This window comes from Ciconia boyciana, chromosome 2 (genome assembly GCF_034638445.1).
Source record: "Ciconia boyciana chromosome 2, ASM3463844v1, whole genome shotgun sequence".
NCBI lineage: Eukaryota > Metazoa > Chordata > Aves > Ciconiiformes > Ciconiidae > Ciconia > Ciconia boyciana.
In genome coordinates this window covers 48505267-48577355 of record NC_132935.1, presented here as the reverse complement: position 1 = coordinate 48577355, position 72089 = coordinate 48505267, and the positions used below count along the sequence as shown (strand labels likewise).

At 38.3% G+C, this 72089-nt stretch overlaps 1 protein-coding gene across 4 annotated transcripts; it reads right to left on the bottom strand.

Moving 5' to 3' along the window:
• Positions 1–12923: 12923 nt before the first annotated feature.
• On the bottom strand, positions 12924–70261 carry TRAPPC8 (trafficking protein particle complex subunit 8). 4 transcript variants are annotated; one of them, XM_072852561.1, is made up of 31 exons: positions 69767–70261; positions 62965–63159; positions 60169–60252; positions 57172–57261; positions 55646–55820; positions 55090–55243; positions 53876–53963; positions 52199–52446; positions 50519–50634; positions 49016–49166; positions 47594–47694; positions 45960–46065; positions 44249–44380; positions 41914–42138; positions 40708–40816; positions 39768–39962; positions 39445–39575; positions 38299–38373; positions 37481–37607; positions 36256–36413; positions 35004–35446; positions 31713–31860; positions 30340–30436; positions 29377–29445; positions 29220–29260; positions 27304–27489; positions 26624–26725; positions 19251–19298; positions 17684–17829; positions 16006–16095; positions 12924–13954 (listed from the first exon to the last, which is right to left on the bottom strand). In XM_072852561.1, the coding sequence occupies exons 1-31, from the start codon at positions 69921–69923 to the stop codon at positions 13720–13722; spliced, it is 4422 nt and encodes a 1473-aa protein (XP_072708662.1). In that variant the 5' UTR covers positions 69924–70261; the 3' UTR covers positions 12924–13719. The 4 variants fall into 4 exon arrangements, with proteins under 4 accessions (XP_072708662.1, XP_072708664.1, XP_072708663.1 ...); XM_072852563.1 differs by lacking the exon at positions 60169–60252; XM_072852562.1 differs by lacking the exon at positions 19251–19298 and having other exon boundaries at positions 69767–70258.
• Between the last annotated feature and the right edge of the window lie 1828 nt (positions 70262–72089).

The following is a 72089-nucleotide window of genomic DNA, read 5'->3' as shown; positions in this document are numbered from 1 at the left end:
AATCTTTTACGGCTCTGTTATTGAAAATGTTGTACATATTACTCTAAAAATACATATATTTCTAAATGGCATTTCAATAAGTTAAAGAAACATTCTGCTCTAATTTCCTTCTATAAAAGAAGAATTAAATTTAGCAGTGTTTTTAGTGTAGCTGAGGATACAATTCATCCAGAATGCTTAGGGCTCACTTGACCTACAGATGAAGAGAGTGGATTTGAAAAGCAGCCAGAAACAGAACATGAACCTCTAAGGCAGTGACATCTCCCCTCTGTGTCCTGGAGAACAAAAACTGTGATCCTTAAGGACAGATGTTAAGATGAAAAATGGTATTAGCTGTGATTCCTGAGCCTTGTCCCTTTATCTCGACTGATGGGTTCAATCGCTTCTGTCACAGCAGGAAAACTTTCTGGGTAGTCTTCCGTCTTCGGCCTCCCACTGTTCCTCCCAAGCAGAGCCAGAAGTGGTCTGAGCTGCCACTGCCCTTTCCTTTCTCCAGCAGCTTCCTTTAGTTGCCCATGGGATTGCAGCAGGGAGGAATTTTTTAAATTTTGTTTTATTTTTGAACGTGTCTTAGGGCTGCAGAGTTTTTGGTACACTCAGATCACATTCTCAAGTGTTTCCCTGACATCGTGAGAGCTAGCAGTGCATATTACAAAAAGCTGAGAGTCTCAAAGTATCATCTGGGTCCAAGAGCTCAGGCTTTAGCTGCAACAGCAAACGTCATTAACATCACCCTGGGTGTCAGCAACTACAAGAAGTGGAGCCCATGTCCCAAGCACATTCTTGTCTCTCCCTCTGGCATGCCCCCGACAGTAGCATCTGCAGGGAGAGGGGGAAAAGCTGGGCATATCGCCTGATGGTTTCTTCACAAGGATAGGAAGAAAGAAATATTTTACCTGTGAATTTCAAGAAGTATTTATTTTCTTGGTCAGAAGTGACTGTTACTTCCTCTGCAACCTCCTAAACATACAGAAATTATCTCCTTCATCCTAGGGCTTCAAAATACCTAGGGATCATGAGGCACCTGTTTAAAGACTATCACTAAGTTATTTCCTTCAGTAGGTAAAAATCTACAGTTACAGTCTTTTTTTTGAGCAGAATTTTCATAGTCCTGGAGGAAACAGGTTAAGGAACTATGCCACAATTATCAGGAGGAGAACACCACATCTAATCTAACTTAAAAAGAGGAAAACCCAAAGGAATAACATTTGCAAGCATCAGATGAATTGATTTATACACTGCTATAGTCTATAAGCAACATTTTTTAAACCATGTTAATTTTTCACTTTTTCAGCTACCACTAAAGCAATTAGCAGAACTCATTAGCCGAGTGACATTTTACAAATTAATGATTTACTCCTGTAAACTGATAGAAATGCATAGTAAATACATCTTGATTTAAATGGGATCAGGAAATCACTCAGTCCTGGAATATGTTTAATCAGCATTCATGGTTTTAAAAACAGAAGTGTTGAGAAAATTATTATCTTATTTTCCAGTCTAGTTTTTACTCTATAGAAGTAATTTTGTCCATGAAATTATTCAAGAGTAATTTTGAAAAGACAGCAAACATTAAGATTTCAAGTGACTGAAATAATGGCAATGTGCGTATGAAGAAAGGCTGAAATTCCCTCAGTGGATTTCCATTACTGCAGACATCTTTATATTTTAATATACTCAGAAATAATCCCTTCTCTCCCCTTACAGTAAGAGCGAGTAAGTGAAAGAATAAATGAAAGAGTAAGAATAAGTTAAAAACATCCAGGAGTCTCTACTGTATCCATTGCAATTCAGAGACCTGACTTTTGATACCCGGGCTAGATGACACTTTAGTGTAGACAGCTCTATATCATAGCAGATGATACTGAATTAGAAGATGAGCTTTAAAATTAAATCTTTTGAGTAAAGATGGAAGCCTGGCTGTATATTTCATGAGTATCTTTGGGAACAAAGTTGAAGAAAAATTCTGTCCCCATTAACCTGAGCGTAGCCGAGATTGTACCACATATGATTCTCCTCCAAGCACTCTCACTGGCAGGGTGACTGTTTTCAGTAAGGCAGCCATACTTGCATTTTACAACTGAAGAATAATAGAAATGCTGATTTTGTGGTTTAGTCAGTGGAGGGAAAACTTACTTTAGATCAGTGAGAAAGCTTTGGTTTATCACTGAGCTTCCCCCCATTATGTAGCTATTGTGACCTCAGGTTTAAATAATGAAAGCCATCAAAAAAATTCTTTTTTTTTTCCATTTTCATCACACTATTTATATACTATCCTCCTCCCCAAGGCATAGGTATTTTCCACTCACTCTAGCACTTTGACAGTGTTTCGCACAACCTAAACCAATTGATTTTACTTATCTTTTTATCTTACCAAACATGCTATACATATATGGCTCTGTGTTACACATGGAAGGAGTATCTATTCGAGAACAGCTCAAAATGCAACCTGTGCAGCGGGACCCACACAGGCCACAGGTATTGAGCATAATTTCTACTGAACAGGAACTCTATCAGCAAATTTAAACACTAGAAGTGAAAATTCTTTTGGTTTTGGTTATATTGCAATTTGGTATATATAATCCTTCTGTTGTATTGGCACTTTGTTTCTTCTGGAGCAACATACAATGTAACTGGCAAAGAACAGCTACTTTGAACATCTGTATTCTGCTGCTGAATCTAGCGAATCCCTATTTCAAAACTGAAATCAAAGTGCAGCTGAATATATGTTTCAAGAAACAGTATCACTTCCTAACACTAAGAACATTTCCCAAACAAGAAATTGCACTCATAGACATAGTTTAGGGAATATTCTGATGTATTTTGTCCTGAGGGAAGACCAATAATTCCAGGACAACTCCCAAGCTACTTAGTAAACAAAGCTAGGACTAAGTTTTTAAAAGCATATTAACCAAGGAACACATAATCCTCATTACAGAAAAGCTGATATTTCGAGGCACAGGTCACCAGAGAATTCGTATCTGAGCAAAACCTAGTCATCGTCAAAACTGAAAGTGAATCGGTGCTCATTTCCTTTGTTAGCTTCAAGTCTTGAATCCTTAGAGTCAGTAATATTTGTCTATGACATGAAGAATAATAATACTATTTGGTTTCCTATGTAAGGACTCAGAGGGAGAGAAATAGGTCTTCAACACTTCTATTGATAAGTTTCTAATTGTAGAACTGAGCTCTCTCTATATTCGCCCCCCACACACACACACACACACCCTTTCCTTTACCTGAAGTTTTGAATGATACTGAAATGCTGTTAGGAGTTGCTGAATGTGTCCTGATAGAGGCAAGGCTACTGCAGCTCCATGTTCTCAGCTTCAGCCAGCAGCGAGGTTGAGCACGTTTTCCCAATAGGCACACACACTGACACATGCATATAATACACATTACACATGGCCAGCCCCACAGATCAAACCAGAAAGAAAACATAGCAGTCACACAAACACAAATGGCTGATCAGGATGAAGGTCTGAAAATAGATACAGTGTGCACCCCTCCAGCAGCTGGCCTCACACACTCAGGCTGTCCAGTAGCTGGCCCCTGGATCCCAGGTCTCCCCAGCTGCTGACACGTGAATACAAGCCCCGAGGGCTGGAGCCCCGCTCCACTTGCTGCCACCGACCCTTCACTCCCAACTACCCACACACACGCAGAGGGACTCTATGGAACCCCAGCAAGTACCTTTAAACACATGGTTTACGCAGTAGCTGGCTCTTGGGTCCTTGATCTCCCCCAGCTGCAGGCATCTAGGCAGGTGAGCACCCAGTGCCCGCAGCCCTACTCCCGCTGCTGGCACAAAGGAGCCCTCTTGCACACTCTAACACACACACAGACACACACACACACACTGTGGATCCCCCAGTAACTGGCCTTAGGCACTCAGTCTGCTCAGCAGCTGACCCTTAGACCCCCTCATCTCCAGTTTCTTTATGTACAGGGACAGAGAGATGGGTCTCTTGGTCGACCTCCAGACCCCACAGTCTCCACGGTAGTAGGCCTGGACTTCCTGGTCCCTCTAGTAGCCAACCCCTCCAGTTGTCTCTCACGCAGAGGTTGACTGAGAGACTCCTAGATCCCACAGTCTCTCCTGTAGCTAGTTTGGACCTCCTGGCATCTCCAGTATCCAGCTCTGAGAAGAAAAAAAAAATATGAAGTCCACCTACTGATGAGACAGAAGAACAGACATTTAGAAGCAGAAAGCACTAGATGGCAGCAGTGCTCAACTCGTTTACTTTGGATACAAAAGTAGAGCAGTCACCTCTATTCAGCAATGCAATTTCTATGTATTTCCCATGGCACCTGAGACAGGAATTCAATACTAAAGACAACATGGATAAATCTCACGAAGTTTTTGATGAAATGCTCAGTGAATACAGTAGGCAATAGCAGAATCAAGCAATCTTCCAACTTCCCACTGCCATAAGAAAAGACACGAGGAGTAGCAATGCGACAGAACCACTGAATATATTTCTCAGTATCAGAGAGAAAAATATTACATAACTGAGGAGGTATACAATGCTCCTGTCGCATCTCCCACCTCCCACTTCCACAAGGTTGGGCAATGCCATCTCTGTCCCCTCTGCCTGTAGCAGCATTGCCCTGGTGCTGCTGGAGGGAGAAACACCCAACCCTGCCAAGGACTGCCAATATCTTCTGTGCTATTAATGGCAATAGCTAATGGTTAATTCGGACAAGGCTTAAGCTTCAGATGGTTGAAGGAGAGCTGCTAACATCGTAAGACCCAGTAAAAAAGCGTGATTGTGGGCCATTCCTCTCCCCCCCTCAATAATTAGGATAAAATCACTATCTAGACGTGCAGGTCTCTAACCTGTATTGGTTCCCTTGCGCTATCCAAACACTAGATGTGATCAGAAGGCACAGCCTGGCGACGGACCGTGCTGCCTGCCCTCTGAGCATCAGCAAATACAAGGGACGCACGCCAGGTCACCTCGTGAGACGCAGGACGCAGACCCCCAGCACCCGTGGTTGGTGGCTGTCCTGCAAGGGGAGAGCAAAGGCTGCGCTCAGACCTAAGCTTGGATCACGTATTTATGCAGCTTTAATTTCACATTAAAAACCTTGCCGACCACCACCCAGCAATGAAGCTGTATAGTGCAGCTGCTTAACAAAAATACCTTCCTTGTGCTCAAGCAGTGGCAGAGAAGGTCCATGAGGAAACCCGCCTGCTGAAGACGACCCTTCTGAAGGCAGCTTCTCTTCATTTTAAAATTCCTCCCCTCAGCACGTCCCCACGCCAGGCCAGCCAGGTGCTGCAGCCAGCCCCTCAGCGGCACCCAGGGCAGTCGCCATCGCTTCCTCCACCTTTGCTCTCCACGACTGTTAGCACAAAAGCCTCTCAGACAGGGCGAGCAGGTTAACCACCATGTAGCCTCACCAGGGGGAGCCCCAGCTGCCACTGCTGGCCCTCAGCCACCAGGGACATGGCACCTCAGCCCTGGCAGGCGCTGGTGGCCAAGCCATGTCTGTGGCTCTGCTTGTGGGGCCACATGCAGCTGGCATACTCAATACATTTCGGCCACGACACAAAGCCAGCAAGAGGCACCCATGTGAGCTACCGCGGTGCCAGCCCCATGGTCCTGCAGCACCCCTGCGAGGGGCATGGCCCCGGCAGAGGGGAGCCAAAGGCAGCTGTGTATCTGGGGAAGGACGTTTTCATCAGCCTGGATGCTTTTGAGAGCAGCCTCTCCCCACTGTCCATTGCAGATGAGCTTGAGGCCAAGGAAGCCATTGTCAGCACCATTGCCAGCACCATTGCCTTCGTGCACAAGGACGGGGTCTTGATGGTGGATCAACGGCCAGGTCTACATGTATTTCAAGAGTCTCAGACAGGTGGGTCCCATCAGCAGGAGTCACATCCCCCGTGTCCAAACTCTCAAACACCCATTGCTGCTACACAGGAGCAGACCCCCAGTGCAAGGAGCTCAGCTGGACCCTTTTAGCTTACAACACCAGGCACTCAGTGTCCAGCAGCTACATCTTCCTTTCGCAGGACCGGGGTTACACTTTTACATGCGTTGAGACCAGTACAAGAGAGGGAGGAGTGCTGCTCAGGGTCTACAGTTTCATCTCCTTTGCCATGACCAGCCTGCTGATTGACAGAAGCAGAGAGGATGGGGCAGGGAAGGCAGCAGGGGCCTGTTTCACATACAATGGTACCAAAACCAGCCATATGTCCAACCATAGCTCTACCACCTTCCACCTGCTGCCCAAAGGTCCTGCTAAGCTTTGGAGAATCCAGAATCTTGCCTTGAGGGGTTTCATCATCCTCTGGACAACAGATACCTTACTTGTATCGGCCAACAATGGCTTGATCATAGAAGAAGTGACTCTCATGCCCTTGGAGACCTTTCAGAGCACTGCTTTCCCTGACAGTGGTTTCTTACTTGTGACTGCTACCAGCTCCCAGATTGCAGTCTTGACCCAGGACAGACACCTCTTCTACAGCCACATCGGCCAGGTCACTAGCATGGTGCACATTGCCAAGGATGACAGGGCAGATTTGAAAAACACGGGGATGCTGTTTGAAGAAAGAGGGTGACTGACCTCACTCAGCCCTGTGATTAGCAATTTCACGCAGTTGTATGACTTCAATAAATGCAAGCTCAACTTGCAATTAGCAGTCTGGAGATCTCAGCAGTCCTGCACTGCGGACATCCTCACGAGAGACTTCCGGAACAAGATCTATTACATTGACATGCATGAAAATCTGCCTTTGAGGGCCTTTTTTGTGCCCAAGCCAGGCAAGAGGTCCACTCCCTCGGTGACAGCGAGCAACCCCGCCATGTGCTGGCTTTCAGTGCATATGTAATAGAAGTGGGATTTACACGATGGAAACACCGAATACCTCTTGCATATAGTTCTGGAGCAGCAATTTTTCTCTGAATTTGCAGATGCTGACTTCTGCAATGGCATACGTGATGGAGAGGTCTGCTATCACTGACATCCCTGACAACCTGATCGGTTATATTGATGTGGCTCCCCTGATTGCACTTGTTGCAGTGTCCTGCCCACCAACAAAGCACATCAGAATTGTAAAAATTGTAACAGCATATGACAAAGGCCTCATTCAGGAAGCAGCGCTGAGAAATAACTTTGGTTATACAATCAGCCATAACATCTACGACTCGCACTTTCTTGCCAGAAAGCATATACAGCAGGACAATCTACAGTTCAAATATAACTTTACAAATCTGGGATGTCCTCTTCTGGTATATTACAAAAATCCTTGGGTGACAATTTTTGAGTTATGGGAAAGCAATAGATTTCAGAAGCATGTCCCTGCTGAATTTGTTGTTTGAAATAAATGGAATGCATAACTATGATTATCTTTTGACTGCACATGATGCCAACTGCATCTCTCAACCTCAAAATTGGACTTCTTTGCTAGAGGAACAGGAGTCTCCAGATCCAAATACTGCACGGACCAGAAGAAACTACATGAGCCATAAGGATAGGAATGGACCTGAATTAAAGTGGCCCTCAGTCAAGCATCAGGTTCTTGATGGAGATAAAAATAAGATCATTTTCCCTTCCTATAATGGTCTATATGTCTTTAAAGCCAGTGTAGTGGATACATTTTACAGTTATTGTGATTTATCTGTAACCTTCTTAGTATATGTCTATGGTGCTTTTCCCAGGAACTACCTACATTTTTGGGCATCACTGACAGTCTGTCTGATTTTACTTTTGACTTTTACAGGATACTCCCTATCTATCAGTCTAAAAAGTGAAAAGCAAAAGTTAAAGTATTGTGAGAGGAATTTTTGAAAGTCTCTGCAAAATCTAACTGGAGAAGTTCCCTTTTATTTAGGAAAGTTTTGTTGTTATGAAAATGTGATGAAGAAACTAGCTCAATGTCCTTTTTTTAATTAGAAAGTTAAAGTTTTATTATTTTGAAATTGAAAAAGGACATAGTTTTCTAATTTTTTCCTCATCTTTCATTCTAAATTTTTCACTGACCCTATGTGGGTAGTCCTACTTGTTTCACTGTAGAGATAGTTTAAAAGTCTTTCCAGTACAAGTGGATGATTTCGGAAACATAGCAGCTTTTAAATTTATTTTTAGGAAACAGCTTTTAAATTAAGTGGACTTCAGAGGATTTCTTACTAATTAGTATCAATCCAGGCTGTGTGACAAAGACCAATTATCTCCAAACTTTCAAATTTGAAGTTGTAACCAACTCCTACAGAGAGCAAAGCTTTTCACTCATGCTGAGTATCAGGAGAATATTACCTGTCTCAATAACTGTACTGTGAAAGCCCAGCATTCTGTAGAATTTCTCCAGAGAGAAATTCTTTTTATGTATTTATTTAAAGTAATTTGGTAGACAGTAATAAGACAGTAATAGTCAATTAAAATTAAACCAACTGCAATAGTAGGGAAATGGCCATTTTGTCTACAAGTTGGACAACAATACTGCTTTTGCTATAAACTATATTTCAGACAACTATTTTATAATCCTGTGAATCTGCAATATATATGACTTTTAGGTATTTATTGCTAGTTAAGGCCTTATTCCATTATGCAGAATGTTTAAACAAGATGTAAATAATGTAGTTTAAGATACAGACATTAAAGATGAGTTTCCATCATAAGTAATTTAAACTTTTATTTAAAGCTAAGGTTATTTTTCCTGTTTCGATGCATAGAAGAGCATAGTTTAAAAGTGAAGAGAGGGGACAAGTTCTGAAAACTCCACAGCTATATCAGCATAACCAGTCCTTCTAAGAATTGTTTAGAATAAAGTACACAATTCAAGGGGAATACTACATTTAGTATGATTTCTACCATTTTTGAGAAGGTAGATGGGGATTGATGCTTGAGACCAGAAAAGGCACAAGACCTTGCTATAACATCATAGTCATCTCCTCTAACAGTAAGAGGAATCAAAGAAATCTCCCTTCAGGTAAATATTGTAACTGAAGCACAAAATGGAGCCTCCTTGTGGAGCTTATATAGGAGATTCTGGGCATTCCTTCCACCACAGTAGCAGCCAGTCTAGTTGTATATGAGTCAATAAAAGCAGTCTTTGTTTGCCCACAAAATAATTAAAGGTTTCATCTCTTTTAGTAACCACCAACTATAATTATTCCAGAATTTCTGATTAGCAACCTGAACAACAAATTAAATGGAGCTTCAAGATGCATGCAGACTTTTAAATATTTTTTGCAAATGGGTATTGCCTGTTGTCTCCCAGGGCTTGTCCTTGTGCTGCTCTGCTCAGTTTCTTCCTTTTTGTCTGGTTTCAAACTGTGAGATCCCATCCCTCTCCTTCCCACAGTTTCTCTAACCCTGCCCCTTTCCTTTTCAATCCTTCTGCCAAGCTTGTGTGCTTTCACTAGGTTCGCCCGAATGACAGCAATCATCTTTTTGAAAGCCAAATTTTGATCCTCTTGGTTCAAAGCAGCAGCACTTGAGTTCATTCCCTTGGTAATCACTCTGCTTACAAGCACCATCTGAAAATCATCCTTATTTTTCATTACAGTGAAGACCTCAGTTTTCACCCGGAAAGCTCTGTCCAACTCTGCTCCTCTCTTCCTCCTTCCCCTCCCAGTGGCTGAGTTTCCTATTGCTCTTTCATGAGACATACTCTGCCTGTTCCCTCTGCGCATTTTCTACATCTCCCCTAACTCTGCATAGCATGCAGCTTTCTCAGCACCCTTGGCAGTGTCACATAGAACTCAAAGCAACTTCAGCTGAATTTTTGTACCTCTCAGCCACCTATTCACTTCTATTACCTCCAGGTGGCATTCTTCCCTAATATTCTTAAGCAGCTTTAATTATAAGTACTTTGGAGATGTGACAGTTCATACAAGCAGAACACCACTAGATAGTGCCTCAAGTCACACGTAAGCAAGCTACACATATATGGAATACGAGTCATCCTACTTCAATTTGCACCTGAAAATTAAACAAGGTTATTTTTGCTGCTTTATAAGAGTTAGAAACACAGAACAAGCTGGCTGAATTGCTACAGACAGTGGAATAATAGCATGTAAATAAACAGATTAGCTGCCATTCTATGAATATCATTGAATCCATTGTGTGTATGAATAAAATATTTGAATTTACGCTCAAACTTAAGTGATGTAAAGTGTAAAAGTCATCAGCTGCATGGATTTACGTTCTCTCCATTCTCAAACTATGCCTTCATAAATGTTGCATGCCCCCTATATCACATTCACAGCCTACTGAAGACATTATAAAACCTTATTACTCCAGATTTGCATTGCAGAAAATAGTAATTTGCCAACACAGCGTTTCACCAATTTTGGGGAAAGAAGCCTAGAACCACCTGAATTCCCATAGCACAGGATGGAGTACTGCATGCCCTTAAGTATGAAAGTGATGGCAGAATTTACCTCATTTCAGGAGGTGAATTCAAGTTCATTGGTGACACAGCTCAAATAAAAGCCTTATTTTTTGAGGTCTACTAATGTACAGAATTGTTTTATATAATACAAGACTAAATTAGTCCCAAGTTCCCCACCATGCCAAGAATGAAACTGGGCATTTTACTTTTCACCAAAAACACCAGCTTGGCAAGTTTCATGGCTTTATGTTACAAAAGTAGTAAAAAAAAATGAAAATTCATTAGATTCCTGAAAACAACAAAGATCCCCTGGATCCAGTAATTTTTGAGGGCTTTTTCTAGCTATCTCAAAGTAAGATGCAATACTTTATCTGCTCTGAGCTGTGATAGATGTATTAGGATGCTCTTGCACCTTACAGCAGGTTCACGGGATTCTTCCAAAGAAGTATTGTTCTGCAAGTAGCAGACTGTCAGCCTTTGCAAAGATACTTATTTGCTCAATAGCAAGACCAGACAATTTTCATTTCAACACAACTGTTTTTCATCATCTCTGTAGGTCTGCACATGGGCACACAGTTTTCCATGTGAGAATTCATTAAGGAGCCAGGCTTAGCTCTGTCTCCACACTAGCTCCTCACCAAAGCAATCGCATAGTAAACTTCGGTTCTGACACACCAATGACTACATTTCAAACTATTTTGAACAGCTCCATGCTTTTTACACAGCATAATGTGCATAATCAGCAATACACTATGAAGAAACCAGTGTCAATTCAGAAATAAAGCATTTTAATGGTTACAAAATAGAGTCATTCCTTGGACACAGCACGACAGCAGCCTTCTGTAACAGTATGCTAAGCTTTAGAAATTAGAATCACAGATACTGCTTTTCAGTAAATGGTCTTAGCATACAACAAGTCAAAAACGTCCATATTTTTATAATCACCACATAAGGAAAGAGAATAAAGGAGAGATTTCACTTAAGTGTGAAGAGAAAGCAAAAGTTTGTTTGGGGTGGATTTTTTTTTTTAGCTACATGATATTGTGTCTACAGCAAAATCAAAGTCTGGCTTATTTATAGGGTTGACAGCCTATCCTGCTGAGCTTCGCATTTTCAAGAACTCTTTGGGAATACTTGGTATGCATACAAAAAAATTCATGTCTAGATACACAAACATAGAAAAGCATCTCAAAACTGCATATTGAAGAGGCTGCTAATTTTACCCATGCTGAATAAAAGACTACTCCAGCTCTTTTAGCTTCTTTTTTTCGCATCATTAGCTCACCATAACCCTATAAACATTCTCAGAAACATGAAGAAGGGTCAGTCTCACAGTATTTTCTTCAAGCCAAGCTACATAATGTGTCACCACAGTTTCTTACCTAGATTAGCACTAACAGAAGTGGCAAGTGTTGGTTTACTTAATCCAAAAGTTAGGATCACTGATAAGTAATACACCAGTCACCAGGATAACACAGCCCAGTAGTTTCTGTACTGTTAGTCAGGCCTGTTCTTTACAGGAGTGCAACTTCTAAATCACAGGAGTTACCATTTCTTACCAGTTTCTTCTGACAGGCTGAAAAAAAAGCAGTTAAACTTCCAATCCATATCTCAAACTCTTGTGGAAACATCCTCTATCAGAAAGAGACTTGTGCCACTTGAGTATTTGAAGAACTCTTAAAAATACACTAACTGTGACTTAGAACTTTGTGGCCTACAGCTGGATAGCTGGATTGCATCAATGACAACTTTTCTTTCCCTAAAAGAGCACCAAGATGGAAAGAGGACTGATGACATAGCATAAGGCTACAATGCCAAGAATCCTTTAGAAAGAGTAGTCTTCCAATCTGCCCAATAGCAGAAAAAAACCTCACCCCCAGAAGCAATATATTTATTGTTAGATAATACTCAAGTATTCTGTTGATAATATGACTGTGGATCATGTTGATTTAAGTATGACTATAAAAGGTCATGTGCTGTGAATGGGTTCTAAGACTTTTCAGGAAGGTTTAAGACCTGGAGACAGTCATATAATTGTACTGCATACAAGTAAAATTGGAAACCTTGTCTAAAAAGAAAAATACACATCTGAGGGCAGATGTACTGTTTCATATGCCAGTGTTGTCCTATGAAGAAATTTCCTTCAGCCACAAGATAGAGTAGACTGTCTTCGGTTTCTCTAGGTGTTTGATTTTCCTTGTACTCAGCTAACCCATCATAAACCGTAACTCCTAACTGGTTCTGCTGCACTTGATTGCTTTGCACAGCCTTCCCTACATTCAGCTGCTATTACTCAAATTAAAAATCCCCAGCACATAGCAAGTAATTGAGATTTCCCAGACAGCTGAATTCTGCATTGCACCTGGGAGCACTGGGTAAGAACTCAAAAGGCAAATACAGCAGCCATTGCAAGTTTCAATGTACACCAGTGCTATATGTGGCAACAAGACAGGAACTTCGCCTGAGCAAAGAGGGCCAGAATGAAGACAGTACAGAATACATACACAGTATCAGCACCTGTAGATTGCTACAGCTGTATGAAAAGGAAGAAAAAAGGGCACAAGTCCATACAGTGAATATGGTATGTTTTATTCTATTTACAGTACATTTGTTATAAATATAATACATTTCTTGAAAATCTTGAGTAGATTTTTTTTAAAACAGATCAATTGTTATAGTTACATAATAAAGCAAGTGACAATTTGAATGACAATCTCATGGTTGTGAAATAGTGCATTCTGTGATGAGATGAATGAGAAAATACTCAAACTGGTTGAAGAAATTATTTTTTAAACATCTTAGGTGGGACTTGTATGTAAACCTTGAGAGGTCACCAGTTTCCATAAACATGAAAACTCAAACCAAAATTTTAAACTAAAGAACCAAGAAACAGAAACAGATTTCAGACACCTTGTTGAACTTTACAGTAAGGTTGGGATTTATCATGACTAATGGCTTCAGACAGGAAAAAGCCTATGAGGGTTTCTTCCTGAACCATATCCTAATACAGCCACAAATATTAAACACACCATGCTGGAAGTTGTAACAGCAGTCAAGCTGCATTTTTGACAGGGCATAGGACATACAAATATGTTCAGATTTGGAGTTAAAGAGTATTTTGTTATGAATATCTTAATTACTGAAGAAATACATTATAAAAGGATAAACGTATTTTCAGTCCAACGTGCGTTGCATTGAGAAACAAATTGACAAGTAGTCTGAGTATTTTGCTATTTTCTTTCCTACACAATCTTTAGTAACAAGTTAGATGTTTGAGGTGCTATTTCCAAAAACTGCAGCAAAATGTCAACCAGCAATATAAGAAAAGAATCCCATTTATTTTGTCTTTTAGTGTGATTTTTTTCAGGAAGTGGTCAGATATTATTGATAATAATCAGTGCAGGCATGGAGTTCTGCTGACTCGTTTCAAACAAAGTAACTTGGTCCACTAGCTTGGCAAATATTCTGGGGGTTCCAAGATTATAGACACCTGTATGAACGAAGCAAGCTTTCAGCTGCAAGCTATAGACCTCCTGGCTTTTAAGTTGAAGCTTGTACTGTGTTTGCCCAAGCCATGTAAAAGATCCATGGATTTCTAGTGCTTCTGGGCTGAAAAAGAAGGTAACAAAGTTATTTCCCTGTATTTGAAGCATACATACCAGTTTATGCGATTCCCTCAACCTCAAGTTTTCCCAAGATTTCAGAATGCACTGTGTGTCCATCACTGGCCCCTTAAAGAGATGCTTGTTTATGCTTTCTGAAAACTTCTTTTCAAAAGCCAGAAATTGGAACTTAAGTTACTACGCCGGCAGTCTTTGGATGCGATAGTGCCCACCATCAGTCATCTTTGATGACTTGGAAGTTGCTGAGTCTTTTTCACTGCCTGCTTACAATAATTTCCCTTACATCACTGCTTTCCCCAAATGCACTGTGCTTTGTTTCCCACACCCCCACCCTTATCTTTAAGAGATTAAGGTTTTTCTAGCAACACAAAGCTAGCTGCAATCATAGGTATAGACAGAACTGCGCTTAACATTATTAAGATGCTAATTGCAGCTTCAGAAAAAAGTTCACGTCTATTTGGCCTCTTTCCTACTACATCTACAGACACACACTTTGAGACAGAGTACCCAAGGTACCTTTGGGTATCTTTATGGATCCCTATTTCCACCCATCAGCTCAATTTAACTCTGGGTCCTTACTTCTTGACAAATACTTTTTAGTGTTCTTTGACTCACACTTAACACACTCCTTTACAGCAGCTCTCCCCCTTGGCTCAAATGAATCAGTAGAAATCTTTAAAACATTTCTTTGGTTCCCAATATACTGTACACTACATACAGAACATTATACATATATATAACAATGAATTCCAGTGTATTCCCAGTTTTTTTATATAACCAACATGTAACACTAACAATAGACATAGTAACAAGATCCAAATTGTCACCGTTTTTTGAATTCCTACATAAGGCATTCTTGGGCCTGTCCCATGAACTGGAGTTAAATCAGAGTGCATGTCACAAATACTCAACATGGATATACACAGCTTTATAGACATTGCATTAATATGTTGGTTTGGGAGTGGGAGGTGTGTTTTTTTGTTTGTTTGTAGGGAGTTTCAGGCACATGACTACACTATACTTTCGAAGATACACCTTACAACACTGTTACAAAACATGACCATCTTGTGAAAACACACCAGATCAGTCAATAGCTTCCTGCTCTCAAGTGATAAATAAAACAGAATTAAGTGTTCTGTCCTCTATTTCTGAACCTGTGTATTTAGGCCCTGGGCTTTTAATTTCTTACTTGCCTGGACAGACTGTTGGCAAGAAGCAGATGTTCCCCATGACTAAGCCTACCTCAGTGTCCTTCACAACCTGCCTTCCTCCTTGCCAAGAACATTCAGTCAGACATCCCACAAAGTCTATTTTGTGGTAAGCAGATGAAGTAGCATTATGTCTACTGAGGGGGCAGGGGAGAGGTGGTGTCACCCCAATTATAAGTGAGTTAAATTGCCTTGTTTTAACAGAATTGGAAGAATTGACAATGGTATATCATGGTACTGAATTCTCTCCCACAGAATCCTTAGTAAAATTTTTTAGGAACAATTCACAAAATGTTTCCTCAGCACTAATATTTTCACACATAGTACTACAGTTGTAAGCAAAAAGCCAGTCGTAAGAATCAGCTGATAAACCTGGGGAAGTCTTAAAAAGACCTAAGGTTCTATGACATTTTATACTAAGCCAAATTGCAGGAGGAAGTACTTGTTTAAATTTCAAAAGTTGTTTTCCATAAATTACTTGATATTTTTTAAAATGAAAACCCAACAACATGTTTAATAAAGTAAGATTGCTGAAGCTCATATTTCACTAGTTCAAAAGCATTTCTACTTTCCTAGAAGAGATCTGCAGAGTTTAACTATTCAAGAGTCAGACCTGTCTTAGCAATAGTCAGAAGCAAAGTAAAATTGAGCACTGACTGAAGACTCCTGTTTGACCTGTAGGAAGCCTTTATCACCCTCCATTCTTTCAAAGAAGCCACTGTTGAAAAACTCCTACTCCAGATATTCAATACAGTTAAAACATTACAAAACTCCCGGAAACTAAGAAGCATTCTCAGAAAATACTGTTTTGTTAACATTCACTTATTACCTTGTTGTTTTATGCCGCAAATCAATCATTACATCTACAACAGCCTGGGAACAATTGGAAAGTAGGAGAGTGACAGGTACCAGACAAAGGCTGCAAAGAGAAATAGTTCCATAGTAAAGGAAAAAAGTCTTACTCTGGATAGTCTTAATTATACTCTTTAATAGTTAAAATAGATTTCAAGTAATAGAAAATTAACATGTAGTTGTCTATTATGCAACAGTCAGACAGTGTACATAGCAATATAATCACTTACATTGACTAGAGTTTCCTAGAGTAAAAGCTATCATTTGAGGCAAACATCATTGGCTCAGTTGAGCCAAATGAAGTTACCACCTTCCTTTGTCCAGCTGAGAAAGACTAGCAAAAGCATAAATAATACCTTAGTTTACTGGAAATCTATTTTTATGACAAGAGACATTTCAGAATAGGATAACATTGTCCACTACACTACTCTCCGAACCACTGTTTAGCACGTTTTGTCTAGATACTTTTCTTCTGTACTGTCTCCTGTAGAGGAATTGCTGGCACCTGGCCTAAAGTTTTAGCCAGAACAGTGCCCAAATGGAACAGACAGCACATACACATTTGGTGTTAGTTTAAGCCTTTATCCTGAATAAAACTAATACAGTTAGTTGATATTCTGCTTGTTCACAATTAGTATGATTGTTTTTATAAATAATGCTGCAGCAAGAAAGACCAAGATATTCACAGGCAGGTACACAAGCTACTGCACCTGAAACAGCTCTATGTATGCAACAAGTGATTTGTGCCACTGGAATTCCTTGCCATTGCTTAACAGTTTAAATAGCCTAAGTTTGACTAACAAGAAAAGAACAATTAGGAACTATAATGAATAAGATATTAACTTGTTACTGGAATAATGCATGCTTTGTAACTGTCATTAAAATATGCCACCTTTTGAAACATTTAAATGTTAGATTTTATAAAGAAAGAAATCCCTTCCATTTGGCAACTTACTTATATTAACTGAAATTTTAGAAAAAAGTATAACAAAGTAGAGTTCTCAGATAAAACAACTCAAACCTAAATAGGTATCTTTATGTTTCAAGTACAAATCATTTCATACCTGGAAATGAATCCAGAGGGCTTTGTTCGGATCATTTTAATTTTGAAAGACTTATGGATTTTTACAGGCTCCAACTAATTCACTCTAGCAGTCTGCTTTTTGACAGAAGTTAATTCTGATATTCTTCCAGGAGACAATCCCCAGTGATCTAAACTGTTACCACCTTTCCTTCTGACATAAATCAGAACCATGTGCAGCTAATCTTGGCAAGTCAGATGCTGTAGACATAGCAGTTCTTTTGACTTAAAAAGTATGTTACTTTCTGTCTAGCTCCTCAAAGTAGTCACACTGTTTACTGTGACACCAAAAATAAACACAACAGCAGCAGAGTATTTATTTTTCTTTCAGTTAAGCTTGATAACATTACTAGTTAACATTAAAACTGTGAACTGTGGTATTACAGCCTGTTTCTCTAGATGAAACTTTCATTCTACCTATACAATTCTGAAGCAGTGAGTTTAAGAATTGAGCAAGATTTCACCCTTGCATACCAGACATCGTTTGTATCATAACCCACATAGCATCTCTCAACAGGATTTATGTCAATTTTAACAGTATTTCAAAAGTTTCTAAAGAAAACATTGCACAAACCTTTTTTGATGAAAAGAATGATTGAAAGACTCTGGATAATGAAGACTTGTCTTGATAAGATTAGAAAGCTGCTCTGGTGTTGGTCTTGCAGGTACTGGTGTGTTTTCTGGTCGAAAAAACTTCAAGAGAACCATTTCTGGTAATTCCTGAAACACAAATTCAGAATGAATTTTTGATAAATAAAATATTGACATAAGGTACTGTGCAACACAAGAAATCCAGTCACAGAAGCTACAGTTTTCCATTATGAACTATAACTCTAGGGAAATAAGTCTACAGCATCATGAAGCTTACAGTTTTTTCCCAATGTGCTTTGTAATAAAGCATGCTAGAGGAAGAACTGATGATTTATCTGTTACCATCTTTTGAGACAGATATCACAGCTGCTTGTGAAAGCACTAATCTGTGCAAGTTTCACAAAAGCATGCTATCATTGCAGTTGTTTGTTAGTGTTTGGTTTTGTTTTGTTTCTAAGAAAAAGGGACAGCATTTACACAGTTCCCTATTCAGCTGCTGTACCTTAAAAAAAGAAATCCATCACCTGCCCTGGGAAGTTCACAACAGGAAAGCCAATAGCCAAGTTTCCCAAAACAGATCCAAAGTAAAGCAAACAGAAGTTTATAGGAACATGCTAACAATGCCAGAAGGATTTAATAATTCAGAGTATCTTAAAATTGTATAGCAAGCTCTTGCAGATACGAAAGTTACCTTTGTCCCCAGCTGAAAGCCCAAGTCAAGCACTGACACACTACTTGGGATTCATCCTAACCCTGTGGGTAGAATCAATCTCTGAAGCACAATAAATCAGATGATACAGAAAGATGCAACACCAAATGAGGCAATCAGGCTGCATTTGGTCCAGCATTACAGCACTACTGTAACTCTGTCCATCATCATCTAATCTGTTTTGCAAACAGGATTTATTTGGGAAGGGGTTGCCTTTCATTATTCCCTTATGAATCTGTTCTACAAAAAGTCCACCTTTAGAAAAAAGAATTTGCAGCAATAAATGTGACTAACTACTAAAAGCAAGTGAAAGAAGATTTTTAAAAGCCACCAATAAGTCAGTACAGTGTAACAAAGTAATACCTTTTTGTTTAAGGGTGATGGATTGTACCTTCTAAGTTGAAAAGAAATACTATAGGCAACAAAACCTTACTCAAAATAACACACTGGGCATTCTGCAACATGTATTAACATCTCAGTCACTGTTTGCCTATGCTGGTAGTACCACGAAGACATCAAATGTTTTATCAAGCTTGCAACTCTTTCCTCTTGAAAGGAAGAGTAGGTTTTTTTAAAGAGTAATTTGAGAAGAAAAAAAGATTTCACAGTAACAATGAAATATATTTTAAGCAACGAATTAATTTGGTATTTCCACCCTACCCTATGGGTATCTAACGATGATAATTCACAGCATGAAACACACTGGCCTCCAGAGATGAAATTATAGGTTTTCATTTAAGTTTATCTTTCTCCTCAAATTACAGTCCAACCAATTACTCAATGGCCTCTTCAACCACATATCAATATCCTACACACTGTAGTTGGCCCTAGAGTCAATTACCTGTTCCAAGTCCTCCCAATCAGAATTCCCGAGTATTTTTTTAAAACCCTACAAAAGACAAATACGAAGGTTTATCTCTACAAACAGACAAGAACATCATGAAATGAAGCAGGAACATTTACTGGTGAAAGTGCAGAGTGCTGTTAGTGTTTCAAACCTTGAGTTTAATATTACACCTCTATTGAAGGACTGGAAAGCAGTAAGATTAACCATTTACCATCACAGAGCTAAACCTTAATTCCAGCCATCCTCTGGGTGTCAGATTCAGAAAAGATGTCTGTCTCCAAGTTCAGCTGCTCAAAGTCTAGGTTTTTTGTAATTGTGTACCTAGAACAAAGGCTAAGACACAACATTTAGTACATGGTTCTCCTACCTAATGCTTCAGGAGAGAATTAAGCACTTTCGAATGGTAACCAAGAAGATGTGTACACAGATCAGGGAGCTACCCAGAGACAGCTAATAAATGCTAAGTTTAAGGATGCATTAAACTCCCGCCCTACTCTGGAGCTTGGGAAATTGGATCAAGGCTACAAAAAAGAGAGATGTTCATGCCTACTTGGGCACCTGTACCCTCCCTTCAAGAATATGCAACAAGCAGATAACAGCCTCACAACTTCTGGTTATTTACACTTAGAAACAAAGTAAAACAAAACCAAGAATTAAACAGGTGGTATTTTGTTGCTGAACTCCTAGAATACCAGCCCAAATGGAGTATTGCCTTTTTAAAGGCAAACACAAGAGTTCTGACACCTAAAGTCTGCTTGTTGACCCATTATAGTTCCTTCCAAAGCCTCCAGAAGTGCCACAGACTCCAGTAGACAGCAAGCACCATATATTGCATACAAGGCAGCCACAACAATGGTTAAGATACACTGTAACCATTTTTTAAAGGGAGTAATTTGAAGGTCTCATCCATACATACTGGTAAAGGTACAGATAAGCTTGACTGGAAGAAACTTCATGAGAAGAGTTTGGAAGAACTGTACAGGGGGGAAGGGGGCAGGGAGAGTGTTTTTTTAAATTGTTTTAAATTCTATAGCTCCATTTTTAAGCTTTTTGGTTTTTCACTAGAAACATACAACAGGCCACAGCACCAGAACCACACTGCTCCCAGTTACCTTCCAAAAGCTACAAACTGTGCAATTGGTGCTAGGGAAGTTGTTTTTATTTTTAGAAAGCTTTTTGCTGCCCAAAGCAGTCTACAAAGGCCAACTTCAAACAAATATACTTAAAACTAGACACAAGCTTGCTGTTCCAAGCAGAATAATCTCAACATCTTCACTTATTCAGTAGTTACAAAAAAGCCAGGACCTTTAGAGTCTGATGTTTTGCTACTTTGAAACAAACATATTATACATATACACTACCTATACTTCTGAAATTGCGTATTAGCCACACTGGTTTTAGATATTTCCTGCAGCTGTACTAAGCTAAAAGTTGGAAGAGTCAAAGTTTACAACATTTAAAGCATCTTTTGCATTATCTGATAGATGTAATAGACAGGTCTGCCCATAATACATTCCTTAATCTCTTCGAATGCACTTTCAAATTGAAAAGTTCTTCCTTTCCATCAGATGGACAGAAGTGATGCTATCTTCACATGCAGTCATTTTAAAGGATTTTTCTACACAATATTAGACAACTTAGTTTTCCGTTTCAAAAACAATCTTCTCAACGACTGGGTCAATGTGCTCTTAAACACAACAGAAAAAAGTTAAACGCCACAATTTGATTTCCAAGTTGTATGGAAATTCAGCATATTTGCCCCATAAATCACAAGTTACACATAGCCAAAAGGATTATTAACATGCTCAATCAAGTATGAGGGACCAGTACGCACAGCACAGAAGAAAACCTAAACAGGAAGCTCTTGAACAATGCTAAACGTAAAGGCAAAATATATGCAAGCAACAGTATAAGAATGAAACAAAGTGAGATCCTAAGCGATGCGTCTTTCTCCCTTTCCCATTTTAGATCAGAGAACTCCCATTTTAAAACCTTAGTTTTAAGTTGGTTTCCTTTACCATGTGACTCATCTATATTCATTCTGGCTCCTAACTATAGAAGTGACGACTCCAGGAACAGTATTTTAATAAGACACCAGTAATAATGCATTTGAAAACACAAGTATCATCAGCTCTGCAGTCCATCAGTGGATAAAGCAGCAAATATAATTTTTCCAGCTATTTGGAATACTTCATTCATGACAATAACAAAAGCCAGTCCTCCCAAATTGGTACAGTAACTAGTACATTAATTGATACAACAAAGTAAAAAATGTACACTTCAGCTCTTGATGTTTATTTATCCTTAAGAATTTTGCTTTCCCTCCACCAATCTGGTTTAAAGAAAGTCTTAAATCCATTCCGACAATCTGCATTTCATTCAAGTATCCCTTCCCACGTATTCTGTAAAAGAGTTGTGAACTAGCACAAGATGTCACTTCCAGTAACTTACTGTTAGGAAAAATAAAGTTATTTAAACCCTACCCTCTCCTACCTTTCAAAGTTTTCTACTTCCAACCAAACTGTTGCTGCCTCACTAAGTTGCATCTATATAAGAAGCAGTGTTACCAAAAATTATCTCTGAAGCGAAACACTGCCAAACACCTGCATCCATGCTGTATGCATTTTATGGATTTTACTTTGGGCTATCACTGGTCTAATCCACAGGACTGAATAAGCAGCCTAGAAGAGCATCATGTGCAGTCCTGGAGCACATCTGGATTAATTCAGCCTGGAAGGTATCCACTTCGTGCATTACAAGACCACTTCACAATGAAAACAGAGGGGTATAAATGGGGACAGTATCTTAAAAAAGTACACCTGATCTAACACACACTCATAGACACTTTCTCTCATCTAGACTTCAGGCAACACTAAGTTTACACTCACATGCTAATGTGTTTCAGAAGTATGACTGTACTATTCCCAACATGCTGGCATGCCCAAGTGACAAGCCTCTACTAGACTGCTTCTCACCTTCCATCAGCGTGAAGTCTTTGCCAATCAGAAGCATGGCAAATGCCCCAGACCCATGCTACTACTTCCATCCCACCATATTACACTGCTTTTCCTTTGGAATCTCTTGGATTGAATTCACCGGATAAGAAAAATATGGGGGAGAGCAATAAGAAATAATATTGATCAACAGCCCTGACTGTGAATGGATGTTTAAAGTATTTGAAGTTTTTGTCCTTTTACTAAGTTAAGGGAGAGAGATCAAGAACAAGGGACAGAATAGCTGTATTTCAGATGCAATTGCAAGTTGACCTTCAGTTAAAACAACCTGATTCCTGAAAGCAAGTTTCAGAAGAGAAACAGAACCTATAGCAGCATCACTGCCAAAAAAAAGAACAGTCATTAGTTACAAATACCCAGCTAATTTTTATTAGTGAGCCTTTTACTACTTGGACTCAAACAGCTACTGCTAACATATCTGTTCAGACCTATTCACTTTACTAACACTTTACGCAATTTATTCTTCACATACTGTTGCTAGTGACTATAATGTACCACTTCGTGGCACCTTTTGCATTTCTGATTCAAGGAAATACATTATATTTAGCACTTTTCCCTACCTTTAGCAAAAGGCCATTTTTTCCAAAATAAAAGTGAGAGAAAGGATAGGAAGATAAATGTTTTCCATATTATTCAGAGAGCTTTCTACAAGAAACAAAGAAATGCTTTAACAGAGTCAATATTCTTAAGTCAATATTCCTTCAGCATACTATTGTTATGATTCCAAACTTCTACAACATGAAGTTTTAAGTAGTTCATCACATCACCTGATAAGTGTGCATCCAGTAACCTATGCTTAAACACAGTGCTATTTAAACAAATAAAAAACCCTGTAGTGTAAACAACCAGAAAAAAAAAATCTGTATTCAATGACAGAAAACCAGTAAGCTTCAAAGTCATTGTCTTGGTTAGAATGAAAAAAGTTTAGAATTCATAATTCTATTTTGAATAGACATGGGAGGAAAAGGAAGCACATGCATTTGAGCATCCATGTAAAATTTGTGCAGGATTTTATTGTTATTTTCTTTCTTTTTATGCGGGTATATACAGAAATTTTACCCAGAAAAAGATTTTAAGCCTCCCAAGCCCCAATATCTTGTGTTTTATAGAAAACACAATATCTTGTGTTTTATCTTGATTTTATCAAATGCTATGGGCAAGTTATGCTACTGTGATACAGGAATAATTGCATTCTGCTGTCTGTTCCACATCCCTGTTGTATGCATTACATGTTCCACAATGAACCAAGCAGAAGTAACCACCTGTCCTTGCATCTCAGTCAAACATCTTAGCTTAGACATATGATAAAGATAACTTTATATCAGTGCACTCAACTACCAACCTAGCAGCAACCGCTGGAAGAACTTGAGAAACATAACAGTGCCGATGAATACAGATCTACCGCTCTTCTACTACAGTGCTTTACTGCAGCTTTGTTTCCTTAAATAGTTCTAGAAGCTTCTATAATATATCCAAGCTAAATCCTTAAAAGCTGGCAAAGAATTAGTCTGAGAGGTACCACAATTGACCAAAAAGCAGTAGCCAACCAGTACATAGAATTGAGCCGAAATATAAAACAAGCTATCTTGATTTGTTCAACATAGTTATTTGGTAAATTCAGCTAATATTTGAGTCATTTATCAGAGGGCTAAAAAAATAAAGGGGGTGCAGAGAAAAATCTTGTTCATGTTTTCTCCATGTCTATTGTGAGACTCTTCTTGGTTGGGGATGGCTGTATTGCCAGACAGACACAAAAACTCCTTTGCTGACTGCAACAGCTTGAAGTAGAAACAGTTCAAGTCAAGAAGAAAGTCACTGGAGAAAAGCAACAAACAGAACATTGCAAGAAATGCAGGGAGCAGACTCTTGCATCCTAGGTGACACCCAGTTCAGAATATGCAAACAAATTTATTTTATCAGATCTGAGCAGCCCTTTATCATTTAAGAACTGGTAACCAACATGCACTGGTAAAAAGCACGCATCTCCATCTCCCTCTGCTGTCTAGACCACAGAAAACAATTAACTTCTATATTGTCAGCACAAGACATTCAGGAACAGTCTAGAGTTTCCAACCCTGTTTGTGACTTAGAGAACAAATACAGATTTACAAGACAAACTATTTGAATGTTACATTATTATAAGTCTCAAAACTGAGATGTTAAGATACTGAATTTTCAATACTGAAAATGTTAAGATAGAAGTAATGTTTGGGTTTGGGATTTTCTCTCGCCACCCCCTGCTTTTCACCACTTGTATAACTTTAATGCAAGAGCAAGATAATTCAAAGACAATATGCAATCCTGAATAGATTAAGTATATTATTTTCTCTACCTAGCCTCATTTAATCCTATTTTGGGGATTCTTTTAATTTTTAAGTGTCGAGTGAATGAAGTAAACTGCTGTAAAGTCTCAAATCACTTAAACTCCTCTGAGATGGGAGGTGAGGCATAACAAATTATCTACTCTCCTCACAGTATAAGGTTCCAATTAAAAAGAAGTAGTACATGAGCATACAAAATCTCTCAATCCTTAGTAGTCCTGAGATTACAGGCTCTTAAAACCCAAATTCAATCTGGGCTTTGATTACCATGAGGACACAGAATTTACACATCTATTAAAAACAACCACCACTCTTATACCAGGTTTCAACTGCATCACAACAGATGCATTTTTGCTTCCAGCCAAGGTACATAATGCTTCAAAGGAAGTATGTTCTTTATGCTGAAGAAAGTGAATACAATAATGTAGCACCTATTTGAATGTAGTTATAATAATCATTGATGAGAAACAGATTATAGACAGAGAATGCTAATACAGTAGCATGTATTCCTCAAAACAAATTGAGGGTACATCTGGATCCTCCTTGTTGCTGGTGGCAGGATTCATTTCTTTTAGTCTGAAAGTGAATTTGATGTAGACAACTAGAGTTCCAGTGCAGTCAATAAATTTAAATTTCTATCCCTAGCATGTTCAGTCATTTGTTTATTTTAGGATGCAGATGTGATTTATTCCTACTTCTTATCTTCCCACCCATTTGCTAGAACCAGACCTCAATGAAATCAGAACTAGAAGTCCACAGTGTTTTCTCTCCTAACTTTAGATATCTACAGTGTGATCTACTGTTCTACATACACCTTAAGACAGGAAAGATAATACCAGAGTGGGAGGCTGTCATTAGATTAATACACCCTCATATTGCTCAGCATAGCTTGAGCCCATATGTGCAAAGGCTTTTTTCAGGGTGGGGGGCTGTTAAGTGAAAAAATCCTCTTCAGACATTAGAACTATTTTCCTATTTTTCAGTACCAATGAACACCAGCCAGTTTAGCTCAAACTACATGCCCCTTTCAATCTATTCCCGTCTATTTCATAGTGCACTAAATTGAAAAATCTTAATTATGTAAAAATACTTAAAGGTTTATGAGCCAAAGCCAAGTGCATAGCTGCAGAGTAATTCACTAATGTTATAGCACGATATGTATAGAAGCACACAGTTGTCCTATATTGTTCTCTTGACAAAATTAATGTATATTACTACTTGCTGCAAATGAGTAAGAGCTCACTAAAAGCTATATATGATGTTTGCAACATTGGTAAAAACATAATGAGAATGGCACCAAAGCAAGAAGGAACAGCAATGTACTGCTCAGCAGAAGACTAAACAAGTGCAAGACTTGTTTCTTTTTTATTTTGCACATTAGTCTTCTTCACAGACAAACTGCATCTAGCATAGATATTTTTACAGAAACTTATTTATAGTTTCCATAGTTGTTACCAATTCATGTACCAGGAGACATCCACCAGTTTCTTACAGATGCTATTTTTCAAACAGGCTATAAAACTTGAAGTGAACTAATATGCTATTAATTGATCAATTCCAACGGAGCTTTTAGTGTCTTTAACTGCTCTAGTGCAAAATGTTAGAACAGCAGAAACAATGAAGGTCTTCACTTAAGTTGTGCATAATAGCAGAATTTATAAAATTGATTTTAACACTCAAAAATAATTCCACCATTTTACTACTAACTTTAATTAGAAATTGTTAACTTTGACTTAATACCATTAATAAACTCCTAGTTCTACTCTTAAATACCACAGAACAGTTTACTCCAACAACTGCATAGCAGTATACTTACTTGTATATTGCTTTTCTCATCTTTAAACTGAGTCCAGCTCTTTCAATATAGATGACTAATCAAAGTTGAAGTAAGTCTGAATTATTTAGCAATAACACATATCTGATGTTAGATTGTACACAAGCACCCAAAGTGATTCCACTCATTTACAAGAAAACACATTGAGTCTCTTTTGGGAAAGAAGCAAACGTAAATGAAAACTTCACACTAGATTACCTGCTTCTGAGGAAAAGAAAAAGCCTCCTTCCCAACTGTATTAAGGGCAACATGATGCTGGCCCTCCAAAATAAGCTGCTTGTTGTCTTCCACAACATATGCCTATAGAATATAACACAAAGACATTAGCAGACCAGAAACTAGCATAAGCTTCATAATACAGAACTACTGACTTTCCCCCTAACTTAACTGGAAGATGTTGTACTGTTCAAAACCTAAAGGCTAGCATGACATTTATTTTGTGTATGCTTTTAATTTTGCAAGCACAGACAACTGCTGAAATTTAGACTGCCAATTTCCACTACTTAATATTTGCATTCTGGTAAATGAGATCCTCTCCTTCAAAGCAGACTGGGTCACTCTTACAGTTCTATGATAAAAGCAAGCATTAACAAATCTCTTGGTTTAAGATTTCAGAATATCCTCTTTTAAGAGGAGAACTTAAGAACTGGGGGCATCCAGAGTAATGTAAAACCACTTAAGCATACTTATTAAAGAAACAGCTATTAAGATTGTCTTTGTTTCTTGACACCATTTTAGTTCATTTGCCTGTTTTCAGAAAAAGTTTCATCCATAAGTTTTGTATGAGTATGCTTGAAAGTTCAGGATGCCATATTAAATTATTTTCTAACAGTCATATTTCATGGCCAAATTACCACAAAGGCCACAACCATACATACCTTCCACAGTACAACAATGTTCAAGTCGACTTCACTGCATCTTTGTATCAATCTGACTGTCTCATCAAATGATTGTTTCACAGCCCTTTGAGATGCATAAGTATGAGATTGCACACGCATTCTTTTAAATTCAGAGGATAAGCTTTGAAAAAAGAAGTCTGCACAAGGACTGGCTGAACTTATTATCTGCAAGAAAAAAAAAGCAAGAGAGTGCTCTCAGAACAGGATGCAAGCTGACACAAGTTACTCTAACAGAGCTCATTATTGTAGTATTTCAGTTCCATTATCTTGCTTTGCTTCCCTTTGCAAACCTACAGGATGCCACGTCTTGGTTTCCATGCTTGCCCTGTTAGAGATCAGCCCTACCTAGCGAGCTGTCTAAGGTAACACAGGGAAACAGAGCTATAGATTATTGGCCTTAAACTACAAATACCAAACTTTGAAATAAGGGCTTTGATTATTACCACCAGACAGCCTACTGTGATACATCAAGTGTAGTGGAGAGAGCTGAAGTGTCCAACTAACTCACAAACTAATTCACATGCAAATTATTATTGCTTATTAATATTTTCCTCAGGTTAGCTAGAATTATTTATCAGAGTTAGGAACATACATTTTGCTAGCAATAGCAAAGATAATAGATTACACAGCCTATTCCCCATGTGTAAGTGGCACAGCCAGACATACTGTGCTGTTTGTCAAGTTTATAATCATTTGTGCTGAGCTTTTCGAACACCAAAAGCTTGATAAGGAAGCAGTAGTTTTAAGACTGACAGCAATGATACTTGGAGACAGCAGGATAAGAAACTTTAGCTTCCTAAGCCCTCCCTTTCAAAAAAGGTTAGCCTTTCCAGAATATGCTGTTGCAGAGCTGTTAATTGTTGCATTAGCAGAATACTCATACCCAGGGAGACAATCTGCTTTCAGAGTAACTGGGGGAGGGCCCCCTCCCCATCCCCCCCATTAGAGAACATTTTCTTACAGGAAGCTGAAGTACATGCAGCTCATCCAACTTTAAAAATGCGAAGAGGGATCATCTACCTCAGATTTCTAGTCCTAACTTCAATTTATACGCCTATAAAATGAAATGGCAGTGAGTAGGTTTTCTTTGGCTTTTAAAAGCTGGATACATATATGGAAAATGTACACTCAGCATAAAATAAGCAATCTGACATCCAGCTAGCTAAATCTACTATGCTAATGTAGATTTCTGATCTGATGCAAGCGGCCTACTTTCCTCAGGTTTTGGAAAAACATTCACTGTACCAAGATTGTTTGCTAAAAGGATTCTTCTTCAGACAATACCTGTGTGCTTAAAAGATTAAAAGACCATGGTAGTCAAGAATCTTAAAGTTTAAGAAAAATCAAAGAAAGACTCCTTAAACTGACTGCAATCTACATTAGTAGTTTTGAAATTCTGGTACCTACATCCATTAGAGGTTTCCAGACTATTTTTAGAATAAGCTGTAATTAGAATTTTTAACTTATCTTACTAAAAATATAATTAAGAAAAAACCCAATAGAACAAGAATCTGACATCCACAGATCTCTACTAGAAAACTACAGGACTGGGAAATATTCAGGAGAACTGCTCTGAAGAGTTGGAAAGGAAGGAAAAACATTAGCAAAAAAGTTAGCATTGCAATGAGCTCCCAAAGTAGTTCAGCTGTGGAGTTCAGAACTTAAAATTCCAGACTATTCACTAGCCTATGTTACCTTACCTTCTCTTTGTAAAAAAAAAAAAAGGGAGAGCTGACCTAGAAGACCAATAATTTTTGACGTGCAAAACTCAACTTCCCAACTATGAAAGCACTGTTCCCATTTTTAAATTTTAAAAAAGGCTTTCACTGGGATACTTGCACATGACAGGGATACCTTTCACAAGACAAAATATGCAGTTGCACCAATTCACCTACCTGTTCATTTCCAAAGACAATGTCTGCAAATGTGTAATTTTCTAAGGGATAAAAAGAGAAGGCATTGTTTCAGCATCATGAGAAGTCACAACTTCAGCATACAGCATCCAAATAGTATTTTCCTTCAAAAAGTTACCACATTCAGGAGAGAACATACCTTCTGAGTTTTTGCATCTTACTGCTTTAAAGCATAACTTCGCTCTCTCTCTGCTAGCAAGTTTAGTATCTGAAAGAAAAAGGTTGCAAGATTTTTTCCCTCAATGTAAAGAGTCCCTCCTCATTAGCCAAAAGTCAGCCTTTAAACTTCACAAATAAAAACACAGTGATGATACTCAAGAAGCATAACTAATCAAGCAGAGCAACTGCATGATAGTAAAGATGATGAATTTTCTGTGACTGCGTGGTAGTAAAGAACATGCATCTTCTGCTGACCCCTTCCATCTACTTCCAGAGCAGAAAGTGAGCCATAATACATAAAGGAGATAGAGAGAAAGAAGGAAGGAATAGAAGACAAAAGATTCAGTTTATCTGACTGGTTCACCCTCAATATTAAACACAAGAGGAATACATGTCTAGACTAATTTTTAAGTACATAAAATGTCAGCATACAAGTAAAGATAACCTTTGTTAGAAGCAATAACAGTACTTTTGCCTGGCATAGTTAGCTTTTTCAAAAATTAGCAGCTTGTATTAGCTAAGGCAGGATACAGCACTAGCAATTCTGATGTATTTCTAATAACTGAATAGAACAATTGTCAAATATTCTGTTGATCAGTTAAATTCAACACTGATATAAATAACTAAAAAGTAAAGGAACACTGAAACATATTTCTTGTGAGGCAAGTTATCAGCCAACCCAGACATGGATTTCTCTACATCACAGAAATAATTTACCTGGAAGTTAAGCCCATTTTTAAAATTAATGAAGTCTGAATGTTACCTGTCAATATACCTTTCTTGAAACACTAACAAAAGAGCAGCTGCAGTATGTTTGAAAGGGACAAAGTTTTTCAAAATTAATTATTCTGAAAGCCAAATTCAACTCCTTGTAAGACTCTTTTAACTGTTCTTGTCAGGCAGAAGCTAGACTTGCCATCCTTTTGGTGATAAAGATACACACCTTTGTCTTCAGAGACGTTAACAGATTTTTGAAGCTTCCAGTGCTTGCTATTACTTGAAACTTGCACTATATGAAATTCTTTAACACCAGTCTCACTCTAAGGAAGAAACAAAAACTATGTCAAATAAGACCAATCACAACTGTGATGTTCTACATGCCATAGTAAGTGTTCATTGCAAGGTGGCACTGTTAGAATCTTAATTTAATTCATTATTCACACCATCCAACATACAGCACTAAGAAGAGGTAAGAAGAGAATTAAGACCCACCGTAACGTAAAACAACAGTCCCAGCTCACAGCAACTTCCAATTCCAGTAAACAAAGCCACACAAAGAGGAAACAAAGATCCCCCAGAAAAATACTTGCAAGCTAGTATTTTAGATTAAGATGACTATAATAAAACCTAGGCTTTTAACTCCAATGCAGAACACTGTCCGCAAGGCCATTTAGTTCTAAGATTAGGGATATAGCTAGGTCATAAGTGTCAGAAATACAATAACTTTTTTTTTCATATATACACAATGAAAAATAGTTTTTGGGATTGGTTTCCTTTCTTGGAAAGAGTAAGGTGGTAGTGGAAAATGAAGTTTCACACAGTGTTATCTGTTAACTTGGTAAGTACTTTATAAAATATTCCTTCCTCCTCAAAGAAGGAGTGGACAATATTCACTTTAGTAGCTGAAGAAAAAAAAAACAAAGTGTACACACCTTTAAAACAAAATGACAAACCAGCTCAGTGATTCCACTACCAGCTAAGTGTCTAGGAATTCTATAAACAGAGGATTCAATTACCTTGCTTTGTGGTTGAAAAAATGGGAGCAGCTTTACCAAAAAAATGAGTAAATTTAAATTAGCATGGTATGAAAAACTCAAATATTTTAATCTGCTTTGCTAAGTCAACAGATCACAACAGACATATCTGTATTTGGATTATATTTGCAAAAATGTCTTTTAGAGTTTGATAATAAATGTCAACACAGAAGCTTCCTTCTAGTTGGAGCTTAAATTTTGACTTTACATTACGACTAACTCTACCAGTGTTTTCACTGAAAGGTTCATTCAGAACTATCTTGAAAGTTGTGATCATCAAGAACATTCATGAATTTGGAATAAATCTTCCCCAGAGAAAAAAATTACTCCAAACTACAGTACTGGAATTTGCTTAGGATAGAGATAGTTATAGCAGACTTCCAGAGAATCGAGATATAACTTAATGTTAGTACTCTCTTTCCAAGAGTAACTGGAATGATTAAATATGCAAGGTTTACTTAGTGTTTGCAAAGTAGTTGTACAAAAAGCTTTTACTTAAGTGTTGGTTCTACTGGTGACACATCTGCTGAGCTTTAGAACAGTATTAAAAATAATAACTTACAGTATTGATGTTTTCTACATCCACAAACACCAACAAATTGTCCCCTCTGCCTTCTTCATCTTCAAGTGCATTACTTCTGCAGACAGTAGCTCGAATATGCAGAGACCGGCTAGTACAAATAACCGCAGTGTGCCTTAATACTCTATGACTAGGAAGGAGGGAAAGAAAAAAAAGACATTCTGAACAACCAGGACTGCTGTCCAGAACCTGTCATCAAGAAGTTTGGCCTTAGTATTGATGGCAAACAAAAGCTATTACACAATTTATTCCTTTCAACCACCAGAGACTTTTCTTTTTAGCTTCCTATCAAAACTGTATTTTTTTTTAATAATCACACTGCATGTGTAGGTGCTGTTCAAACATGCAGTCTCTTAGCCACTTTGAAATACTGGAGAAAAAGGTTCATATGTCACCATGACAAAAAATACATCAGAAATATTTCTGATGTAAGACAACTGGCACAGTGAAAGCAAACAGGCATGTACTGGCACAGGGATGTCATTAAGCTATTTAATGCCACCACACACTTCGGAAACTAGAGTTTGAGTAAATAAACCATAAAAGGCCCACTAGTCAGTCACATCTCCTGCATAAACATCTACCAAAAAGCATTTAGACAGAATACCACTGTATTCAACAAATGCCCCTGAACTGAGAATCTTGAAAGTTTACTTCTAGCACCATCACTACTCTACCTTTTTCTAGACACACTCAACCTCCAGGCCAGCAAGACCTTTGTAAAAGTTATCTTCCTGTTTTTCTAGTAAGTAAACTTCCATTCTTGGACACCATCAAAGCATGTGAGCTTTTCCCACACAGAAGCTTTGTGTTACCATAACTTCCACTTGGAAACATTAGAGGTGTGTAAAAATTTGATATGTATTACCTACTAAATATGCTGAAACATCATGTGATACTTGTTTTGGGAGGGGAAGTCAGTGGTTTCCTAAACTCTACCTCATATAATGCCACAATCTACAGAATAAACTTGAACAGTTTTGCAGCTAATCTTCAGACAGATATACAGATGTCTGTATAGCTTTCAAGTGGCACAAATTAAATCATTTTTTGAAAATTTAAAACCTATGCTCACTCTACAAAGAGTACTGTTAAACAAGATCACATCACTTAAGTTCCCCCGGAAACTTCAATACAGTAGGGAACAAATATATTCCCCAACCAACCATCTTCCATCTCAGAAACACCTCACTTTCTGAATACTATGAACTCAGAGTAGAAATAAGTTCTGTTCTTAAAAAAAAAAGGAAGAAAAAAATAACTGCATTGTAGGGGGACAAATTCCCTATTCCTACAGATTCCCTATTCCTAGCTTGAAGTCAAATGAAAAGTTAACTTTGGCATTCAGAAGCTACAGAGAAATCTAAACAAAAGGTACATTTGCACAACTTAGTTTGATTTCAAGAATACACCACTGATCCACTCTCTTGACCATCTTCAACTTACTTGGCTTCGGTTTACACTACAGAGCAGTCTCACAGCACCTGAACTTGGTTTCCTTCTCAGAACTAGCCTGGAATACAAGCTCCAGCCACAAGCATTCAGTCCATGTGACTAGAGCTCATCTGAAGTAGCCCTGCTCCCCACCATCAGCCTGAGTATGAATGGTATAGACACCAGGTGTGCTGGTTTTGGCTGGGGTAGAGTTAATTTTCTTCATAGTATCTGGTAAGGGGCTGTGTTTTAGATTTGTGCTGAAAACAGTGTTGATAATACAGGGATGTTTTAGTTACTGCTGAGCAGTGCTTACAGAGTCCAGGCCTTTTCTGCTTCTCACCCCACCCCACCAGCGAGTAGGCTGGGGGTGCACAAGAAGCTGGGAGGGGACACGGCTGGGACAGCTGACCCCAAGTGACCAAAGGGATATTCTATACAACATCATGCTCAGTGTACAAAGCTGGGGGAATAAGGAAGGGGGGGGGACACATTCGGAGTGATGGCGTTTGTCTTCCCAAGTCACCGTTACACATGATAGAGCCCTGCTTTCCTGGAGATGGCTGAACACCTGCCTGCCCATGGGAAGGAGTGAATGAATTCCTTGCTTTGCTTGTGCATGTGGCTTTTGCTTTCCCTATGAAACTGTCTTTATCTCAACCCACAAGTCTTCTCACTTTTACCCTTTCAATTCTCTCCCCCATCCCACCAGGGGGAAGTGAGTGAGCAGCTGTGTGGGGCTCAGTTGCCAGCTGGGGTTAAACACCACCACCAGGTCCCCAGCCCTGATTACAGATCCACTTCTCCTAGTCTGCACTGCTTCTTAAGGTGGGCAGAGACACATTCTCCAGACAAACAAATCCAGCACACACAGCTCCATAATAAAGGTCTCTCCCAGAAAATTAAATAGTAACATTTCAGTCTGTGGCCAGTATTCTTAGTGGGCTAAAAACTAAATCTAGGTAAAGCCTGTTGCAACTTTTTCTCAGCTCTAGCTATGAGCTCTAACAGCTATAAGGTAGCAATGTAAGAACAGTATTTGCAGAAGTGAGAGAGAGGGGTAAAAAGAGACAGTCTTCATTTCTAATTTGGCTGTTTGCTAGATTGCTACACTAAGGCTTTCCTGAAGGCTGATCTCTTCACTTTCTGAACAAAGGCCTATTCGCCCCAGAATCTTTGAAGAACAGGTTTCTCAAAAAAAGTTACCTCCTGAGCCTTCTTAGCCTCGGACATGGGTGGGACTTGGGAATAAGCGACATAAAAAGTCAACTTGCTACCTTTCAAGTAAAGTTCAAAGAAAGCACTATTTGTTAGATTGTGGTGTCAAACTTGACTGTCCACTGTCTCAAGATGGTCCAAAAAGGAACGATACAACAGCATGCAAGTCAAACTTATTTAACCCCTCCAAAGATAGTAACTTTCACCATAATACAATTACTAACTACATTTTAACTAAGAACAAAATATTTTGTTCAAAACAAACAAGAATTTGTTTTATAACATGCAGAAACAAAATTAAATCATTATTTTTTTCCCCCTATGCCTCAAAGATGTGCTTCCAGAGAAACTAAATACAGAGTTTGTATTAACAGCATTCCATTAACCCTCCTTCTTATTAAATTATTAAAAGAATTGCCACTGATGGAAGCAGTATAGGGAATATAATTTCATTTGGAAATTAGATCATATAATAGAAAGAAATTATTGCTTAGAATAGGAGATAACAGCCCACTTTTACATCATTACAGCAACTGAGAGAAATTCAGCAAGACTTACATTTATGCTTACAATGTTTATAATCTAATAAGTATGACAGAAAAAAGTAGATTAGAAACTTACCACATTTTTGAGTGTCTTTTAATACTTTCATAGTAAAACAAAAAGTTGATTTCATGAACACCTTCTTCATCTGGTCCCCGTAACCACATTGGCAGCTGCACTGAAGCCCCAGGAAGAAGAACAGCATCAGGAAGTGGGACGTGTATTACTTCAGGCTGACCTCCTGCACCAACCCCAAAGTCAACAGAAGAAGCTGAAGACAGCAGTGCTGTACACACAGAGGTAGGATCTGTCACAACAGTCTTGTAAGCACTACAGTTTTCAGAAGCTGAAGGACTTAGTGGTGTTAGAACAGCAGTATTTCCACCAAAAGTAAAAAATTCTGGATGCTTGGATACAACCTTCAGTGCGGTAAGAGGACATTTGCTTACGTTCACAAATTCTACATATGCTTTTCTGATTTCTCCACAGAGAAGCCCTGTAGGAAAATTTATAAAGAACACCTGCATGGGAGAGAACAGGAGAAAAGAAACCTGAACATTGAGCCAAGTTACAAATGCATATGAAAACAACCAACAACATATTTAAACTATATTGGTCTCTACAGCTTCCTGAGGACAGGAAATGGAGAGGGAGGGGCTGATCTCTTCTCCCTCGTATCCAGTGATAGGACACATGCGAATGGTTCAAAGCTGCACCAGGGGAGGTTTAGACTGGGCATTAGGACACATTTCTTTACCGAGAGGGTGGTCAAACACTGGAACAGGCCTCCTAGAGAGGTGGTCGACACCCCAAACCTGTCAGTATTTAAGAGGCATTTGGACAATGCCCTTAATAACATGCTTTAACTTTTGGTCAGCCCTGAATTGGTCAGGCAGTTGGACTGGATGATCATTGTAGGTCCCTTCCAACTGAAATAGTCTATTCTATAGTGTTGTCATTAACCAGTTAGGACATTTTAATAACCCTAGTAAAACCACTGTTTTAATTAACAAACTTGAACTATTCTAGATGAATAGCAAGCAAACAGAAAAAGGCTTCTTTGCCTGTTCCCCCTCATCCTGAAATTTGGCTACAAAAGCTGTTGCCAACTAAAATTCTAAAGGGAATATAACAATTTCAGAAGGATATTAATTTGGAGGCTTCAAGTTTCACTTGAAAAAAGCCCACACAAGTTTGGTACTGACAGATCAGAAATTAACTGGAAAGATTTAGGCATTAACAAAGTCTAAGACTTCATTGTTATAATTACATTTATGAGCTCAGGATTCAGCTATTTGCTCAAAACTGCCAATAGAAAGTAGCTACATACCTCCAACAGAGGCATTTCTTCTGTAATAATGGGATCTAAACGTCGATCAGGTCCATATTTAATAGATGTTTTTTCCTCTTTTGTGTTATTAAGTCGAGGCCCTTGGATTTCTAAATATTGTCGTCCTCGTACAGATAACCCATTGGAGACAAATTTTCCTGAAACAATTTTTAAAAATTTTTTAAAAGTAATTCCTAACTTTTTTCTGAGAAGTGACCCAAAACTCCCTACCCAATCTCAAAAATAATTTTTCTGTTATTGGGCACATGCAGTATTCATTGATTAAGCAGCATCACTGACAAAGAACTATTCAAAGCTCAGTGTCACACATAATGCATTGCTATTACGAGTTCAGAGAGCCAGTTATCCATTGTTGTGGACTTACTCTGCCCTTTAATAGTTTGACTACAATTTGGGGGGGATGCGCGCACAGCGGCGGGGCACAGAGCATGAAGGTGATGTATTTATTTCCTTTCACAATTTCTGCCAAGCTGGAAAAGTCACCCAAAACATTTTTATTTCCTTCAAAGACAGGCCACCACTCTCCAAATGTTTTTTATTCCAAAGGTTTCCAGTTCATAGATAGCTAAACAAGCTTCATTATTTCTTTCAGACCCTTTCAAACATGTGCTTTAATCCCCATTTCCTCCAACAACTAAATTTTCCCTGTGAGAGACAACTTCAGATGAATGACTCAACAAAACAGATCAAGTAACATGCAATTAATAAGCCATTTATATGTTAATATAAAGAAAAGAGAACCAAAATAAAGATGCTAAAAAAATTAATTACCTCAGCTAAATTTAAATTTGGGAATCTAGAGAACTTCAGTGCAACATTTAGACAAAAGTCAAAAGCTAACAAAGTGAAAAGACCCAGAAGAAAAATGAATGGCCAAAGAGTCAATGAAAGTTGTTATAGATTCAACATGGCATAGACAGAATATTTAAATTTTGATATTTTTAATGGTTTCAGAATTTCCACAGATTTAAAAGGAACAATAAGTATGGGTTTGGCAGAGGTTACTTCCTTTCTCATGGGATTCCTACAGCTGCCAATTAATTCTTTTCCTGTTTCAGTTGTTTCCCTTGTTTCTACACCCCTACCTGAAGGAAGGCCTTGCATCATGACAGTCAAACATTAAACACTAGAATTTAGTTCTACTCTGCAGAAGCCATGTCTTCCCCTTCCAGAGACACACAGCTTAAGGGAATAATACACTTACCTGTCTGTAATCCAATAGAAGGATCTATCCCATCTAATGTCACAGCACCCTGAACAGTGCCAAGATTATAAACAACTCCAAGAATATGTAGCTCCCCTGTTTGATGGGGAAAGAGCTTTAGTCTTGCCTGTGGAGATACGTTAAATTTTGTTGTTGTTGCTACTAGAAGAAAGTGTTATTACATTTAAGTGTCCAATTGCTAAAGACACTCAACAGCTACATTTACTTTAGAGTCATGTCAGATGTAATGGCATACAGTAACTACAGGTCATTTACTGGATTCAACATTTCATATACACAGAATTTACCAAACCAGTCCACACCTGAGATGCTCATTACATTAGGAAAGAATCCTAAACTGTAACAAAAATGAACTTTAACAGAGGCAGAATCACAGAATGGTTGAAGTTGGAAAGGACCTCTAGAGGTCATCTTGTCCAACTCACCAGCTCAAGTGGGGCCACCTAGAGCCACCTGCCCAGCACCACGTCCAAATGGCTTTTAATATTTCCAAGGATGGAAACTCCACAATCTCCCTGGGCAGCCTGTGCCCAGTGCTTAATCACCATCCCAATAAAAAGTGTTTCCTGATGTTCAGATGGAGCCTCCTGCATTTCAGTTTGCGCCCACTGCCTCTTGTCCTACCACATCCTCCCTTCAGATATTGATACACACTGATGAGATTCAGAAGTTCCAGTACTTCATATATCACTAATGTCTTCTGTAAGTTTAGCATTAAGTTCAGATCATAACAAGTCAACTCCACCCTAAAGTTCAACACTGAAAAGACTATTTTCAAAGCAAAGTATAGTACTTACCACTCTTGTCTCCTCACTATTGATTAAAAATTCTGCTATTGCTTCAGTTCCTATCATATCACCATCACACATTCCCTGAAAAGAAGAAACAGCTTTTCAGACACTATTACTCCTAGGCAGAAAAAGTGCCAAAAATATTACTTCCCATACCTTTTGTACAGTGTTCAAGGAAAAAAAGCACACAAATTTCAAAACTGTCTACAGTTAGGACCAGCAGGTGCTGTATGCCCAGCTTCTCAGGCCTCCTGAATTAAAGCAGCAGCTAGAGAGCTCAATAAACATTTACTTGAGAGAAATTTAAGATTTATCATTATAAATTGGAACCATTCCCAATCAATTTCACTGATACTCACAGAAGTATTTATCATATCATTAAAGTAGCAGTTCAGACCAGAACAGAAGGGAAAGCATATGGTAATCCTTGAGACTTATTTATATGAAACCATGTTTATAACTCTAGCAAACACTTACAGAACGTTTAGCAATCATTATGTTCCAAATGGTTTTGGCCAGGAAACCAAATTATCAAGGAATTTACTGTAATATTCAGTATTAGAACATATTAAAACCTTAAAAATATGAATGCAAGAACAGTCCTTCAGAGGGAAGTTTTGGCAGTGTTAGCTGAAGTGTTAAACTAAACGGTAGTAAGTAGTTCATCTAAAGTATTCAAAACATTAGTTTTTAATACAATAAATTTACATTTTTCATCTAATCAAGATACCAAGATGTTCCTATATCATACCAGCACAGTTTTTCAGAACACACATTTCCCCACATACAGTAGCTCAAGTAAGAAAAGGGTATTTTATAATATACTTATTGACATTGCAAGTCATTTCTACTGGTCAAGGCTAGTGTGACACAAGATAGATGTACTACACATACAATGAAAAGTTGGAAGTATTTTGCTTTGCATTAAGCTTAAAGACACTCATTACAGTACATTTGTTAACTTGGCTGCTTTGAGCCCTATGGATCTAGAAAAAAATAAATTCAGTAGCTACTTTTTTTTTTTGCCCTTTTTTTAAATTTACACTTAAACCAGCTGTTTTCATACTACAGAATTTTCAAGACTTAAGTTAATATATACTCCATAACTGTAACTGTTTGGTTTTGGCTGAAAACGGATGAAGTTTTTCTTACCAGCTCTTTTGTTTCTCCATCATGCTTTGCATTGAAGTTTTTAGGTTGAAACTTCCACAGCAATGAAAGGTCAGTCAAAAGAAGTGGAACTTTCAGAGGGTTTTGGAAGGACACTTCTACAGTTATTGGTTCTATTAAAAAAGTGCAAGAAAATATTGACAACAAGCTATCCCCACCGCAATTTGAAGGTTCACCTAACTCAAAGCACTCTTGTGCAAACAACTTGCACAAGAACATCAGTTTAAATCTACAATAACACAGGAAGTATTGTACAGATTTATCTAACTCACTTTATTTCTGAAGTGTATAAATCTTAACTTTACCTTCTATCACAGCAAGTGGAAATCTGGAGTTATCCGAGTAGCGATTTAAACAGAACTGTGTTGGTTGAAAGTTTGAAGGTATTATTCCTTTATTTATCACAGAAACAATCTGCTCCTCAAGTTCCTTCCACTGTTGTGATGATTCCGAGTCATATTCTTGATCCAGACTTACATGTGTAGCTGCCTGCTTTTCACCTAGTATGAGTAAGGCAGTCTTAGAAGATGAGAACAGTGGCATGCAACAGTTGCAACAGAGGGCTGCACTGGCAATTTGATAAGTATTGTTAAAATATTTTAAGTTCTCAGTCACTGTCATTTTTATGGTACAATTGATTTAAATCAGCAAATTGCAAGACATGTTGAAATACACACATGGAAGACAATACTGAGGATAATGTGACATCTATTTGCAAATTGTGGAATTCCAGGATTTTAGCATACTACATGGTATACTCAGCTTGCAGATTATTTTTACTTTGTGACACACTACAGCCCCACACTACAGCCCTGGTTTATGTAAGAATTTCCACTCATCTTACTTTACATTCTGGAATCACAGTGTTTCACACATTTCATCCAAGAGAAAGTTCACTGTAAAGATAATTTCTAGCATTGGCACTGGCATCTAGCATCTGCTAAAGCATTAATAATTCCTTTCATGAAGTTCATTACAGACTTGCATTGAAGCTTTCCAGCTATGAAAAATAGTAGAAGTCAGCACATCCACATATGCGGATTTCATATTTACACAAGAAGTATGAAAACATCTAGCAAGTAGATACTAAGCTTAAGCTTTTCTTCTGAAATCTTATTTAAGAAGTTACCTTGTCACATTAGTTTTACATAATGATAGATTTTTTTTTTAAATGACACCAACTCTTGCATATATTTTGGTTCCATGAATAAGGGACTTCAATCTGTTTATATAAAATTTTCTAACCTTCTGCTGGTCTTCGATCATGCCCAAAGAAAACACGGGTTGCTGAGCTGTTAATATATGGTAAAGGAAGCTGTGGTAAGGGACCATCAGGTGATAGCTGGGTTACGTTCTGGAGCAAAGGAGGAAAACAGAGTGTCATGCCATTATGCAAATACACGATGTCCCCGCTATACATTACCAATGACTGAATAATAAGGAAGTCAAGTTATAAGCACTCAATGTTGGAACAGGTAGTATCTTTAAGATGGAATGAATCATTTCAATTAACTGTTTTGATAGTTTCTTCTGCTTTGACAGTCTGAAGTAGTATTTTTTTTTCTTCATTAAGAGTTTAAAGTTCATGAAATCTTTACGGAAAAAAGGAGAATAATGATTTTAATCCAGTATTCTAATCACTATTGTGGCTGCATGGCTGTTACAAGCTTTATTTGATGCAAAGCTTGACTCTCTAACTCAGAATTTGATAAGCTGCATTCACTACACCACCATCATTACACAAGACTCACCACAGCTGAGCTGTGGACTCAAACACCAGCCTCAGGTAAGGTCTACCATAACTTAGCAAACACCACAGAAATTCTGTTTACAAGCTTTAAAAGACAGTCAAAGTAACTACATGGCTGCAAGTTGTGTGGTGATATCAGCACCAAACACCCCATAATGTACATGATATACTACAATCCAGAATTACTCATGAACTTACAGCCAACTCAATGAATCACTTGATCTATAAAAACACATATTAAAGAATAAAATTCACTACAGCATGGATGGGGAGTACTTCATAGTACCAGAAAAGGTGACAGAGCTACCTAGTCTTTATTAAAGATTTATTATCAAAAGCCTCAAAAATCATTATAAATTGATCAAAACAAAAAAGTTCCACTTCCTCTAAAAGAAACTGAACTATCACAAGCTGCAATTCAGCCATGAGCCTCAAAGGAAGACTTCATTTTACTGTAATAAAAACACATACAAAGAGTCACACTAATACCCATCAGTGGAAGTACACTTAATACACACATGAGATACAGCATATTTGGTTTTTTTGAAGCCTAAAGTAAAAAATGAACACATGAGCTAGATAAAAACACAACTCTGGAACAAAGCAGGCATGACAGAAAATCATTTAATGACCTAATAGAAAATTACTGGTAATAAAATTACTGATTACTCAAGGAATAAAGACAATGAAAAGTCATTTACCTTATAAACATAAAGATATTCTCTTAAAAAAGTTCCTTGCTGAGCTGGAGTTTGTTTACTATCATTGATCAAAATATGCCTGAAGGCAGACACAGCATTGTCAAGCTGACAAAGCGTAAAGGACTGGCGACCAATAATGAAATTAATATGGTCTTCTGCAAGAGACCAGCCTTTCCCTTTGTAAACCTGCATGGCTTGACAGTAGCAGCGTAAAGCATGTTTTTTCTGCAAGAAAAAAGCAAACAAGTTATTTCTTAAATAATCCCATTAACCACTCATTGTAATTGTAATATTAGGAAGACTGAACAGTAAGTCAGAAAAGTTACCTATGTTTTTACCACACACCCCTCCACACTATGCTAAGTGTAATGTTTGCAGAACTATACCTCACATCATCTGGGCAACATCAATCTAAGCATAATCTAAGTGTTGGTTCCTACAGTACGGAGCCTAGCCTGCAGATTAAGTTCATGTTTTCAGACTAGTGTAACAGGTGGTAAGTTAAAAATGCAAACAACAAGAGAAGACTACTTTTAAAAGTAGTGTTCTGTGTTGCTTTAGGACTGACTGCTAGAGTCTACAGAGCTCTACTGCCAAGCCTCAGGACATAAGCTAGATTTAACACATTTCATTTCACTTCTCTAACTGAACTTTCAGTGTGACACTTCCAGTTCAGCAGACACTTGGGACAAAATCCATGCAAAGCAAAACAACAAAACACAGCCCTACAGTACATACAAAACCAAATTACCAATCACATCAGCCATTGGGAGATAGATGCTCTGCTCCCAATCAGCTCCACAGTTTCTTTCCTGTACTTACATCGGGACCTAGGCATTCAATCCCAAGTCTAGGTATTGCACATCTGCACAGGCATTCACTGTACAGGCAAGTCTCAGCTTCTAAAGAAAGGGAACAGCATTCCCTTATTTACAGCAGTAATGGGAAAAATCTAAGATATGTTCAAATTGGTACAGTGATGACAGCAGAGTACAAGCAGTAAATCCTTAACATCAGCAGATATTACTGACACTTTAAAATATGGTATTAGAGTATGCAGCTGAGCAGCCTGGTTGACTTCTCTTCAGTAGCATTTAATATTTTGGTGCCTCTAAGGATATGGGAAAAAAAATAGCCTACATTTACTGTAACACTGAAGAAGCATCCCTTGGAAACCAGAATCCCAACAAGAATTAGACACAAACAACGAGAGCGCTGTTAAATGAAGTCAAAGCTTTACAAAATGCATGCACTTTTCCAGGCAAAGGAGTGAGATAAGAGAATAAATTAAAAAAACTCTGATCAATAGCTCCCTGTCGGTACTGTATTGTCGTAACAACAGACAGGAAAACTACTGCATGAAGAAAACTAAGGCGGGGCGGTGGGGAATATTCCTACTATTCTTCACATCTGTGATTTTAAATATAGAAGTCAAGAATACAACAATGCTTTCTTTGGTCCTTACCAGGATGACAAAAACGAGATTGGGTGGGGTGCAAGAACACCTCCCTCCAAGACCACAGGGCTTTGTTTCAAACAGAATTCTGATGCCTGGGTTCTCCTGTATTATCGATTTGCAATACAAATTTATTTCTATCACAGGTTTGCAGCTTATTGGTAAACTGAAATTTACTGTATTCAAGGACAGCCCCATAACTGAACTATGGTAGCTAACCTCAGCAAGAACCAAGCATGAACTATCTTTAGAGAGCCTATCCCACAACTGAGGCAGAAATAAAAGCACACAAGTTATGTCCAATGAATTTTTTTTACCACAGTTAGAGCTGCCTGCACAGGAATGTGAATGGCAGCAAAACCAATCTGATTTGTATTGGTTTAATTGCTACTTAAGTCTAAGCAGTCATAGAGAGATGCTTTAGTTTGTCTTGTAGTAACTGTTCACACACCTGCACCTCCACTAAAAAGCATGCGGTTAAGGCACCAGGAAAAACAGGTATCTAAATTTTGCTATTATTTTAGTAAATTAAGAGTTTAACAAATCCGTAACTCCTGCAACTCACTCACATCTCAAGAGTAAAAATACTCCTTTACCCAAATAAAAAGCCTTGTATTTCACTGTGTATAAAATTGAGACCCAGAAATGAAAACACTTGAAGTTTCAAGTCAGCGATCTTCAGTATTACTTCAAATACAGAAGATTAAGCTGATCAATCCAGAAATCATTTTCAGAAGATCACAGAGCCGAATACTTCAGACTAACACAAAAGTGTCAGAAGCCAAGCATCTTTTTCCAGACTAATGACATATTTAACATGTTTTTCAGAGCAAGTATCAAATACCAGGCATATTTTCCATATGGAAAGATAATACTTACCTGGTCTGCTTTACTAAAGCTACGGCCAGCCAATATCATATGAAATGCAAACTTTCTAACCATGGGACTTTTCATGTTTATAAAGCAATGGGCTGCCTGTTCCAATAGGAGTGCACTGCGAAGATCCGAATCCTATTTAAAAGTAAAAAGGAGAATTAGCCTCAAAGTTGAATACAAACATAAAGACAACAGTGGCCTTGTTTTAATGCTAACAGGAACAGTAAGCTGTAACAGTGCTGTGAAGTTGAAGATTCTTTCGTATGCAAACATATACATATGTGTGCATATACAAGAAAATAAGACTAAAAGTATTTTTCACTTTGTTGTATGTATAGTGTTCAATACCAAACATGCTGGTATTTTTTCCAGTGGAGAGATTTATGTATCAACTTGTCTCAGTATGAGTGACAAAAGAAATATTTTCTGCTTTTTCAGTTACTCAGGCTACCATTTCTAACACTTACCATTACCTCTGAAGCACCTTTTCCCCTCCCTCCCCCTGCAGATATTAAGGCTAGAAACAAAACTTAAGTGCTTTAACAGGATGAAGGGAAAATAGAGGGAGCAATGGAACTTAGTGAATTTGTATCACAAGAACCAGGATGATTTCTTAATAATGTATAATTTCTTATTATTACCCCCTTCTCTTTTCATGCAAAGACACAGCTGTATTACTTTAACCAATTAGAACAGAATCTACTTGATTTTACCACAATTGCACTCCATGCTATCAGTGATGTCCAAGCATGTGTCTGGACTAAAAATATACTGAGACACCTATATAGTATCCTATGAAGATTTTCCTTGCAACTGCCAAAAGGCACCACAAGCATACTGCATATAACTTTAGGTTGTAAAATGATTGTGCAGAGCCAATAGTATTTAAATCGCTTGCTTAAATAGTTTATACTGCTCACAGAAATTCTGGTAGCAAGCTTAAGTTGAAAGGGCAAGAATGAAGCTACAAAGACACTAGAGAGAAACTTACAGAACTAAGCAAGTTTATTCCATGCTTGATCTGTCCCAGGAAAAGTCTCAGAAGCATCACATTTGTGGCAGCTGGCCACAAAGCCAGAACTAACTGCCAGTTAGACTTTCCAAGCTACATAGAAGATGCTACACTATTACTGGCATTACATTTGTTTCACTCCTTTTCAAGCAAGTCACTTTCTGGGCTGTTAGAAGCCAATTCCATGGTTCATTTCCACCAATTAATGTTACAGAAGTGTTCAGACTAGCTTTCACTTACACAGTAAGATTCTAATGATTCATAACAGCTGAGCTACAGTAACACCTTAGTTACCTAAACTAGAGAACTTCTGATTATATGTGGGATAGTATCCATTATGGCTCTGGCAAGCCACATTAATACTTTTAACCCATGAGTTCCTAAACTGAAAGTATGCCATACAAGAACTAAGCAGATTTCAAAGAAAACTAGTTATAAAGCCAAAGATAACAAATGCACATTTAGCATGTTTAAAGAAGTCAAGCAAGTCACTTGACTAGAGGGGAAAAAAAAGAGTAACAGTACTAGTTTCTTCACTTGCAGTATAAGCCGTTTTCTTCACTTCATGCTTTATATTGGCTCATTTGCTACCTTTGGCTAGAAAAATATCATAGGACAAGAATCAGAACATAACCTAGAAGTGCTTGGGTAAGTAAACCAACAGGGGCAGGCAAGAGTGGAAAAAGCTAGCAAGTGTTTTACCTCACTGGTTAAACGAATCAGAAGAGCAGCTGCCTCTGAATATTTGCTTTGACTTTTTAGGATTTCAGCACTAAGCAGCACACAGCGTTCAGCCAGAACCATATTCCTAAAGCAAAAACATAAGTGTTTATTAATAAATATTTATCAAAATAAACCATGGAAAACCTTTCACCTCAAATCTGACAAGTTTTCTCCATATTGCATCAGACTGATGTTCTGTTGTTTATCCTTCTTAAAGGAAAACATATGAAAGTTCATCCCCTGCAAAACAACCACATACAGATTGACATGCTAAGCGTCCTATGATACTAAAACAGCAGCTTTTTGAAAGTCAAAGCTAGAGAGCATTTTTGAGGACAGTATTATATTTCTAAAAATACCAACTAAAATGATCCAACCAACTAAATGATCTGATAAACAAGAAGTCCAACAGCCAGAAACAAGTTGTGCTGGGTTGACCTTTGTGGGTACCAGGTGCCCACCAAGCTGCTCTATCACACCCCCTCCTCCTCAGCAAGACAGGGAGAAAATTAGATTAAAAAGCTCCTGCACTGAGATAAGGACAGGGAGATCACTCACCACTTACAGCCACAGGCAAAACAGACTTGGTTTGGGAAAGATTGATTTATTGCCAATTAATAACAGAATAGGCTAGGGATAAATAAAAACAAAACTGAAACACCTTCCCCCGACTCGTTCTTCTTCCCAGGCTCAACTTCACTCCCAACTTTTCTACCTCCTCCCCCCAGGCAAGGCAGGGGGACAGGGAAAAGGAGTTGCAGTCAGTTCCACAACATTTCATCTCTGCTGCTCCTTCCTCCTCACGCTCTTCCCCAGCTCCAGCATGGGGTCCCTCCCACAGATACCCTTCTTCAAGAATTGCTCCAGCATGGGTCCTTTCCATGGGGTGCAGTCCTTCAGGAACAGACTGTTCTAGTGTGGGTTCCCCGCAGGTCACAGCTCCTGCCAGGAACCTGTTCTGGTGTAGGGCCTCCACATGCTGCAGCTTCCTTCAGGGCTCATCCACCTGCTCTGGCACTGGGTCCTCCACAGGCTGCAGTGTGGATCCCTGCTCTGCTGTGGTCCTCCCTGGGCTGCAGGGGGACAACCTGCTTTACCATGGTCTTCTCCATGGGCTGCAGGGAAGCACCTCCTCCTCTTCACTGACCTTGGTGTCTGCAGAGCTGTTTCTCTCATTTTCTCACTCTTCTCTCACAGCTGCTGTGCAGCAATTTTTACCCTTTAAGTATGTTATCACAGAGGCACCACCAGCACTGCTGACAGGCTCAGCTTTGGGCAGCAGCAGGTCCATTTGTGGAGCTGGGTGAAAACTGGCTCTGTCCAACATGGGGGCAGCTCCTGCTGTCTTCTCACAGAAGCCATCCCTGCAGCCACCCCTCTACCAAAATTTTACAAGGTAAACCCAATACACAAGTTTAATAAGCACTCTGTTAAGAATGGCACAGATCCCCTTCTATATTATCCTACATAAACTAACATATCTTATTCTTTTAAAAGTTACCATCATTCTGTGATCTTTCAGTCATCTGGTACTATCACTGTGCAGGGGAAGAAAAGTTAAGCCACCAGGTCTTTCAACTTTCATTGCATCAGCACAAAAGTAAACAACATACTTGCAGATATCTCGATAGGTCTGAATTGCTGTCTCCATATAATGAGCAGGATATGGTCTAGGAGCTCCAGGCTGAAGAAAAGCTGATACTGCTGCCATTTCCTACAAGAAAAATTCAGTACTGTCACTGGAGGTTTTTTTCAAACAAATTGTAAACCTCAAAATGCTGAGGAACACGTTTCAACAGCTATTAGTTCAAGATATTCATTTAATCAGTTATTGGCATATAAAAGTGTACCCAACACACTGTAACTGATAAAAGGTTTAATACAATAGCCTGCTTATGGCTCTGCTTGTCATTAACCAGACAGCAGAGTTATGCACACTCACAGAAGTGTTTTCAGTTGATAGTACTCCCAACACTATGCAGAAGCATTGATTCAGTACTGCTTCACAAGACCAAGGGATAATTTCCTCTTGCAGGAACAATCTTTCTGATAAAGTAGCACTACCATCTATTTTAAGATGAGGACTGTTTTCTGAGTTTTGCTTAAATGAAGTTACATTCTCAGCTTCAAGGAAACTCTAGTAAACATGCACTCTGAAATTTTACTTCTTTCCTTACAGGGTGAAGATAGGATAGCAAAGGTTTTCTGCAGTAAGCCAAGACTAAGACTTGTAGGTTGCAAAAATTCATAATTAAGACCTCTACAAACCTTCCATTAAGAAATTAAGACAACTTTTCAGATTATCCAAATGCAGAGCAACTGTCTGTACTGCAAAAATACACATTTATGTAAAGGTTTTACATCAAGATTGGACAGTGTACAAGAATGCTTCCATAGCTCTACAAAATAAAGTTTCAAATTTTATCAAGTTAACCAGACTGAAGTCTACAAAACATAGCTTCTAAAAATTGTTAAAACAAGCTTATTTTTCCCCAGTGTTCCCATTTATCTTGTTGAAAATTTTTAAGTCACATATACCTTCACTCTCAACAGAAGTTAATGAGTATGTCACTGCTGAACTTCACTGTAAACACATAAACTATATCCCTCAGGAGTCTTAACAAAAAAAGGTACAATACCACATTTATAGTGACATAATCTTGACTTCCTGGCAAATAAGTATTTTGCCAAAGTCTAAAAGAGATACTATAAAATTATTTCACACCTGTTTGAGTTACCAGACTACGAGTTTAAAGATCCATTTTGCTGGAGGTTGCATTCTAGGTATTCTCCTTTCCATATTTCACATTTTAAGAATTAACTCTTCCATTTTTAATCACACCTTTATTCCCTCCATAAAACAACAGCCAATAGAATTGAGAACACTTTAGGATTTGCTAAAGATACGCAGCAAATTTGGAAAGACTTATGAATTTGGAGGTGGAGGGAAGAGATTGCATTTTGTTACCTTCAGACAAATACTAGAGATTATTAGGAAAAGTTCATAGAATGTTTATGTTATGTGAAGTACCAACCAGTGCTCCAGCTGCATAAAGCATTGCCTGATCATTTAAGAAGTCTTTCTTTGCTGTATGGTAACAGCTATATGCAAGTTCATAGTGTTGCACCAAAAAGCACAAGTCTGCCATTTTCCGGATTTGAAGCTCTGGTGCTTCTGGTGGATACCTATAAATACAAATATTTAAATTCAAAGTCATAATTTTAATAAATAGAGCAAGACACGCTCTATAAAGTCGTCCCCTCTCATCTTAATTTCTATTCACAAAGTAGGAATAAAAACTGCACTGCTTCAGCCTTACCCAAAAAACTGCTAAGAAAAGTGAAGCTGCTTCCTTTCTGCCACATGTAACTTGGTTTCACACCCTACTTTCCAATTAACAAGGTTCACTGTTCCACTAACATTCAAAGCAAGCATTCCTCTTAGCCAAGAAATCCTGAAAAAAGTATGCAGCTATCACTGAAACTGCTCAGTAAGATTAATTGTTAGAGCTAAACAGAGCTGCACGAGAAGAAAAAAAAGACAAGACTTTGACTGTTCACCTAGCTGTAGTTGTTATTTCTCCCCATTTCTCTTGAAAGAGGAAATCCACTAAAAAAACCTATGCCTTATGCCAAAACACTGGGCAAGTTCCTGTCCTCTGCAAGCATCAGTCTAACTTTTGGTTAGTCAAATATACATGAATCACTTCAGTGAAGATCAAATACATTTTCACAAACACTTGTTAGTCATACTTTGTAGGAAGCAAACCATGCTTACAAGTTCAATACAGAAAGCTGAAATTAACAACATTTTGATTATGAATCTAAAGACAAACAACATATGAATTTAAAGCTGTATGTAAGCATCAGGGACATTAACTTTGGCTAGGTAATGTTCAAGAACTATTTAGACCTCTGTGGTTAAGATAAGACAGTTGAAGAGAGTGCTTTTCATTATTATACATCCTCATTCATAGAGGGAAATTACAAAGCATACAGAATGAATATTCTGGTAAAGTTTAAAACTTGGTTTTAGTGTAAAATACAAGTGCAAAAAAGTATTAAATTGCCCTTAATTTAGCTCTCAAACACACTTGCAAAAGCAACATACTTAATACTCAACTGCAGTAAATTACGTAGTTACATAAACAAAAACACCTATACATGGGGTTTGGCCTAAGTAAGAAAAAGCTTGTACTAATCTAAAAAAATCCCTTATAGCAGACTATTGCTTCTTTTTATTACTATTACTCTTAAAAATTTACATTCTTTGTAGTTTAGAAAGCTTCACTGTAAATATAGCAGGAAAATGGCTCTGTAAACAGTTTCTTCTATCCCCTTTTTCTTTAAGTTCTGCTACTCCTTTATTGTACATGTTTAGACATAGTACTTTTCATTATTTCTCCAATTAAAGTCTTTTACAGTATTGCTGATTTAGTTCACTTTGCAGAACACTATCAAACACAGGCTTTCCCTCCCAAAAAAAAAAAAGGTACATTTTCAGTTTAGATCTAAAGGTAAGGACTGAAGTTACTTACAGCAAGCCAGAAGTATTCTTCAGTTCATTTATGCTTTTCTCTGGAACCTTGCTGCCACTAAACCATTTTTTAGTAGCAGAAAACAGTGATCGACTCAAGCCTTTCCTGGATATTAACTGCAAAAAGACACTAAATTAGAACACTACATTGCAAGAGATATACTAATATAAGTCAAACTAACATAAAAACCCAAGCTTCATCAAGGCTTCTTAAATTGTTTTTTTCCATAAAACAGAAATAAAAACAATAAAATAACCAAGAGCACACTCCTTTAGAATGAATCACTGACACTGAGATAGAATAAATATATGAATTGCAACTTCTATTTCAGACAGCTGAGGTTCACTGTTGTTGCTGTGAACTGCAGACATCTCAATCCTAAGAACTGAAACATTTGATGTATTTGAAATCTAACAGAATATCTAATTTTGGTATTAGTCCAACCTAAAATCTAGACTAAGTACATACTCCAAGAGAGAACTTTCTCCCCATCACCACCCACATAAAGCATTACTACATTATGAACATCCATTTCAAGTGTCAAGGGTACTAGTCATACTCGCAAGCGAGGTTACACAACTTTATTCTTTTAGATTATTTCTACTAACGAGGAAACTTCCACAATTACCATTCCCAAGATCTAAGGCAAACACATCTCTTTTTAAAGATAACTTTAAAAATTGTAACAGCATGCTTTTCTTATGACTAGGAATGTATTACTACATTCCTAACGATAAGGCTGTTTGCTACACTTTGTATGCACTTTTTTAATATTTCTTCATAAAACTTTCCAAGTGTAAACATGGTCAGCATATATAAACTCCCAAAAGTCAATTCAGGGGGAGAGTGTTCCTTACAGTGTATGATACTTAGGATCAAAACCCCTTGTACTTAAAACTGTGACCTGGACGGACAATCCAATCAAAATAGAGTTCAGATAGACTGATATTTGGGTCCAAGTCTAATGCTAAATATAGTAATTTGATTGTACTAATGTAAATCAATCCATCTCCCCAGCTGTTTAAGACCATATGAAAGTGAAACACTTAAAAAAAGGACCTTACTGTGATGGAAATAACTTTAATGCATGTCCTTGACTTAACATGGGCATGATATTAACTATCACACTTCCAAAAAAAAATCCTCATTTGAGAGAAGAATATTCAGTTGCAAAAACAGCTGAGATCAAAACAGAATTGCATGATTTAGGGTGTCCGTGCATTTCTCCCCCTGCCAAGTAGCAGCAGTTGAAGTATGCAGCTGTTTTGCAAACAATTATTGACAAAAATACATTTCTCAATTTTAGTTGTGCATTCTAATGTTGAAACACAAAAAGTACATTTTGTCCCCATGCCAGAATCATCCAGAAGCATAAAATATTAAGATTTTAGGAGCAAGGACAGACATCCCTGATAACAGTTCAGACAGGCTTTCACCAAGAAGCCACCTTGCACTGAAGCTCTGTTGATACAAATTGGGGTTTTTTTTTTAAAAAGACAGATTGAGCAAAAATGGTAACTCCAGCTATTTCTCCTAAATTTACTTAGTTTTCAATAAGATCATTGAATCATTAGATGCAGAAGGAAGCAATAATTTCAAAACAGATTTTTGTATAACTGGATTTATACCCCAACTGTTTTTTCTTATTACGACACAAAGTGTTTTTAAAAGTAGACTGACCTGATCATTAAGTTGCCGAATTGTCTTCTCTATATGTGGCAAAAGTCCCCTAAATGTGAATTCCTGTATGAACTGTCTAATTCGATCGTGATCTGTGAGTGTTAAACAAGCACCATGAGGCGTTCCAGAATTTGATTTCTTTGAGTCTTGCAACGATGCAGTAGCCTTCATGTAATCAGTGCTATCCAAACTGCCACTGGGATGATCCAGTTGAAGGGGGTGAGTCTTAAAGTTATTTGACAGGCCATCTATTGAAAGATTGAAACAAAATCCCCAGTAAGTATATAGTTAAACATTTTTATTTTTAAATGTCATTTTTATTAACCTACTTTAACGTTTTCCTTACTCAGAACTCTGTTAAGCAAAGCAATTCACCAATTATTCTGCACTACAGATCAATGCTGAGCAGACAGCAGAGCACTACCCGAGTATTACATCACTCCTGAAATTCTTCAGAAAGCTCAGGGAATCTCAGGAACTACAACGTGGCTAAATATGTACGTTTTTGGTTCTCAAGTACAGTGCAAAGAATCCACAATTATGCTGACCAGTATCAACAACATTGAAGGAAAACTATGAAAACATTAAAATCAAATATTCATGAAAAGTTGGAAATGCAGCAATTACTACAATGGCTCCATTGGATCCATTCACTCTTTTCTGCTTATGTTTTAAGGTAAAAAAGCCAAACTCATTTTCCACGCCCTTCTGAGCAATCACGATGTAAAACCTCCTCTGAAGTCCTCTTAGTTCACTGAGAAGGGCTGCTGACTACTATTGCATCTAGCTATCCGAAGTAGACCGAGATACCATTTCACTCTAAGACTTAAATAGTTCTCTTATTATTTCCTTTCTGTATAAGAAAACCAGCTTGCTTTATCTGGCCCTAGCTAGCACTGAGCAAAGCTGAGCTGTGAAAGCAAATCCTCAATGGATTTTACTCACGAAATGTAAAGCTGGGTATGTAAAGTTCAAGCAGCAGCTTGCAGACTACATCCGGGCTGTAAGGCCCTAGAAAGCCGCTTTTTTAGGCAACTGCAGGCTCTCCTACATACACTAGGTCTCCCCATGCCTTTTGAGTCAGGTATGAGGGATCTGGACTGAGCCAGGCCAGACAGTGTGGGGTACCTCCACTTCTCTATTTGATGATGCTTCTCATCTGAGTCCTACACAGATGCCTTAATTTGCACTGAATTTCATTTACTGTCCTCTGCCATCCACAAGCTCAATTGCAAGGCAAGTTCTTCCAGCCAGCTTACCTTGTAAGTCACTACTCTGTCATTCCAGATTTAAAACCAAAAACAAGGACAACAAAAAAAACCACCTCAGCTTCCAAGCTACATCACAGCACACTAACCGGAACTTTTATGATGAAAATTAACCATTTAATCCTATGTTACTTTTATTAATTGTCAGAGCCTGCAGACAATATGCTTAATCTTCCAAAAGATGAGCCCAATACATCAATAGTCATCTCAAAGATACATCTACCAATTACCACCAATCCAGTAGATCAGCACCACAGTGCTTTTCTTTGTGGACACCAGGTTACATTATCTTTGAGCATTAAGAAAATTATTACTTTGAATTCCCCAACAAATCACTCAAGTGATTACTGTCCAAGACATGAGACAGCTGTATAAATGCTATCAGTGTTTTGATAGAAGTTAAAGATACCTTTAATTTCACTGTCTAAGCCATCTGATATCAAGTGATCAGTATTTTTGTTTGAAATGACAGTATAAGGACAATCTTCATAGCAATCCTGCCAGAAAAAAAAAGAAGTCAGAATTTTAAGAATACTAGAGCACACACACAGAAGTCAGTCAACAGTAGTTGTTAACTTTAATAACAGTTAACTGAATTATTAAGAAAGCATGTTTGTTCGTATATATTCATTTCTTAAGTAGTTTGTGAGGCTTTAAGGACCTGTCCTATTGTAAAGATGAAAGTTATATTCACCAAATTAAGCAAGTTATCTTCTGGCTTGCTCAAATAGCTTCACTGTCAACTAAAGCAAGCAACTCCAACTCTTACAAAGCAATGCCTACAGCAGTGAAAATATGTTCCCTAAAGTAATTCCTGAACAAGCTCATACAAAAAAAAAAATCATCTATGTTGGACAGTTGACATGGGACAGAAAAAAGAAAAAGATCTAATTAGTTTATAGTGGAACATTACCAAATCTAGCTGGCACTGGAGAGTCAAAGCATCTTGTGTTCTGTAAGCTAAGAGGACTAGTAGGTAAAGAACTATGATTCCACAAACAAGCCTTTTAATCAGATGCAGTTAAAACTGCAGGTCAGTCAAAAGCAAACTCAAGAAGGAATATTTTTTGGTCGTGAAGCCAAAAATAGACATTTATGGCAAATTGAACTCAAGAGTCTGAGCTAACACATGCTATCATTTGCCATCTTAGCAGATTACAGACCAGACTGCAAGAAGTTACCAGAAAAGCCACACATGCACAAAACGACACACCCACACTGTTTATTGAAGTACAGAAGACCTGGAAAAAAACCCAAATTTTAAGAGTGAAGAAAATGAATCTAAATGAAGGTAGAAAGTTACTACGAATAGGATACTTCTAAGGTTACTTGCTCTTGTCAGTGCATAAAGCACAAGTCTATTATTTCAGTGCTCCTGTCAGTCTATTTCAGACAGTCTAGTATTTCAGTGCTCCTTACTGTCAATTTAAGTAGCACAGAAGACAGTTCTTAGAGAGGACTCATCTTATGCCCTCACAAAAACTCATAGCTATGTTAGAAGTATCTTGACTGCCTATTAGCCCATTCTGTAGGAACAAGTACATAATATTAAGGCAAAATTTAACACAACTAAAATGGGCTTTTATATGCACCTTATAAATTGTTTTTAAAATCCTATAATACCTGGTTCTGGATAGTGTTTTTCTGAAGGTACTGACTCCAAGGATCTGGTATCTGTTCATCTGTTCCTCTATTAGACACCCGAGAATTTATTTTCAGCAAATAGCAACCCTGAGTTCCATACCTCTGCTTCATCTCTTCATAAATGGAGTCAGCTCTGAAAAAATAAAACAACATTTACCCTGTCTTGATGTCAAACCAATTATATTCTAAGTGTGTACTGCATCAAGCTATTTTAGACTATTATCCATAGGGATTAAAAGGAAAAGTCTCCTATTTTTAAAGCAGTCCTTTATGCAAGAGTGAAACTGAGAATCTTTGAGAATGAGTTCAGTGAGCTAGCACAAAAAGCATCTACCTCAAGAAGCTAGGAATGATTCTTTTCATTTTATATGAACACAAGAAGTAGATCTAAAAATAATACTTAAGGAAATCTGCCTTGACAGTAGTCAGCATACTAGCTAATGAATCCTGTTGTATGTCTAATCTCAGCATTTATAAATGCAAACATTTCAGTCAAAGAGTTAATCTGCAAGTTCACTGAAGGCAGAAGACCCACCTTTGTTCTTCTCCTGTGCTTACATCATGCAGTAACACATAGTATTTGAGCGTGTTTGGTATAAACCACTTGGGATATAAGTATTCACTACTGTGCTGAATTCGATGTTGTTCTTGAGACAGCTTCAGAAATTGCTCCACAGGCTCTGGTTCACTAGAAGAAACTACAAGCATACCTAAATTCATGTTAAGGACATTCACCAAAAGAACCCAGGAACAAACACTGATCATATAATAAAATAGCAAGTGTATAAAATAAAATAGAGGAGTACAATGTTTAAGCCTGTAAAAAGCACTACCACAAAAGTATGTGCAATTAGAATTTGGCCTTAGTCTCGATAAAAACCACTATTTAAACAGTCAGTTAACTAATATCTGTAACATGAGATGAAACAGGAGTTTGCTCCAATTCTGACATTGAATCCAAGTTTAAGCCGATACATAATAGCTAATAGTTCATTTAAGATTTTAGATACAGACCAACTGTTCAGGTATGAAACACAACTGAAACCCACCCCCAGTGTACTTTAGTTTTCAACTTCCAGTGAGAGTTGGGACTTTAAGCCACTTTGGGCTTAAAATTAGGACTTTAATCACCTGAGCATCAATAGCAGTATTCATAAACACAGCAACATCTTCTGAGTAAAAAGCAGAAGTGTTTTACCTCAATTTTTACCTCAATGCAACTACACAGCCATTAATAAGGAACATCCTGCTCTGCTACATCTATTCACCAAATCAATGACATTAATTCAGAGAAGCCAGAAAACAAGTTGTACTTTAAATGCTACCAAAATTCAGAAGTCAAAGGCCAGGATCAGTATTTTGCCAAGTTAATTCTGCACAAATAGTTCTCTCTAATGGCTAACATACCTGTTCCACCATACTGAAATTATGAAGTACAGTGAAGAGTTAGGAACAGAGTAAGTGTTCTAAAACCTGCAGCATTACAATTATTGTAAAGCTAAACACAGCTACATCATGAAAGAGTGCATATCTTTATTCTCCCTGTAGACAAACAAATTGGGCCTAAGTTTTGGTAAAAAAAAAAAAAGTGAAAGCATTTAGGCATCTTTCCGGACTTCTTTTTGTCCAAAATAGCTCAAAGTTCACCAATTTTCCAAACACCCTCCCCAACCTCCCTCCTCCATCTGCTAGAAAAAGCTATAAACAGCAGCAGGTGCATCCCAAACACATGAGCCTCTGTTGTACATAAGAGACAGTCAACAGATACCTAAAGAGCTACAGCAGAAAATGTTTTAGGATGAGGAAGTTTAGTTTACAGGTATTAGCTTAGAGTTCAGTTTGACACAAAAACACTGGTTTCAAAAAAAAAACCACAACACACTAACCACAAAGAAAACTGACCCCCTTATGAAATTAGTCTGTATAGTTAGACATATAAAAAAAGATATATTTCAAATCATAATGGCAACAAGTTACCACAAAATTTCAAAGTCTCCATTACATTTCTGCAGCCAGCTGTAACAGCCTTCACTAGAGAGGTTTGTAACAACCAAAGGATACATGCAACATAGTGGTTTAAGAACTCATGATCTGATGCAGGCATGGACTGAAGAAAGCACTCTCTGTAAGACTCAAACCAAGGAGTAGTAGCTGGAATACACAATAAGATGGGACAAATTAGAATATTCAGCAAAACTTCTGTTTACTCATTTATGAAAAGGAAATATGAAAGACTACACCTAAAAGTGAAGCTTGCAAACTCTGACAAGGTTTGCATGGCAGGGGAAAGAAGGGGGAACAGTCTAAGGAGAAAGCATCTAAAATACACACAAGTGGGAGAAACAGTTAACACTGAATCAAATCCTGTGAAACTGAATAGTATCTTAAGCACCAACTTCCTCAATATTGTAGGCTCACATGAATTCAGTCCTTGTTAGAGTAACTACTCCTTACCACCCCTTTCAAAACACACATGCACACACTTGGGAAAGAAAAAAAATTCTTCTAACAGTCATTGAATTTGCCTCTGCTAGGGACGTAAGAATTGACTGAGAAGCAAAATTAATTTGAGTATGTAGAGAAACTAAGGATTACCAAAACCCTATCCTGACAGTTTGCCTAAAGCTTTTTGCAAGTGTTGTGACTTGGTTTGACAGTAGTCCCCTTCCTCTACCCTGCTAAAATAAACAGTTCAGCTGCCAGCTGGCAAAGCAGAGATCCAAAAAGCTAAAAGCTCAGATCCGAGTTGTGCCATTAATGTCCTATAATATTAACCTGCTATGTTCAAATGCCCTTTTACAATAGGGATTTCATTCTTCTAAGAGTAACAAATCCAGGGAAACCAAGTACTTCTGGGACATCCAAAGAACATGTGAACTTAATCTTGTCTGTTTCTTTCCACTCCAACTATCAGTCAAGCAATGAAGTATTATTTCTTCTTCCAAGCCTGTTTTATGCCATCTTAATTCTGCAACTCCTTCCCTCGAGTGGAAAAAAAGACCCCAGAGCAAAGTTAGTCCACTTCCAATAACGTGATTTCACACTGAAGTTAGGTGGAATCCAGTGTAAACTCACCTGCAAACTAGAAAGTGATAACTAGTACAGAAAAAATGCATTAATAAATACCTTCAGGATTTCTTATTTTCTTTATACGGCCCCAGGAAAACACATTCCTTGATTTAACTCACACAAGAATTTCTAATGCTTTGTAAACCTCCCCCGCCTCCCCCCCAAAAAAACCCACCACCTTGATTTCTTAGCTGGCTTCAGGAAATTGAGTTTCATTTTTATGTTGGAATTATCTTCTAATGCGTTAAGTTAATGCATTTTGGTTTATCCTACATTGTCAGGCCATCAGCTTCATCCACACAGAAGTCAGACACAGTCACACTTCACAACTGAACTCAGTCTAGCAGTCAGCACATCTTGCATAAAAAATGATCAATAGGAGGCAAGCTTTTAGCTGTTGATTATAGCCTTTCTAGCAACTGCTCTCTGAGCACTCATCTAGGGTATAAAAACCTCTTGATTTTACTAAGTCCTACATGTAAATATGCCAACTATTTAAATTAAGGAAAACACAGCTTGTTATTAAAAACAAACCATGAGAAAGTGACTCATATGCATATTTTTCACAAGTATAACAAAGCCTTGTAGTAGCTCAGGTTCAAACCAAACAATGCTAAACTACTTAAGGCAGAAATTTCAACCTCATTTTAGTTTCAAGCTCTGTTTTCAGTTTTCCATTTGTTTTACAGCTGAACCACAGCAAAAAAAGTTTTTTTACAATCTGACACAGCTACAAACAGGGAAGTACTACTTTGTTTTGTGGAGTGTGTGTCCCCATTGTCATCCCCCCTTCTCATTCAGCCTATTAAGAACCTTGAAAGTGGCTGCAAAGACAACTGGATTCCCTCTACACAGCCACAACATACATTAACAGTATTCACTCAAGCGCATTTACAGGGTTGTGACCATATATAGTAGATGGTTAAAATAATAAACGTGCACCATATTCAAAGCAAAAACAGTATTTGAAAAAAATGTTTACAGATGGAACATTTTGTAACACATGTTATAGCAGTGCATAGCAACACTGTCATTTAGGTACACAGACCTATATGTTTTGCATTTTTCCAGTAATGTGTTTCCAGTATACTAAACAAGCAGAATTGAAGTTTAGGCAAACTTGTTAAAGCGTTCAGAAACTGTCAAGAAAAAAAACTGGTAAGTAAGATTCATACATAACAGCTTAAGAATGAAAAAAGTCTGCTTCATGAGGTTTTGTACTTTTTAGCTACCTGACTGACCAAGATGAACTTCCCAGATAACAGTACTCTAGCACATTCAGAAAGGAAGGCATTTAGCAGCATCTGAACAGACACTATTGAAAGGATAGCTATTACTAACCAAAGGCATAAACTTGGTTAACATCTAAAACTGAAAAACATCAAAATCTGGCTCTTACAGACCACAACACAGAGCTTCAGTGTAAGTTGGGAGGTCAATAACCAATGCGTTTCAGTAGCAATAAGTCTTATAAACCAGGTGAAAATGTATTAGAAAGCTTTTTTTTTCCCCTAAGAGAGTCACACTCCAGAAAGAATGTCAGTATAGCAGAGGCATATGTGCTCTAAGTACAGTCAGCACTTTAGTTCCAATTTGAAAAGCCCTACTATCCCCTGAGAAGGAAGTTTTCTAGAGAAGCAGAAAATATTTACATTTGAAATACAGAACAGTGACAGTATACAGTTCCATAGGATCAAACAAGACAGTGCTTTTACAGCATCAGGTCATTTCCCACCACCATTCTGCACTTATTGACTGTATGGAAAGACCAATTGATTTAGATTAACAGGAGTAGAAATGTGACTAAAAGAAAAATTAAACAACCATCACCAACAGTTTTTAATTGAGGGGGGAAAAAATGGAGGAACACACATCTACGCCAAGAAAAGTGCTAAACAGTTGTAGCAGATGGTAAGGAAAGGTGGATGGGGCACATGGAAAAGGAGTAAAGGGCAATTTGGCAAATTGGCACCAACCACAAAAAAATACCTGAATAAAACGTGGATGTGTTCAGTTCCATCAGTGTCTCTTTCCAATTACTGTACCAAGGAACACTAGCTTTAACTGAGCGATCTGATAGAAAAAACATGATATTATTATACTAAAAAGGGTCAGGTGAAAACACACTATTGGCTTTTACACTCTGGTAGCATGAAGTAGAAAATCTATGCCATGCAGGCCCATCAGGGACTGAAGATATTTGATTCCAGCTAACCTTAATCATGAACATTTCAGGCTCCTCAACATTTGACAGTGTACTTTAATAGAATTCAATATTAATTTCTGGTTCAGCCCAAATTCTGGGCTTGAATAAAAATGGAAATCTATAAAGTAGTAAGAAATTAAGTCATATTTAGATATTATTTCTATCTTTCTAGAAAAAAGTATCTTTCTAGTTGGAAGACACTATAAATGTAAGACACTAATTTCTGAGATTTCTCAGCCTGTAGTACTACAGTTAAAGTAACTGAAGATGTTAGCTGCTGAAAGTGGTTTCCCCAACATTCTCCCTTACCTCCATCATTCCTGCATTGCTGTATGCCAGCATTAGCATCATGCAGCCCTGAACAAACATAGCCAGGGAAGTGATCCAGCTGAAAACTTATTTGAGAAAAGAAAAAATTTAAGTCTTTAGTGGGATCATTCTTCCTCACTCCCACATGCACCAGTACATGGGAGAAGCAGGCATGGCTGAACGTAAGCACCCTTTCAGCAATCAACCAGGTCTCAGTACGAGAAGATTATGGAACTATGAGACTATTAAGCAAGTGTAACAAGGAAGGATTACAAACAATTAAACCAATTCACCACAGCAGTTTCAAAACTTTTCTAAAAAAAAAAAAAGAGCAGGATCATGATCCCAGTGCCAGAAACACTCATGCATGAGCTTCTTAAACAATGTTTGTGTCTTCCTTCAAAATAGACTGCACTTGATAATCATTAAATATTAAGGAAATGTTTTAATATTGCTATCCTAGAAAACTAATTCACCAAAAGAAAAAGAGCAAATTAAAGAACGGATTAGAGTATTTCACATTTCCATGCCAAAATACTATGTTTTGTTGCCAGGAATTAATGCTTCCATTGGTTTTTCAATAAAATGCTCTAAGAAAGTTGAAAAAACTAAGTTTCTTAGTAAATACTCCGTTTTCTAAGTAGAAAAGGAACTCTGCCTGACAAGCTAGGGACTTTCTCACGTCCTCCTACAATGTAATGGGATCCAAGTTTCATCATCAAGAACACTGTGGCAGTATTTTGCGATAAAGCCCTAAAACAGGGTACCATAAAACTACAAAGTTGTTACATGATTTTGTCCTTCTGTATGATCTTAAACAGCTTATACATCTCTCCTTCTGTCAAATAAGCATATAGCCAGTCTGAATGGAAATAAGACACTAATCACTGAGAGACACAAGACAGTCAAGTATAATTTGTACATCTGAAGCTCCAGCAGCAAATAAGGAAAATAAGGAAATAAGGAAAACAAAAGGAGAGTTGTTTGCTTCTACAACTACAAAGCATGGCTTGATATAGCCACTATTTTTTTTCCCTTCTTCTAATACCTCACTTCTAAATTGAGATCATTAGAAATGTTACGGAAAAGTCTCTTCACTGAAACCATTCTGCTTTCTTAGGGTCTTCCAATCTCTAGAATTGAAGCAGACTTTCTCTCCCAAAAAAATTTCACAAAAAAGGCAACTCACCAATTTCATAAATAAACAAGGGCAGAGAAACTGAAAAAGGGTGCAGTTTCCAGTAGCTCTCAAAAATTAGAATTTCCAGGCTCATGTCTTTTCCTTTACTATCAATATTTCACATCAAGTTGAGGATGTGGCTTGTAAATTAGGTATCAAAGATGTAGAATTATGCAATTTTTCATCATCAACATACTAAAACAACATCAGTTATTACTCCTTATGAAGTTTCATCAGTCTTTTGCTATAGCAGAGCCAAATTCCTCACTGCATGCTGTACTTTAAGTACAATAAATCACTCGTGTTTAAATAGGGCAATGCATACATGCTTTGAATTAATTATGTACTCAAAGGCTTTCATGGATTAGGGTCTTAATTGGGAGGAGTTTAATCTTTTCAGCTCTCAAGATCAGGTCTCATTTAGTATTATTCACAATGCCTTATTCCTTTGAGATGTGAAAAAAACATTTTTAGAATATTCTAGCCATTTTGACAGTGAAATATGAAGCACTGAGTTTCATGGCAAAAAAAACAAGACAAGGAATCACACACCTTTCCTCAAAACCTTTTTTCCCTAAACTTTTTACGACAGCTTTACGAACTCTATGAATTAACCAGTAAGTAAAAAGAACAACAAAAGAAGCCAGGAGGACTAACTTCAACATAAAGCTGTACATTACTACCAACATTATAAATAAGTTCTGATATTTATTCAGCCAAGTGTAACAAGTCAGTATATCAGTTTTGTAACAAGAAAACCTCTCATCTGATGAGCTATTAACACAACCAAAGCATGAGTATTTTCTACATGAAAATATCAAGATTTAACACAAGTTCAGAAGAATTACAACATTAAGCTGCAATTACAACATTACAACATTAAATTAAGAATTATTAAAGTTCAACCACTCTTTTAGCATTATATAAAACCATAACTATTTGATAACTCTAAAGTTTCAGTAAAAACAATGACTCAAAACTGATCAACTCTAAGACTAATTTTAATACATGCCATGAAGTTGAAATCAAAGTTAGAAACCTTACAGTAAATTCCAATTTAAGTTATTAAAAATACAATATCATTACCTACCACTAATGTTGAGATCATAATCTCCAGCTGTGATCACATTAGCTACTAGTCCTTCAGCAGGCTGACTGACAGACACAACATCATTCAATAGTTTTCGAATGGCACTGGGCTGAGGTGGGTGAGTGATAATGTTGTTGACAGCAATCTTCAAATTTTTAATTATGTGAAGCTGATTATTAGGATCTCTCATGTGAACTAAAAAAGAAAAAAAAGGGCTTTGTTGAGGAATATAACAGTTAAAACATTTACCATAAATTAGTATTTCTCCAACAGATTTTTCTTTTTCTTTAAAGATTACTTTCTTCACTAAACCTCTCTATCAATTTTAGATCACAGTCCATAATACTTGAGTATCAAAAATGAAGTAGTTTTTCATTCTTGCCTTCCCCCCACTCCACGTTCAACATTAGGCTCATCCAGGCAGACTGATGAAAATGTAGCATCGGATCTTAGCTTATAAGAATATCCACTCAGAGTAACAAAGTGCTTGAAACCCATGCCCTACACTGCTGCACCCCCTTCCTTGTGGAACATACTCAGCTTGCACAGAAAGCCTATAGTAACCGCATATGGATTTCACATAACATCTCACGTTCCAAGGAGTCACCAGTTTCAAAAAAAACCCCAGTACATAATAATAGCGTTCAAGAAACTTGACAGGGATCACATCATATCAGTTCATCCAAAATGAACATATGCTTTCATTTTTAATACTACAGTGTGATTATCTTAAGTTTGTTTGTTTTTTAAAGAAATGGTTTTAGAACTCTCCTGTTCTCCAAACAGCATCACACCACTGAAGTATCTTAAAAGAATGTTATTGAAGTTACATGTCTTTAGTAACAAACTTTTGGTTAAAATCAATCAACTAAAAATAAAGTCAATGTTAGTAACACCATCATTCAAGATTCATTTTTAAATGCTTGTTTAAAAACCAGAAAATGTCTTATGAGTATTAAATATTGATTTCAGAATTATGCATGAGTTTTGCTTGACAAATAGTGGATTACTGCATGCAGCCTCAAAAAAATCCCAAGAATGCAGTGAAAGTGTCCATGGACCTAGTGTTTATGATAGAACTACAAACAGCTGGCAAACATGTGAGTTGTTGGCATGGAGAGGTTGCTTATTTAGAAAAAGTGAAGTAGACTGTTACCAGTGAAAATAATATTACAAAAAAGAAACAGATTCATTAATAAAATGAGCCTTTAAAAGGGTGATACCAGCCTTACATTATTAGCACACAGTAATTGACACTGTTCTGGCTTTATGTTACTTATCCAAAAGATATTTTCCTCCCATTAAGACCAACTTCTCTGAGAAAGCCATCAGACAGAAAATACCATCAAAGAAAGAGTCCCAAGCCCACACAAAGAGGTCAATACCAAGCCTAAAGGACAAGGCAGCAAGATGATTAACAAACAACAGTATTTAACTGAAAGTTAAAGTTGAAATTCCATATAACTGTGACAGCTATACTTAAGGTGCTTTTATTTTCTATATATTTAAAAAAAATCACAGGCAAATTTCACTTTTTCTTTAATGATATGCAATTGCTTTTATTCCTGAAGTCCCTGCTTTTGTTTTGTTCTGGTGGTTTTGTTGTTTTTAAAAAAAAAGTCTGAGTCTCCTGAAAAGCAAAAAAAAAAAAAGAAAATCAATCACAAGAAAAGTTTTTACACTTATGTGTACTGGCCCACCTTTCTATTTATGGTCTAGCTCTGTGATCTTTTCACTAAAATTTGATTGGGCTGCAATCTCTTTTGTATCTTACAAAGTTACATTTTACCATAAGCAATAATTTGAGCTTCACATGACTCGTAAACGCAGAGCTCCCTTTGTAGAATCTTTGTGAAAATAGCTCCCTCAAGCCATCTGTTTTTAAAAAAGTATTCATGACATTTTCAACAGACATTACAATTCTGGGTCTGCTCTGATTTTTCATGTCATTTTCCTTACTTCAAACCACAAGCACCACCAAGCAAGCCAGACTGTTAAGTGAAGGCAGGACACATTGAGTATGGCTACCACGTGCCCCACAGTACAGCCCTCGACTCCTTTGCATTTTATTTTCACAAGCCACTGTAGAGCATATAAAGGGCAGCACAAAGGAAAATTCTTGTTCTTCTCTTCATCCTGCAACTAGCCACAAAATTCACACCGTGAAGGTCTGAAACCGAGTTTTCAGTCCCCTCCAGCCTGGAGAGCACTCCACACCTTTTCGACAAGCCTTTTCAGAAGTAACAACTACGCAGCCCGAGCCAGACCACACTAGATGTGTTTACAGTCCATCTTAGCTGTTAAAGTAGATTTCTATCGCAGTTCAGGTCTGGACCGGTGTAGTTCTACCCTCCTCAGTCACACATTCACTCCCAACCTTTAGCCAGCACTGAAGCTCATGGGGAAACACAATGAAGCAGTTTACAGAACTGATCCTGCCCAAAACGACCTAAAAATCTGTGGGTTTTTTCAGCTGTAAGTTTCAGATTGAACTGGTTCATCATAAGGTTGTATCAACACAGAGGAGGGCAATTGTGCTGGCTAAACTTAATTCATCCAGTTCAGCACTTCTATCAGAAAGCTGAAGAGGGGGAATTTTTTTTCCCCATCTTATCATATAGGTAAATTATCAACTCTGCTGCCACATGATTACTGAAAAGATCAAATGTAAAGGAAGTGGGAGGGACAGACAAGTAAGAAACCAGTCTGCCTTTACCAGTGCAGCTATAACACAAACTCATCCTTGGTGTCTCTCCTAAAATATAATAGCCATAATAATGAAGAACAAACACATTTTCATACAGGACACAGGTGATATTTCTGGCATATGTAGAATGCTAAGAACTGACATAAAGGACATACTTGGAACCCCACAAAGCTCTTGCCTTAATCCCTAATAAAAAGTTTCTAGTGTTATACATTTCCTTCAAGTGTTCATAAGATCATTTCAGAAAGTATTTTGCCAAAAGTGGGAATAGTAACATATATTAGAACAATATCTTTCGTCAGAAGTTGAAAATATGCAGATGTTGACTAAAATACTCATGAACAAAGAATTCCTAACATCAAACTCAAATAAATGCAGTGTTCCCATTACACCCCCTTAATTCCAGCACGTATTTAAGGCTTAGAATCAGATACAGTTATCAGAAGCTCCCCTTTAAGACATAAAACACTTTGGTTTAAGAGTAACCAAAGCTATCTTAGTGACACTTGCTAGTTGAAGTGTACACTGTAATTCTCCCTCCCACCAAGGCAGTATTAGTTCAGATAGTATTTTTAAAGATTCTTAAAAACAGGATGCTATTTTAAAGAAAACCTACCTATACAATATAAACATTTGTTAAATTAGGCATCCATTGTTACTAACAAAAATAATAGTTAAGAAAGACCACCACTTTGAGAATAAACATGAAGGTATAAAATCCACAATATACTTTTGGTTTCCTTCATCAAAATAAAATGGAAGTTTGGGGAGGGTTTTGTTTTTGTTTTCTTCTAAAGTCAACACTTACCAGGACAGTAAAGTTGTTCTCTCACTTTTTAACCATTTCTCCTTCAATAACAAAGAGAGACTTACTTATGAAAGTCAAGAAGCTAAAAATCACAGTACAGAGCACTTTGAACCTGTGCTCGGGATTTCCTACCATCACAATTCACTATACTGCAAGGGTATTTTTGGCTACACCAACATTATCAAGTCGCTGATAGGCAGAAGTTGATGAGTAGATTAACACTGATTAGTGCAGAGCCCCCTCCCCCTCCCCATCTACATTACGTATGTTTGTGGGGTTCTACTTGAAATTAGATATAATCTGGTCTCCTTGGACTGAACAACCACAAGCAGCATGTGGTTTAACACTACTTGAAGAATCAAGCAGTGGTCTGGACCTTCACATCTCTGTTAACATGTGAAGGATGATTGATACACACACGGTAGAAAGCTCAGCTTAGTTTGTGTATCAAAACGGTTTTGCATATAAATCAGGAGATTCATTTCATAACTGCACTGCTTCTCTAACCAAGAACACTGATGAACATGCAGCCTTCAGCAGGCTCATAAGCTATGTAAATCCTAAACTTCAGAGAAAAATCTGTAGTGTAACAGCACTCTAAAAATGCAGTAGCAAACCAGTGACTGAGCTCTTCAAATTATAGGAGAGTTCAGGAAGTAATGCATGTACTTTAAAGTTTTGCACAAGTAACAAGGGACAGCTTATTTCTAAAGAAATTAACTACTAATCAACCCAATTTAACATTACAAATTCAATGAAATAGCCACTAAGTAAAGACAGGAGTATTACTAAAAAAAGGACAGCATTTCATGGTCCCTTAAGAAAAACTGTGCTTAACAAGTGAAGACATCAAAACAATCATAAGCAGTGAAACACAGTTGTGGAGGCAGGTACATGAACGCACATTCTGCTGTACCATAATCAGATCATTAATCATGCCTCTCTTCCTCTTAATTGGACATGAAAAGCACCATGGAAAAATTTTACTGCTAAGTCTGGTCAAACCTATTAAGGTAGCGCAATTTAAGAACTTATCCTATGTTTCCAGGTCTTGTGCACAGGATACAGTTAACAGTGTCACTATCACTACGCAACACTGTGCAGACTCCAACAAGCATGTTTCCCTACCACAGAGCTCCACAAATTCTGGAGCTAGAGAAATTGCTTACCAAACTCACAAGAAATTTTATTGCACTGAACTACTCTTCTGCCTGAAGAAAATGCCTAGTACCGCTTTCCCTACCCTCATGCACACTGGCTTTCACCACAAGAAGTTACATATAGCATGCAGTAACATTTTTTCCATGAAGCTAGAAAAGGAAGTCACACTTGAAGTGAAGAACTGCAGTCAGGCTTGTGGCCTGTTGAATCAGAATACACAGAATAGTGCAGCAACAAACCCCACTGTACCAAGCTTCAGCTTCTTGGTTCTCTGACCCTCGGGTCAGGTTTTGAACAGGATGTTCCAGGCTGTCAAAGCTCAGCAGCCTACATGGAACAGCAAGGATGCCCCTTCTCAAAGATTCATCACAATGGCCACAGCTGCAAAATCAGGAAATTAAAACTGTACCATGGGGATTTAGATGCATTTCATGAGGGTGTTCATTTATACTATTACACAACAGAGCTTGCAGAAGACCAACTACAGAAACATCAAAAATTACTACAAAATTATGAAACTCAAACAGTGGAGCTTTCCTTCACAAGTTTTTAGAAGAATGCAGAAATTGAGTCAGTATCAGTCTCTCAAGTAATAAGCTCAAAGTCCTACATTATATCAAGGGAGGGAGTCTAATCTTTAGCTACAACTAACTCCTTTATTAAAAGAGGGTGAGGACTGGTTTGGTTTTAAGCATCGACATACTACAGAGGTCTACATTCACACGGGCAACACTGAGGATGATTCAGGTTTGCAAGTTCCTTAACTGTTACAATAGTTGGAACAAAAATAGTTACAACTAAGCAACAACAGAATAAAGTATTCTTCAGAGTGAATGCTTAATTTTGAATAGTCTGCCTGGCTTTGTTTGCTAGATACATTTTTAAAGCCTTTCACCAAAGAACCTAAAGAAATATTTAAGTAACTTCAGAAGTCCAAGGATGTGAGCTTCTGCATTTATTATTTTTATCTCTGCTGCATTCTCACACAGCTCATATGTGTTGCTAAACAAAGGGAAAAACATTTATCAACAAGTTATGGTTAATAATTTATTAAGACTTACCACAGAATTAAGGCAGATTTTAACACATACTAGCTTTTAAGTTAGTGCCTTTAAATAGCAATGCAAAAATCTAACTCAAGTGACAGTACAAGCTTCATTTTCTTGCACTGTTTCCTCAACACATGACATGAAGAGACTGAAGTCTGAGCTAAGAGTCTGTCAGAAACCAAATCTGACAAAATGTCACTGCATTGCTATTCTGACAAGCAGTTCTATTCCAGCTGTGGTCCTGCATACTATTCTGATAAACAGTGGCTTGGAAAGCACAGCTTAGTTAAATTTAAAAAAAAAATCCAGATAGTAAGTTAAAGCATTACAGTAAAAGAATCCTGTTGTTTCTCTTAAGTGGTCTGTTTCCAGTTTTGCTGCTACTTTACATGGTCATTTCACCTACACCACATAACCAGCTCAATTCCCACCTTCTCTTTGCACAGGTCTTACTCAGAGAAACATCAACAAAAAACTATATACGATAAAACTACAGGTGAGAGAAAGCAAAGACTTGCAACTGAAATTACAATTAATGTTTCTGAAAGCCTGGCCATGCTTTCAACGACTAGGTACTTTACTAACAGCCTTACCACAAGCGTGAAATCCAAGAAGAGCAAGAGTCAGGTACAAGTATAAGCCAGATAACAGTAAAGTCGTTTTAAAGAAAGAAAAATCCGTTTGGAAGAGCTAGATTTGCAGACACCTTTCTCTTCATCCGCGTGCTCTGTGATGTCTCCAGGAGAAGCCTAACTTCCAAGGCTCCACAGAGAAGAATAGGTCGAATAAAATCACACAGACTTAGCAGCCACCTGGGGCAACCCCGGCAAAGCCTGTCACGGCTCCGGGCAACACCCGACCGAGCGGCCGCCGCCACGGCCCGGGGGAAGGCGTCTCGCCTCCCGTCTCCGCTCGGCTCAGCCTCGCCGGGCAGAGGAGGGGCGGCGACAGCCGCTCCGGCAGGCCCGGCGGGACCCCTCGCCCCCCGGGCCGCCGCCGGGCGGAAGGGAGCGGCGGCGCCGCCTTCCCCGCCCCGTGTAAACAAGCCCCGCGCCCCGCTCCGCTCCCGGCACCGACCTTCCGAGGTGAGGCGGCAGAAGGGCTTCACCAGCTCGGCGAAGCTCAGGCTGTTCTTGCGGGTGAGCCTCTCCGCCTCCTCGCTGCAGAGCGCGGCCACCAAGGGCACGAACGAGTCCTGGATGAACTCCTGCACCGACTGCACGCACTGGGCCATCGCCGCCGCCGCCCGGGGGCCCGAGCCGGCCCCGCCACCTTCCTCCGCTCTTCTCCGCCCGGCCCCGCCGGCTTCCTCCCACGTCCGTCCGTCAGCCCGCCGCTGCCTCCCCGCGGCTCCTGCTCCAGCCGCCTGCCCCGCCGCCGCGGCCACCGACCGCTCAGCAACTGGCCCGCGCCGCCATGTTGCGCCTCAGCCGAACCCCTCGGGGAGCGCCCGCTCCCGGCGGCCCCCGCGCTCCCTCATGTGATTGGCCGAAAGGGGCGGGGCCGGGGCGGGGCGCGCACGGGCGGAAGCGGCCGAGAAGGGGGAGGCGACGGTGCCCGGGCGGGGGTGGGTTTGTGTGCTTTCCCCCCCTCACGGGCCGTTGGTGCGTTCCGAGGGGGTGGGCGCGCGGAGGCGCCGCCAACCGCCGCCAACGGCCGCGCCTGGCTGAGGCGGCGGGCAGCAGCGCGCGGGCGGTCGCCCTGGCGCCGGGAAGTTGGTCTGCGGCAGGCCGAGGGCTGGCGGTTGGCCCCCGCTCCCTACCGCTGCGCTCCCCCTGCCCGCGCCGTGGCTCGGGGCTCAGCGCCCGGGGTGCCAGCCGCCCCGCCCCACCGGCACACACCCCCGCCGTGACTGGGCAGGCGGGGCCGGCTTTTCGTCCGGCGGAGGCACTGCTTATTGAGCGAGGTGCAGGAGGAGGGGGAAGTTGGATCAGTCAGCGTTTTGCAGAGGTTTGCTAGGCGGTAAGAGTTCAGGGGGGTTTTAATGCAGAACTATCAGCCCTCCCCCCCCCCCCGGAAGAACAGTTCTGGAGTTTTTATTTTTTTTAAAAAAGCCAGAATGGTTGGAAAGTAGAGTTATTTTAGGGTTTCTCTGGCGGACCTGTTCAGTTGTATGCATGAAATGAAAATCATGCAAAATAGCTTCATTTTCGAGATTCGCCTATTAAAGCATGGTATTATACAAAGTCCTGCTTTTTACATGTGTAACCTCAGTAAGGAAGTGACATGGAAGGAAGACAACAGTGATGATCAGTGACAATTAAGAATGGGTCATTTTGAATATGTTCTTTACAAATATGGAGTACTGAAGGAGGTTTGGGTTTTAACATGCTGTCAGGGACAGTCCTTAGGACAGGGCTTGTAAACATCACAAAAAAGCCATTATGTCTTTGGAAATCAAGGCTTCACAAGACTGTAATAGAGCATGATTTCAACAGTAATGTTTGGAAATCATTAGCCGATTTCTGAGATTTGACAGGCCTGTCAGAAGCAGGAAGTTTTTACAAATTACTGAAGTGAGCCAGGTAAGTACAGGAGAGAGCTTATTCTGAGGGAAAACTTAAAACACGAAATCACTCCTTCCTAAATGCAAATGTCAGAGGCAGAGATGTTGTTATTGCTTAGATTCAATGGGAGAGCACACATTTTTCAGATGCGTGATTTACAAAGGCGTAAGAAACCAAGCCTCATTGTTTCTCCCACTGCCAGAAGTACTCTTTATGTGCAACTAATTTCCATGGTAAATCTTCATTTATAAGAACCTTTTAAAAAAGGCAAGAGGAAGATGAGGTTATTTTTATAGTAGATATTACAGAATTAATACATCCTAATTGAAAACCAAATAAAACTCGAAAAATAACATCTAATTGTCTTCCCTAACAAATTCAGTAATTTGGAAATTAGTGTTAACTCGTTAATCTACATCAACTGGGTCAACAGCTTCCTCTGTGAAAGAAAAATTAGTTATTAATTCAAAGTAGGCAGTAAGAAAAAAAACTAATAGGCCATACAACTCACTGTTTTTCAGGATTAAGTCCTGGGAATGTTATCCAAAAGCTACTAAATATTGCAGAAAAAAATATTTTGGCTTTGATAGATTTTTAGAACAAGGTGAAGGCCAACATTCTGCAAATATTTATGACTTATCCACATTTGGAAATTCCTCAGAGCTATTCCAAAATAATGTTTTCACAGATGCTATTAAGTACGACCTCCACATGGGTGCTTTTGAAGAACAGTGCTTCTCCCCCATTCGTCTTAATCCATTACTTCAGAACAGTACACAAGTTACATTTGGTACATTGAAGTGGATCAGAAGAAGTCCCGATCCTGTTCACACATGACTTGACATTAAAAAATATTTTAAAATTCTGACCATCATTATGTCTTTCTGGCAGAG

Bases quoted from the DNA above. Each gene is read 5' to 3' on its own strand.
- TRAPPC8 (XM_072852561.1), bottom strand. From the start codon at position 69,923: ATGGCCCAGTGCGTGCAGTCGGTGCAGGAGTTCATCCAGGACTCGTTC. The intron at 55,821-57,171 runs GTATCCTTTGGT...ACATGAATTTAG, and splicing joins CTTAAACCACTATGTTGCAT to GTATGCTTGTAGTTTCTTCT. The intron at 49,167-50,518 runs GTAAGTAACTTC...TTGTATTTATAG, and splicing joins AAGAATACTTCTGGCTTGCT to GTATCCACCAGAAGCACCAG.